Source organism: Lynx rufus, unplaced genomic scaffold (assembly GCF_022079265.1).
Source record: "Lynx rufus isolate CCGP_SWC_20201006 ecotype Redwood Valley unplaced genomic scaffold, mLynRuf1.p SCAF_4, whole genome shotgun sequence".
Lineage (NCBI taxonomy): Eukaryota > Metazoa > Chordata > Mammalia > Carnivora > Felidae > Lynx > Lynx rufus.
Window position 1 is genome coordinate 105,811,580 of NW_025814856.1, and position 72,089 is coordinate 105,883,668.

Here is a 72,089-nt window from a genome sequence, read left to right on the forward strand (position 1 = left end):
GCCAAAGAAAACTTCCTAAAGGATAAGCGCTACTCCAGTGAACACAGTAAGAAAACAAAACAGCCTTATCCAGGCACAACACTCCCTTGAGCCAAAGCCTAAGCCACAGCAAGACTCAAACTCTCTTCAATAGTATGAAGGCTGAGAGACTTGAGGAAGCTGCAGAAGAGAAGTCTGACAACAGCAGAGGTTGGTTCGTTAGGTTTAAGCAAAGACGCCGCCATCTCTGTAACCCAAAGTGTACGGCAAAGCAGAAGTGCGGATAGAGAAGCTGCATCAAGTTGTCCAGAAGATCTATCTAAGCTGATAAATTAAGGTGACTATGCTAACCAACAGATTTTCTATGTAAACAAAACAGCCTTATTTTGAAGATGCCATGCAGGACTTTCATAGCTAGAGAGGAAAAGTCAATGCCGGGTTTTAAACCTTCAGAGGACATTCTAGCTTTCTTGTTAGGAGCAAATGCAGCTGGTGACTTTAAGCTAAAGCAATTGTTCACCATTCCAAAACTCTTAGGGCTCTTAAGAATTATGCCCAATCTACTCTGCCTATGCTTTAGAAATGCAAAAACAAAGCCTGGATGACAGCGCATCTGTTTACAACATAGCTTACTGAATATTTTAAGCCCAATGTTGAAAACTACTGCTCCAACAAAAAGATGTCCTTCAAAATATGACAACTCATGGACAATGCACCTAGTCACCCCAGAGCTCTGATGGAAATGTACAGTGACAGTAATGTGATTTTCATGCCTGCTAACATAGTATCTATTCTAGAGTCTACAGGTTGAGGAATAATTTCAACTTTCAAGTCTTATTATTTAATAAATACTTTTTGTAAAGCTATAGCTGCCATAGACCGTCATTCCTCTGATGGATCTCGGCAAAGTAAATTGAAAACTTTCTGGCAAGGACTCGCCATTCTAGTGTCTTTAAGAACATGTGTGATATATGGGAGGAAGTCAACATATCAACATCACCAGGAGTTCAAGAAGTTGGTTCCAAGCCTCATGGATGACTTTGAAGGGTTTTAGACTGCAGTGGAGGAAGTAACTGCAGGTGTGGTAGAAATAGCAAGAGAACTAGAATTGGAAATGGAGCCTGAAGATGTCACTGAATTGTTGCCATCTCATGATAAAACTTGAATGGATGAGAAATTGCCTCTTATGAACAAGCAAAGAAAGTGGGTTCTTGACATGGAATCTATTCCTGGTGAAGATGTTATGATGATGGTTGAAATGACAACAAAGGATCTGGGATATTCCATAAACTTAGTTAAGAAAGCAGCAACAGGTTTCAAGAAGATTGACTCCAATTTTGAAAGAAGTTCTCTCCTGAGTAAAATGCTATCAAACGGCACTACATGCTACAGAAAAATCATTTGCGAAAGTGAGCCAATTAATAGGGCAAACTTCACTGCAGCCTTTTTTTTTTTTTTAAACATTTATTTTTGAGAGACAGAGCACAAGTGGGGGAGGGACACAGAGAGAAGGAGACACAGAATGTAAAGCAGGCTCCAGGTTCTGAGCTGTCAGCACAGAGCCTGACATGAAGCTCGAACCCACAAACCTTGAGATGGTGACCTGAGCTGAAGTTGGATGCTTAACCGACTGAGCCACCCACATGCCCCCACTGTAGTCTCTTCCTACGAACTGCCTCAGCCACTCAACCTTCAGCTACCACCAGCCTGAGTAGTCAGCAAGTCAGTATCAACCCTCCACCAGCCAAAGAATGCAACTTGCTGAAATCTCAGATGATTGTTAGCAGTTTTTAGCAGTATTTTTAAATTATGGTATGCACACTTTTTAGACATGATGATACTGCACTTGTAATGGACAATGGTATATTTTAAACCTAACTTTGATATACACTGGGAAACAAAAAATTCATTTGACTCATTTTATTGCATTTTTGTTTTATTGCAATGGTCTGAAGCTGAACCCACAATATCTCGAGGTATGCCTATATTCCTCAAAGCAATTAGTCTAGAGTTACACATGTTATAGGCATTTCCAAGTTAGGTGAAAACATAAAGATTTATATCTAAGGTGTAAGAAAAAGAATTAAAATGAATTCAGAGTGTAGTTTAAGTTATAGAGCTTGCTTTTAACTTCTCAGGTTCTCAAAGATACTGCTGCTTTATTAGACAGTCTGTGGTTTAGAAATGGGGCTATGATTTTTATACCTGTTCTCTTGAGAGCCAGAAAGCCTCTATTTTTAATCAAATATTTATATAATACCTCTTTGAGCAGCTTGGGGTCCAAATGAATGGTTGTCTATGATGATGAAATGAAATTGACTTTGCTCTACCAGAAAATGTATAACCAAAGAAAACACTAAAGTACAAAAAACTGCAAAATGATGGGGAAAAAATAAAAACAGTGTCAGTGGTAAACAAAATAGCAACACTAAAAGCTCCCATGCTGTGGACTCAGGAAAGTTTTATTTCCTAGGAATTCTTAGCTCTGGAATAAAGATATAATTTTATATTCTTTGGATTGTTTGAAATGTCCACAAAGTCCTTTTGTTGCTAGAAAATACTTCTAGGGCATAGATCACTTGGTCATGGCTCTTGTTTTTGTGAAAACTCTTTAAGCCAGCTCACCTTAAAAGCAGACACCTTGAGAAAAAAGACCCATGAGCAGGGTAAGAACACCAAGCGCAATCAAAAAATCATCAAGAGTTCTTGGGGTACCTGTGTAGCTCAGTCAGTTGAACATTTGACTTTGGCTCAGGTCATGATTGACCACAGTTGGTGGGTTCAAGCCCTTGGTCAAGCTCTGTCCTGACACCTCAGAGCCTGGAGCCTGCTTCATATTCTGTGTCTCTCTCTTTGCCCCTCCCCTGTTCACACTCTGTCTCTCTCTCTCTGAAAAATAGACAAACATTGGGGCAGCTAGATGGTTCAGTCAGTTAAACATTCAACTGCGGCTCAGGTCATGGTCTCATGGTTCGTGGGTTTGAGTCCCACATGGGGTTCTGTCAACTCAGAGCCTGGAGCCTGCTTTGGATTCTGTGTCTCCCTCTCTCTTTGCTCCTACCCAGCTCTCACTCTGTCTCTCAAAAATGAGGAAAAAACATTAAATTTTTTAATTTAATGTTTATTAAAGTAATTTTAATGTTTATTAAAAATGTTCTTTAGTAAGAGGGTTGTTTATTAAATCTGAGAAAATTTCTACAGATGCAAGTGAATTGTGATAACTCCTTTGTCAGTGTCAAAGAGTCACTGTTCCAACTATTACTGCCTATCATAACGATGCTTAGTTACATAAAATGTAAGGACCAATGACTTCTTTAACCACTATGTAAAATTTCTCCTTTTGCAGTTAATCGTTTACAAGAGAATAAAGGAATTCAGTTTTTCTGACCTTCCCCCAAATTCAGCATATGGTAATTTTTTTTCAACTTGCAACATATATAATAAATAGCACTGGTATCAGCCTCACTGATTTGCTTTACTCTTAAAATGTATTAAAAAAAGTAATAAAAATATGTTTAGAATTTATATCAGGCAAAAATAAAGGATATGTCCAATTAAAATAACTTTGGGTACAATAAATAAAAGGGAACAAGGTGATGAAAGAGAACTGACATTGGTAATGAGCTATCTGCAAAGCAAAGTACAGTGTTTTACTCTACCACTAATATTTCTCTAAATTGGTATTTATTATTCTCATTTTAGAGGTAACTATACCAAGACTCACAGAGGTTAAGGGAATGGCTTAAGGTTGTACACGATGCCTGGGGCTATCTGCCCTGGATCTATACACCTGATTGTGGAAGAGACATCAAATCCTGATAAGGCAAGGGAATGGGCTTGTTTATTCAATAAGAGACTAATTTTAGAGGGGCTTAAAAATTGAATAAAAACTTGAAATTTAGCATAAAAAAACAGAACCCTAGCTATTTAGAGATAAGAATATAATGAATCAGTATTCTTTTAAAAAAACAGAAATATAGTCAAGCAGTGAATTACCATGGTTAAAGAACAGAGGGCAACAAATGAGGAAGCTGTTTTAGTCATTAAATGATATGCAACCAGGATAGAATGACAGTGAAGGGGAAGATGCCATATCTGTGATAAAAACAAAGCATATAAAGATTGCCAATTGCTTGCCTAATCATCTGCATGGCCCCAACCATCTTGGTAAGGAAGGGGATATTCTGCCTGGTGTTGGACCCTAGAAGAACTGAAGCCAAGTCTTCATTCCCCTTCCCACCACGATGGCTGGTGTGAGAAGTAGCTGAAAAGGAGCTGGATAGCCGTCAGTGGAGATGCACAAGCTTCTATCAGAGTAGCTGAAATATTGCACTCATGATTACTTTACTTCTAGAAACAAGCCTTAGAGGTGGGAGCGACTTTACAACAACCAGTATAGAAATTATTTCTGGTACAGCCTCATTCAGCCTCTTTTTGAGTACTTCCAGCTGTCCTTCTCACTTCCTCGGTTTGGAGAGTCTCTTATAGTTCATGCTCAAATAAATGGCAAGAAAAAAAAAAAGGAAGCAATTGTCAAACAAATATACTGTTTGGACCTTGTTTGGATACAGATTGGAACAAACCAATTGTAAACATTTTTTATATGACCGGGGGAAATTATAGATCCAATATGTAAACATTATTTTATTGTTAAATAGTGTTATGATACAGGATTATATTTTAAAAAGCCATCTGGGGTGGATATTCTGAGGAATCAATATTTATGGGTACAAAAATATAATGTCTGAGATTTTCTTTAAAATACATACATATAACAAGGTGTGAGAAAGGACTATTACTTTTTCCGCATTTTGTTGATGTTTGAAATTTTCCAGATGTTAAGAAAAAGTGACTTCATAAGACAGAGGGAGAGAAACAGAATGTGTGTATGTATGTGTCTGAATACATATTAATGAAGACCATTTGTACACAGATGAATCTCACTTATGCAGATGGATCCAAAGTGTTTCTAATGTGTGCTGTTTGGGGTGCCTGTCAAACTTTTAAAGGTAGCTCTCGAAAATACATACAACTACTGTTTATATGTCCTGGAATTCAAAATCATTTTTTAACTTCACTTCTGTCTGTATTTTATCACATTTCAACAAAGTATGTGATTTTATTTTATAATCAGGATACATAAAAACAAACGTATAAAAGAAGGCATGAATAGTTCTTTTGTTCAACCTAATACTGAAACTTCTGGCCACAGCAATCCGACAAGAAATAAAAGGCATCCAAGCTGGTGGGGAAGTAAACTGTCACTATTTGTAGATGATATGACAAATTATTACAGAAAGTCCTAGAGATTCCACCAAAAAACTATTGAATTTAATACATTTCAGTAAAGCTCCAGAATGCAAAATTAATATACAGAGATGTATTTCATTTCTATATAGTAATAAAGTATGAGAAAGAGAAATTAAGAAAACAATGTCATTTACAATAGTACCAAGAATAAAATACCTAGAAATAAATTTAACCAAGGAGATAAAAGGTCTGTATACTGAAAACTTTAAGACACTGATAAAAATAAACTGCAGACACAAGCAAATGGAAAGATATTCCACACTTACCGATTCAAAGATTAAGTCTCCATACTACCCAAAGCAATCTATAGAGTCAACACAAATCCAATCAAAATATCAATAGTATTTTTCACAAGACTGCAATAAATAATCCTAAAAGTTGTATGAAACCACAGAAGCTGAATCAAAACACCTAAATAGGCAAATCAACCTTGAGGAAGAAAAACAAAGCTGCAGGTATCACAATTCCTGATTTCAAGGTACACTACAAAGCTGTAGTAATCAAAACAGTATTGTACCAACACAAAAACTGGCCTATAGATCAATGGAACACAATAGACAGCCTAGAAATAAACTTATGCTTATATGATTAATCTATGACAAAGGAGGCAAGAATGTATAATGGAAAATGTCTCTTCGATAAATGGTGCTGGAAAAACTGGACAGCTACATGCAGAATAATGAAGATGAACTAATTTCTTACACCACCCACAAAAAATAAATTCAAAAGGATTTAAAGACCTAAATATGACACCTGAAGCCATCAAATTCTTTAAGGAAAACACAAGCATTCATCTCTTTGACATTACCCATGGCAACTTCTTACTAGACAGGTCTCCTCAGAAAAAGGAAACAGAAACAAAAATAAATTAATAGGACTACATCAAACTAAAAAGTTTTTGCACAGTGAAATAAACCATCAACAAAACAAAGGCAACCTACTGAATCAGAGAAGATACTTGCTAATGTTATATCCAATAAAAGATTAATATCCAAAATATATAAGAAACACCTACAACAGAACATAAGAAATAATAATAATCTGATTTAAAAATGAGCATAGGACCTGAAGAGACATGTTTCCAAAGAAGAGAAACAAATGGCCAACAGACATTAAAAGATGCTCAACATCACTAATTAAAAGGGAAATGCAAATCAAAACCACAATGAGATCACCTTAGTCATGACAAAATGGCTAGTATCAGAAAGACAACGAATAACAATATGTTGGTGAGGATGTGGAGATAAGGATACCCTCAGACCTTTTGGTGGGAATGCAAATTGGTGCAGCCACCTTGGAAACAGTATGGAGGATTCTCAAAAACTTAACATTTGAAAAAAACACATGATCCAGGGGCACCTGGGTGGCTCAGCTGGTTAAGCATCCAACTTCAGCTCAGCTCATGATCCCACGGTCTGTGGGTTTGAACCCTGTGTTGGGCTCCGTGCTGGCAGCTCGGGGCCTGGAGCTCACTTTGGATTCTGTGTCTCCCTCTCTCTCTGCTCCTCCCCCTGTCGCACTCTGTCTCTCTCTCAAAAAGAAACAGTAAAAAAAATAAAAATTAAAAAAATAAAAATTAAAAAGTCAAAAATTAAAAAGAAAAAGAAAAATCATATGATCCAGTAATTCCACTGCTGCATATTTATCCCCCAAAAATGAAAACTCTATTTTGAAGCTATATACAGCCCTGTGTTTCCTGCAGCACGATTTACAATAGCCAGGATGTGAAAGCAACTTGTGTCCAGTGGTGGAGGAATGGAGATGTGGTGTGTGTGTGTGTGTGTGTGTGTGTGTGTGTATCAGAATATTATTCAGTGATAAAAACAAATGAGATGTTGCCATTTGCAACAACATGGACAGACCTAAAGAGTATTATGCTAAGTGAAATAAATCAGACAGAGAAAGAGAAATACCATGTGATTTCACTTGCATGTGGAATGCAGAAAACAAACAATACTAGAAACAGGCCCACAATGCAGAGAACAACACATTAAAATATTTAAATAATGTAACTTCTAATTTTCCCATCTTTGCCTTTTGGCCACAGAACATTCATTTTAAAATAAACTTCAAAAGTTCACTGCCAATTATTTTTCAATGAGAAAAACTGTACTGGAAGCCTCACTTACAATGGAGTCGTCAACAGGCCAACAGAGAGAGCTCTCATGCCCTACCACTATTAGTCAATCACACACCCAAAAGGAAAATATGGACCTTGCATGTGGATACTACTTCACTATTCCAGCAGGAAGAAGGATGCTATTCTTCCTTCCTCCCTTGGCAACAGCCCAGCCCAATGAAAGACGGTCACAACTCAGCCAATGAAAAGCCACTATATTGCAAACCCGTAGTTGGCTTCACTGGACTTTCAGTGTATCACAGCCTTCCCTACTTCCTCCTTGCCTCTATAAAGGAACATTCCTCTTCTTTGCTCTGCAGACTTGGGTATGGCCTTACCTTGGCTTGATTGGCAAATTCCAATTCTCTGCTATTCCTGAATAAAACCCATTTTTGCTAGCAAAATAACCAGTGGTCTTATTTTTTTCAGGTTAATGGTAGAGGCAGAGATCAGCAAAGAACTCCCAACTATACCTTCCACACAGTCTTATATCCTACCTAATTACTGACATTTTCTAGTGATACTGTATTAATGCCTACTGGTATTCCAGTTTAGATGCAGGGGCAATGTATGCCACGGCAGCAACACTACTTATTTTATCTATCATAGAAAAATGCAAAAAAATACTGCCTGTATATAAATCAAAAAAGAACTAAATTTTCCAAACTAACATTCAGAAGGAATTTCCTTGGAAACATTACTTATAGGCATGTAAAGAAGAAGCATGAGTCTTGGCCTCCAGTATTCTTCTAGAGTTCTGCTTTAACTTCACTTATACAATTCTCATTCAGTTTCCCTTTCTCTTCAGTGTCCGGCCAGAGTGAAGACCTTAACACTTGCAGAGAATTGGTTTTTCTAAAGTGGAAGGCTAAATACATGTCCTTCTCCCTCATAACCACGTTCTTACAGCCACTCTTTTTGACTATTTTGTTACTCTTAACTTTTTTGTCAGTAAATGAGTGAATATTTTCATTTGCTCTTAGTTTTCAGTATATTTTACTTTTCTTCTTTTTCCTCTTAAAGAAATTGACTTTATCTTGCCAAAGAGCTATATCCCTGACACCTAGCACAACATTGCGTACATATCAGGGGTTTTATAAAGTCTGCATGACTACAGAAATGCAGTCTTACTCTTATCCACTCACTACGTTAAAACAGCAAATGGAGTACTCCAAGTTCAAAATACTCAGGAATCACTTTGCTAACATCTTACTCCAGGAGGCATTATTATATTCCTTAAGGCATGGAGATCCTTACTTACTAATTTGCTGGGCAATTTAAGCTACTGATGATCTGAGCCTAAGACATAAAACACTCAAATCAACCAGGAGTGTTAGACAGTAGAACAGGTAATGATTTTTTTTAATAAATGAAGACTGCTATCCTGTTTATGGACAAATAAGCTACCAATTCATACTAAGAGGACTACAAGATGTTTCTCCCATGAGCTGTTGCATTTTTTAATCTCTAGCTTCTCTATACTATTGAGGAGGCTGATGGAAGGGCAGTGAGATGAGGGTGTAATCTTTAATTATTGAAAACTCTACGTGACTACAATGAACCAAGTTGATAATGCAGAGCTCAATGGTAACATGTACCAACTATGAAACCAAACTTACCCAATGTTTTCATCATTTAAATACTGCTTTTGAGTGTAGAGTACTATCTTTTTTTAATTTATTTTAGAGAGCACAAGTGGGGGAGGGTCAGAGGGAGAGGCAGAGAGAGGGAGAAGGTGGGGGAGGGAGGGGGAGGGAGGAGGACAGAGAGGGAGAGAGAGGGAGAGAGAAGGAGAGAAACTCCCAAGCAGAATCTACGCTCAGCACAGAGCCCTCCACAGGGCTTGATCCCACAATCTTGGGATAATGACCTCAGCCAAAATCCCGAGTCAGATGCTTAACCAACTGAGCCACCTAGGTGCCATCCAGGTCACTCCAGTGACCTTTATTTTTCTACTTCTTTAAAAGTAGGCCACCGTAATTACTATTTTGGAGAAAATATCTTTTCATATTTATTTCAGTTATCGTGTTGGCATTTTTTTACATGGTAAAGAAAAAGTCATTCTGGGGCAAAAGAGAATTGCAAAACTTAGTATTATTTTATTTCAGTAGTGACTCAGGAAAAAGTCATGATACTTATTTCCTTTTTACTTTATTACTTTCCTCTTAGAATACTCAGAACCACAGAGCTGTGAGTACTTCTATATTAAAGTAAAATAAAACATCTGATAATGAATGAAATGTGTAAAATGGTAACAAGTCTTCCACATATTCTTAACACATTCTATTGTCCCTCAGGGATGAGGCATGACTTAAAAAGTAGACCTTCTGAGGAGACAAGTGAAAAACCTAAAGACCTCTCAGGAACAAAACTCCAAGAAATATGATAAATGTTTCCACATAATTTCCATTTTCAAATGACACTATTTTTAATTTACATATTCCAGTCACTAACATGTCACAGATCAGAACCCTATGAGACAGTTAACATATAACAGGGTATGAATTTAAGTTGTAGTAGAAGTAAAACAAATTCTAACACCAAGATCCTTTGATACCATAGAGGGGAGGTCCAAATTCCTACAGTTATTAAGGAAAGTTGGTCTTATAATTGATCATTTAGTTAACTGTGTTATGGCTTCTGCCCTGATGTTTTCTTTTGGGAGATTCACAAGAGTACAGTATCCTTTCTTGCATATAATTTCATAAACATAGTACTTTCACAAGTGAGGATGGCTGACCTTTTGAATTCTCTAAATTCTCCAACATTCTGCGAACTGGTACTTCTAGACATATGATGAATGTCAGGTGAAAAATTTTCCTTGAGAGGGAAAACTGTACAAATAATAATTGATTGCTTACATCACAAACACAATTCTAATTCCTTACCCAGATTTATAGTTAGATACAGCTTAGAATCTGTACTCTTTGTAAATTTTTCCCAAATAAATTTAGCAGTTGAATTTTATTCCTAAAATTGTGATTGAGTTTTTAGTTAAGTGAAAAACATTTCTAAGCAATTTATCTTTTTTTCCTTCCTGCTTTGACTTGGGACAGACTTTTCAAGGGTAATGTACATAGCCAATTCTAACCACGGTTTTAAATGTCAGATGTAAATTTCCAGTCAATAAATAAATAAATATATATCCATATGTACATATATATATGTACATACATATATATTAATGGAATTCACAATAGTAACTCTACCACTGACTTTTTATCTAAGTTTTCCATCACTTTGATATTTTTCTTGCTGGATCATTCACATACTTTGCATTAACATGTGCTAAAATAAAACCGTAAACTATCTTTCAAATACTATGTAAGAATAAAATAACTCAAAAGTGCTCTAATGGAGTATGTTATATAATCATTTTAAAAGACTTCCCCTAATTTAGGTATGTGTCATGATTAGCAAGAAAGAGAACATTTTATTGCCTTTAACTTGAGCCAAGTGTTCAACTTACATTCGCAAAACAAATATCCTTCTTACTTCCAACTTTTGATTTTATTTTCTTGATGACAGTGAGATTTAAGAGTTAGAAAATGAGTTTGGATGAAAGTAACTCATAATTAAGGGATGTCTGAGCAACTCTAAAGGCAGTACATGTTGATAACTTGCTCTTTTTAAGAAGATGAAACCTACAGAGTGTCCTGAAAGGAAAGGGGCCAACCAGGCAAAGTTTTTCACTAGACACACAATTTGTTTCTTGTCCCACTAGAGTTCTCAAAAACTATATACAACAGTATTAAAGTCATGTCTTTATAACCAGCCCATAAAACATTTATTTCCTTTTGTGTTTATTTCACCTCTGGTTTCTTTTCCTTTTTGTGTTACAGAAGGATGCCCTCAGGTACTTATTCCATTAACTAATTGTCAACTGCCATAAGTTCAAATGTGAAAACAGTAACGTGTTTGAAAAACAGGCTTCACTATATACACTCTATTTAAAAGCAAATTCCCTATTCCTAAGATATTAGAAATTTTCTATCTGTGCAAAACTGGAGGACACACACTTAGAAATAAGAGAAGCATTTGGGCAAATCAGGCTTATGAAAAATATCAAATATCAACCAACTGTGCCAGTATGAACTGCGTTGAAGTCAGGCTTGGTTTTACAAGAAAGCTTTCAATTGTCAAAGTTTTAATTCTCAAAATTTTGCTGACAATTCAAAAGGGAACTCATATTATAAATGTTGTGTTAAAAAACAAAGGATTCAAAGGTTGCAATAGTGCTAATGAACAGTTTAATTTAGAAGAATACTGTGGGAGGGCAGGCACGAAGGGAGGGAAGTATGGGAGGAGGAAGAGGGCTGAGGGCAACCTAGGTCACAGCCTATTTTCAACATGCACCTTCTCCTACTCAAGGGCAATAAAGGAAAAAAATGTGTTCTCAGAATAATAGTTTCTCCCCTAGACTTTAATACTTTATATGTAACGTTAAAGAGTCAAAAAATACAGAGAAATACATGAGAATATTAAAATATGTGGGGAATTTATTTCAATTCAGTTGGTATTCAGAATTTTTAAAAGAGGTCAATGCAAAAATTGCTGACAAGGTCATAATTAAGGTTATCAAATTAAGCTCCTTATTTAGGTAAGGCAGAGTTAGACAAGCACACAAAAATGAAACCCACACTAGAGTGACTAGATGTTTTCAAGCAAGAGTATTTGTGGTTCCCATGATGATTGACATTGCCTCTAAAATCATTTACTTTAAAAAAACATTTGAACTGTATTTTACTATAGTTGAGTTAGTTATCAAAAGTTCAAACTACACTTTGATTTTCATCACATAATTATTAACTTCAACTACAATTGCACATATTAAAGTCCAATAATGTATACATCAAAACTTGTGCCATATATAATTACCATGTTCTACAACTTGTGGAATCAGGTTGATACAAGTACCAAAAAAAAAAAAAAAAGCTATGTGCAATCAAATTTCTCTTATAATTTTTTGTTTATTTTGCGGGAGTGTAGCAGGATTCTTGCTCAGTCGTGACACCAAGGCTCCTCTTTCCAGGAAGCAACTTTATTCCTGCCAGCACCACTCAGTTGGGTTCATACCAGAAGAACTGAGCCCCGAATGCCACATGGTGCAGTTTGTGGTGTTTTTTTTTTCCACTTCGTCTCCCATATATGGTAACATACCAACATGTAGTCTGATTAGTGGTCTCACGTTACAAGGTCATGAGGGATGTTGTCATCTACACGTATAAACAGGTTGCCTTAAGGTTTTTTTTTCCCCTTCCTTAGGGAAGGGTCTCTACCACAAGAGACAGCACAAGTGAGGAAGGGGCAGAGAGAGACAAAAACACAGTGAGAGAATTCCAAGCAGGCTCTGTACCACCAGTGCAGACCCCGATGCGGGGCTCAAACTCACAAACCCACAAGATCATGACCTGACCCAAAGTCAGACACCCCACTGAATGAGCTACCCAGCCACCCCAAATTTCTCTTACAATTTAAATACAAACATTATCCTCAGTCTAAAATTATGCGCCAGAAAAAAAAAAAATTTCATGCAAGTGGTAACTCTAACATTTATCTAAACAGAATTCACATTTTAGTTTTTTAATAACTGTTTCTTAAAATAAAAAGCATTTGGAATGCTTGAAAAATAGGAATGTATATAAGCCGTCATCTTCATAAGCCTTCAAAACTCTAGTCACATTTATTCAGTGATTTTATGATAAATTTATACAAATGTAACTATATTCTTTAAGACCCTACTTATTATAAATCTTAGTTAATTTGGTGAAAATTCTGTATTGAAAATGTTAGGACTTCAATGTTTTTAAATATCACAAACTTCCATCTGTATACAATATCAAAAAATAGAACCAAGAATTTATTAATCCTTAAATTTATACATAAAGTAATACTTCTGCTTTATCAAAAATGCAGAAGAAGTGACTCAATAGGAGGGATATATTTAAGGATTTAAATTTAAGGAGAATAAATTTGAAAAAAAAAAATTGAAGTCATAGCTCCCCAACTTCTTTCCTTCCTTTCTACAATAATTTATAGGAAACTTTATTACATACAACACTGTATTTGATTAGATTTAGGTATCAACTTCTGTTCCAGCTTTGTCCATAAACTGCTGTGAGATCTTGGAAAAATCACTTCACTTTTCTGTGTAATTAAGTGATTGAATTTGAGGATTAGTATAAATTTATTTTTATCTTCTCAATGACTTAACAATAGATACTTTAGGGAAAGTGGCTTAGAGAAACAAAAGACAATTCATTTGTTAAGCATATTTTTATCAGTAAGTCAGCAATCAAATAGGTAACTGGTTAAAATTGGGTTAGCTTACATGATGATTAAGAGTTATGACCACCTGAGTGTTTGGGATCAGCTAATTGATTCATCGGTAACCTAGAAATGCTATTTCAAATGATCACAGGATCTGCATTTAATTTCACCTTGATTACAGAATCCTCTCCCAACCTACATTCAACAACATTCAACAGGACTATTTAATTCCAAATTTACTAAAAATCAAGCCAGAAACTTTATTTTTACTTTTAAATAATATGGGTTTAGTGTTGGGGTGTCTGGGTGTCTCAGTTGGTTAAGTGTGCGACACAGGATTTTAGCTCAGGTCATTGTCTCACAATTTCGTGGGTTCAAACCCCTATGTCTGGCTCTGTGCTGGTGGCATGGAACCTGCTTGGAATCCCTCTCCCTCTCTTTGTGTCCCTCCCCCAACTCTTTTTTCTTTTTTTAAATATGGTTTTAATATTTACTGAGAGGAAGGCTTCTTTTAATTGCTTGGTTACATATGTATTTGTACTATTTTTACAGCAATACGGAAACAAATGCTAAATGACAGTTATTTACATTTAGCTGTTAGTTTAAACTAGATTTTTTGTTAACTTTAAAATCTATCCCCCAATTTTTTTGGTAACAGTTAATTAGCAGAAACATGGTATTATATTCATTACAAAAACTTTTACCCTGATTTAGGAATGTCAAGGTTTTAGCCTGGTTCTGAGGGGAGAATAAAACATTTGAGAAGTTTTCTTCCCCTGGAAGAAATGTGAATTACTCTGGGTCATAATGACAGTATAGAGAATTTTCTTTTGTACTGTTTAGGAAAGAACACATAACTGGAATGAACATATTTAATTAGTGAGTTGGCACTCTCAAAGAGGGAGGCTTATGAAAAACAACGTTGTAAACATCAGCAGTAATGGAACTATATTAAAATTTAATGAACTTCAATTCATGGCAAAGGAAAACTGTTATCTGATATATGTTTCTGAAAATTCTTTATCTCCCATTATTTACTGTGTATGAATCTATATGACAAATTAAGGCATCCTTCACAAGTACTTGAAGAGGGAAAAGAAGAGGAAACTTTATAGTTCTCTGGTATGCACAGGAGACATAAATTACAAGATTTTAAAATTTACTGGTGAAAAGATCAGCAGAGAGGGGCTGTCCATAGATATTTCTTCGAGAAAGGCAAATTTACTTTGGCAAGCCTATGTTCTCTGTCAAGCACTCTATTAGATTCATTCACACTTAGTAACTCATTTTCCCTTCACTATAACCCTGCCAGAAATATTTTTGCAGACAAATTGAAACCTCCAGAAACAGTTTACACCAGTCTTTTTTTATCTGTATGGTTGCTAAGCTTTCATATCATGATAACCTAAGAAACAGAAATGAGTTTGAGAGATTAAGGTGACAAGCTTTCAGTAAGAAAGGGGAAAAAAAAAAAAAGAAAAGATTTCCAGTTTTTCACTCTCTGTAATTTGCTTGCTTGAAACCTTCCCTTTTGGTCTCTTCCAGTCATAGAGCTCTCCCTTTCTCTAGGGTTCCTTCTTTCTTCCTATTGTAAGGCAACCATTTTCGAGCTGTATTCTGTATCAAGTTCCAAACATCAAGTAAGTTGGGCTCAGGAAAAATGATGCATAAAGATGACTGCTAGACCCATCTCTAGCATGGCTGAAACACTCCTCAGTTTTTTTTACACTAAGCTATATACTGTTAGTATGACATAGGTGGTCTGTTCAAGATCTCAGATTTCCTGAAAACTCCAATATCCACATGCTGAAAAGTTCCCCAAATCTAAAATATAAATAGGTTTGTTACTCATATATAGTAAATTAAGTTACATCTATAAATGAAATCAACTGGAGAGAGAGTTTCAAGTACTGACTTGGCTAAACATTAGAATAACTTCATGAATTCTAAAAAAGCAATACACTAAAATCCAGCCGTGCTAATTAAATCACAGTCTCTGAGGGAGATGTGTGGCTATCAGCAAGTTTTCTTAAATTCCTAGGGAGACGCTAATGCTCAACCAAGTTTGAGAGCTACTGATATTCAATCAGAAGAGATTATCTATCCTTTAGGAATTCCAACATTTAAAAACTGTACTGAAGATGATTAACAGGTAAAGTATGGAAATCAAGGGGTAAGATGGTTTAAATACGTAGGAATTAGGAAACAGAGACTCAAAGTATAACCAATTTTCTTGAGTTTACAGTGTTGGTTGTTTAAAAATATATGCAGAGTTTTTAAAGAGAAGACAGATTTTTAACATATATAAATGCTGATGGGAAAGATCGAGGAGAAAGGGAGAGACGGGTTATGGAAGAAATGGGAAAATCCATCCCTAAAGTCTGAGACTAAATGAAGAGTCAAGATCCCTAGAAGAAAAAATGTACACTGTAAAAAAGAATGTCTCCCTTCCTGTAACGTAAGAAAAATAGAAAATATGAGTCTAAAAGTGCATGCACAAAATTTAGAGAAGGTGAGAGCAATCCAAGAAGATAACTTCTCTGTTTCCTCTACATTTGGATCTAATACTACCTGGGGGGGACAAAAGTGAACCTGCCTTACAAGTAATAAATATCCTCTAGGTTACTAACAGACTTAATTCCTGAAACAATTCAGTGAGATAGTTACTCTCATCCTTAGTTACAAATCAAGACAACAGAGGCAGAGAGAGGTTAGGTAACTTGCCCCAAATCACAGGGGCAAAATGGTATGTAAATGGGACTCTGGGGCATGAGCCTCCACATTACCACATTGTCTGTCACCTAAGGTTCCCCGCCACTGAAGAGACTAGTGTGAGGCCCTCTCTTGTGTTATCAGACAAGCCTCCCTCTGATTCTGCTCTTTAATTTATTCACCTTAAGAAAGTTACTTAACCTTTTTCACACTCGATTCTATTACTAGCAAAATGGAAATAATAGAACCTTCCTCAGAGAACTGTTGGCAAGAGAAATTGAATTCCATTTCATCATATAGATATTTCTGTAATTCCAACTTGGCAAGGTACAGTTCTAAGTACTGAGGGCTACAGCGTCAGTGGAAAAGACCAATTTTCTTCACAGAGTTTCTGTCTTAATAGAAGAGAAGCAGCAGCAACAAATGAACAAATTCCATGGACTGGAAAAGATTTGTCTGAATCCCCAAAACTTACAACTTTAGAGAAACATTAACCTCCGATCTCCTTCATTCTCAAGTTGTGTTTCTACTTTGCCGAGTTAGCCCTTTGGGGAAACATACTCCTTTATGATCAAAACCACAGAGAGGAAGCATTTGTGGTATTGAAAAAGAGGCACCCTCTCAGGAGACAAAATCGACAGTTCATATTTCAAGGTTTTTGGGAAAAGGTGATTAACAATAGCTAAAAGAAACTTGAGTTATCTACATTAATTTCCCAACAAGTAGACTCTAAAAATCATTAGTGGACATAAGAAATAGTATTCATAAATATAAAGGAGGCTATCAAAATCTCACATTTGTGTGGGGTACCTAGGTGGCTCAGTCTGTTGAGTGCCTGACTTCAGCTCAGGTCATGATCTCCTGGCTCATGAGTTCGACCCTCAGGTCGGGCTCTGGGCTGATAGCTCAGAGCCTGGAGCCTGCTTTCAATTCTGTGTCTCCCTCTCTCTCTCCCTCTGCCCCTCCACTGCTCACGCTTTGTCTCTGTCTCAAAAATAAATGAAACATTAAAAAAAAAAATTTTTTAATCTCAAACTTGTGTGAATCTTTTAACATGACCTCAAATACATAAAGCAAAAATTCATATAAATTAAAAGAAGAAACACACGTATCATCACTACAAAAGACTTCAACATAGTGTTAGCAATTCATCAAGAAGCTGTTAAGGACATGGAAAATGAGTAAAAATATTGATTACATAAACAGAATTGTATTTCACATATTTAGCATACCACACTTAACAATGAAGATTTATATTTAAGTACAAATTAAATATTTACTAACATTGGCAATATGTCATAATGTAGGAATCAACAAACTTCAAAGAATTTAAGTTATTTAAAGTATGCTGACTAACCATAGTGAAAGTTAGGAATTACTTCAAACCAGAACAAGAACATGCAAGTGCACAAAAGAAACTTCCTAATTTCCTGGAAATTAAATATTTCTCTAAAAGATGCAAGAAACAAAGAAAAATTGAAACAAATTATAAAACTTTGAATTAAAACATTTCAACATTTGTGAGGAAAGAACATTTGTGAGATATAGCTAAAAAGCAAGATTTAGAGACCTGTTTGTAGCTTTATTTTTGAGACTTAGAGTAATAATTTGTTGTGCTATTTTGTAATACTTTAATCCGAAAGTCAATTCACTTATTTTATTTAAACAATTTACTGGGGCAGCTGGGTGGCTCAGCTGATTAAGCGTGCAACTTCAGCTCAGGTCATGATCTCATGGTTCATGGGTTTGAGCCCCGCATCAGGCTCTGGGCAGACTGCTCAGAGCCTGGAGCCTGCTTCTGATTTTGCATCTCCCTCTCTCTCTCTGGCTCCCCATCCCCGGCCTGTGTGTATGTGTGCGCACTCTCTCTCTCTCTCAAAAAATTAACAAACATTAAAAACAAATTTAAACAATTTAAATTAAAAATAAAGATTTCACCCATTTCTCCCACCCTAAAACCCCTGACTCCGGCAACCACTACTCTGTTCCACCTATTAGGTTTTTTTGTTTACTTGTTTGTTTTCAGACTCTGCATTAAGAGACATCATACGTGGGCGCCTGGGTGGCTCAGCTGGAGGAGCATCTGGCCCTTGATTTTGGCTCAAGTCAAAATCTCATGGTTCGTGGAATCGAACCCTGAATCAGGCTCTAGGGTGACAGTGTGAAGCCTGCTTCGGGTTCTCTATCTCCCTCTCTCTCAGTCCCTCTTTCACTTTCTCTCTCTCTCTCTCCCAAAATAAACAAACATTAAAAAAAAAATCATACAGCATTTGTCTTTCTCTGATTTACTTCATTTAGCATAATGCCCTTGAAGTTCATCCATTTTCACTCACGAAGAAAATAAGAGAGGATCCAAAAAATAAAAACAGAAATTAAAGAGATTTACATGTAATACCACAGAAATACTAAGGATCATAAAAGCCTACTACAAATAATTATACACTAAATTAGACAACTCAGGAGAAATGGACACATTCCTAGACACACACAACCTACCAAGACTGAATCATGATGAAGTAGAAAAATTTAACAGACATATTACTAGTAAAGAGATTGAATCAGCATTCAAAAATTTCCCAGCAAATTAAATTCCAGGACCAGAAGCCTTCATTGGTGAATTGTACCAAATATTTAAAAAAGAATAAATGCAAATCCTTCTCAAACTCTTCTGAAAACACAGAGAGGAGGGAACTCATCCAAACTCATTTGAACAGACTGATTACTAGTAAGGAGATTAAACAGTATTCAAAAACCTCCCAACAAATTACAGTCCAAGACCAGAAAGCCTCACTTGTGATTCTACATAACATTTAAAGAAGAATAAATACCAATCCTTCTCAAACTCTTCCAAAAATACAGAAGAGGAGGGAACTCATCCAAATTCATTTTATGAGGCCAGTGATTATGATACCAAAATCAGACAAGGATATGACAAGAAATGAAAATTATAGGCTGGCATTCCTTAAAAACAGATATGCAAAAATCCTTAACAAAATATTAGCAAAATGAATTCAACTATTTAAATAATCATATATCCTGACCAAGTAAGATTTATTCCAGAGATGCAGGGATGATTCACCATCTGCAAATCAGTTAATGTGATACACCACATTAACAAAATGTAGGATAAAAATTGCATGGTCATCTCTTTTTTTTCCAGATAGAACCATGGAGGATGGTAGAAGAAAAAGAAGGTTCCTGCTATGCCAGAAACCCTTAAGAAAAAGGGAAGGGATTTCACAGAGTTGAAGATCAAGTGTCTGAGAAGGAAGTATGCCCAAAAGATGCTTCAAAAGGAAATGAAGAAGCTCATCTGTGAAAAAGCTAAGCGTCACCACAAGGAACATAGGCAAATGTACACAATTGAGATTCAACTGGCTAGGATGGCAAGAAAAGCTGGCAACCTCTGTGTACTTGGGGAACCCAAATTGGCATTTGTCATCAGGACCTTACAGCTATTGATAGTGTTGAGTCCAAAGGCTCAAAAGGTGTTGCAGCTTCTTCACCTTCACCAGATTTTCAATGGCACCTGTGTTAAGTTCAAAGAGCCTTCAGTTAACATGCTAAGGATTATGGAACCATATAGAGCACTGGGGTACCCAAACATGTAGTGAGTGAATGAATTGATTTACAAGTGTGGTTATGGCAAAATCAACAAGAAGCCAATTTCCCTGACAAATAACACATTGATTGCATGATCTCTTGGTAAAAACGGCATCATCTGCACAGAGGACCTGATTCATAAGATCTATACTGTTAAAAAAACATATCAAAAAAGCAAACAACTTCTTACGGTCCTTCAAGTTATCTTCTCCTTGTGGGGGAATAAAGAAAAAGACCACTCATTTTGTAGTAGGTAAAGATGCTGGCACGGGGAAGATCAGACCAGTAAGATTATTAGGATGAACTGAGGTATCTGCTATGATTATTTTTATAATCTGGTCAGCTAATCAACAACTACTTTCAAATTGAAAAAAAAAAAAAAAAAGACCTATAGATCATCTCAATAAAAAAAGAACATGACAAAATTCAACATCTATTTATGATAAAAATTCTCAACCAAATGGGTATAAAGAGAGAACTTATATCAACATAATAAACACCATATATGACGAGTCCACAGCTTACATCATATTCCGAAGTGAAAAGCTGAGAAAGCTTTTCCTCTAAGATCAGGAACATTTTTGCAACTTTAAATGCCCATATAGGAAAACAGAAAGCTTAAGAATAAATTATGTATGCTTTTCTTTCAAGAGGTTGGAAAGAGAAAAGTGAATCGAATCTAAAAATATAAAAGAAAAATAATAAATCAATAAAATATAATTCAAACATTCAAAAATAGAAACCCTAAACTTTTTTTTAAAATTGCTTGTTATTTTTGTGAGAGAGACAGACAGACAGAGAGCAAGCAGGGAATGGGCAAGCAGAGAGAGGTAGACACAGAATCCGAAGCAGGCTCCAGGCTCTGAGCACCCAAGACACAGCGCGACGTGGGGTTCAAACTCACTGACCGCAAAATCATGATCTGAGTTGTGTTAGGCCACCCAACCGACTGAGCCATCCAGGAGCCACTAAACCCTAAACCTTTGAAAATACTAATAAAATTAACCCCTAGCAAGACAAAGTAAGGAAAAAAGTATTAGAATGAATAAAACAACAAAATCAGAGGTGACAAAAGGTAATATACTAATATTTACATTGTTTCTAGCTGCATCAAAGAAGATGAGTGATTATAAACAACTTTTTAGTTGTAAATTAGAGTATTTGAATGAATTGCAAAAATTCATCAAATAAAACTACAGGAAGATGAAAACACATAGAGAGCCTGAATTACTCGGTATCAAGTAAAGAAATTAAATCCGCTATTAAAAACATTCTTACAAAAATGACCCCAGGTCTAGATGACTTCATCAGTGAATTCTCTGAAATATTAAAGATATAGATAATACTAGTGTTACACAAGACTCTGTGTAATAACAGAAAAAGAAAATTCCCCAATCTATTTTAAGAAATTAGAATAATATTGATACCAAAACATGATAAATGCATTGTAAGAAAGGAAAAGTACTACAGAATCTTTCTCAAGAATATAGAGACAAAAATCCTAAATAAAATATAAACAAGTCCTATTTGGCAATAATGAAAAAGAAAAAAACAAGACAGTAGACCATTGGGACTTACTCCATGAATGAAACCTGGTTTAGTAATCAAATCACTAGGACTGATCACATCAACAGAAAAATAAGGAATAAGTCAAGTGTTTTCACAAACACAGTAGAAGAATTTCATAAAAGTCACCACTCATTTATGTTTTTTTTCCTAGAAACTCTCTTGCCAAACTAGAAATAAAAGGGAATTTACCTCATAAACAATATCAACAAATTCTTCCAAGACTGGCAAAGTAATAAAAATTGAGGCATAACCGATTACATACTGCATGATTTCGTTTGCGTAAGTATAAAAGCAGGTAAAAATATGTGGTTTGAAGTCAAGAGATTACTATTCCAAAATGAGGACTTCCAACTTGTTGATAATATTGGGGTTATTGAATAGACAGATTTCTGTTTATAAAACTTAAGCTGTACACTTATGATACACACTTTCCTGTATGCATATTATACTTCAACCATCAGGAGATAAGAATGAGACAATGATGCTCATCATCATCACTTCTCTTCAGTATTTACTGGAAATCCCAGCCCATGTAGTAAGGAAGAAGAAAAAAAAAAAGCATAAGAATTGGAAAAGAATAAAAATATTAAAAAGTGACATGTGTGCACTTAGAATATGTAAGACAATGTTTAGAATAAATTTAGAACTAGTACACAAATTAAGCAACTTCACTCGATACAAGACCAACGAACTAAATTTTATGTCTCTTAGCCACAACAGAAATTTAGATTTAAAAATGAAATAACTAGGGCACCTGGATGGCTCAGTTGGTTAAGCATGTGACTTGGGGCTAAGTCATGAGCTCACTGTTCCCAAGGTCAAGCCCTGCAAGGGGCTCTGTGCTGAGAGCTCAGAACCTGGAGCCTGCTTCATATTCTGTGTCTCCTTTTCTCTCTGCCCCTCCCCCACTCACACTAGGTCTCTCTCTTTCAAAACTAAACTCTAAAAAAATAAAAATAAAAAAATAAAAATGAAATAGTTTATAATAGCATTCAAAGTCAAATATTTTTTTAATCTTCATTTTTGAGTGAGAGAGAGAGAATGTGAGTTGGGTAGGTGCAGAGAGAAAGTGAAGTACAGGGTCCGAAGCAGACTCCAGGCTCTGAGTTGTCAGCACAGAGCCTGATGTGAGGCTCAAAACAACGGGCAGCAAGATCATGCATGAACTGAGCCAAAGTCAGATGCTTAACCAACTGAGCCATGAAGGTACCCCTCAAAGTCAATATTTAGAAGTAAATCTAGAAAACGTGTGAAAACTACACTAATAATTAAATAGCATTATTGAGAAATATTAAACAAGAGCTAAATAAATGAAGAAATATATTATGTTTTTGGTTACACGACTCAATAATGTATGACCACCAATTCTCTCAAAATTTATCTATAGACTTAATAAAACCCTGTCTCTACACTAGTTTCCAACGATCTTCATCTCTTGATATTCATACACCTTTGTAATGGTCTCCCACATTACACCTGGGTTGGTTTGTGTGCTCAACAGAATGCCATAGAGGTGACTAGGTCACTTCAAAGATTACCTTATCAAAGACTCTACAGCTTCTATCTTGGTCACTTTTTCTTTAATTTTTTCTCTTGGATCACTTGCTTTGAGGACAACAATCAACCACACCTTGAGATCACTCAAGCACCCCTATAGAGAGGCCCAGCTAACAGTGATCCTTAGCAAAAGTGGAGTAAAAGTGTTAAATCTGGAGATGATTCATCTTTCGGCAATAAATCGGTAGTATAAATCCCCATCTAAATGTCAGAAGTTTTAGTGGAAATCAGACGATCCTAATATAGAAATGTCAAGGGCCAAGAATAACCAAAGAAATCTTCAAAAAGAACAAATCTTGAGTACTAACATTACCAAACGTCAAGACTCATTATAAAACTGTATGAAGACAATGTGGGATAGGCACAAGGACAGATTTTTCCAACTGAAGAGAATGGACAGTGCACTAATTTGTCTATACATTCTGTCACCTAATTTATGACAAAACAAAAAACAAAAAACAAAAAAACAAAAAAACTCTGCAGTGCAGTGGCAAAAAGTGGTCTTGTCTAAAAGTGGTATTAGATAAATTAGCTGTTTTTACGAAATAATTGTACCTAGATTAATATACCATTCACAGAAGAAAGAGGAAGGGAGGAAGGGAGGGAGGGAGGGAGGGAGGGAGGGAGGGAGGGAGGGAGGAAGGAAGGAAGGAAGGAAGGAAGGAAGGAAGGAAGGAAGGGCGGGCGGAAGGGCGGGCCAGGTCAACTGCTAATCTAAATGTAAAAGTCAAAACAAATATTTTAGAATAAAGAATGAAACATCCTTATGAACATAGAGTTAGTAAATATTTTTTAAACAAGAGACAAAAAAAGCTGTTTATAGACTGAAAATTAATTGGACCACATTAATGTGATCTTAAGATCAAGTATTCAAGTATTTTGCTCATTAAAAGACAACAAAAATAAAAATATATACTGTAGTGATTGACATTTGCATGACACATACCCAAAGGACTTAAATGCATCTTATATAAGTATCTCCTACGTGTCAACCCAACTAAAAACTTGTGCCAAAGACTTGATACTTCACAGAAGGGAATATCCTAGTGGTCAGAATGCAGGTGAAAAGGGACACAATATTTTTTTTTCAAAAGGGAATAAAAACCACAATTCATTTATCATTCTACTTCTATTAGAAGGGCTAAAACCAATTTTAAAAAGTTAATACCCAGTGTTGGAAAGGATGTGGAGTAATGGAGAGGTCAAAAATTCCTACTGAGTGTGTGAATTCATGCAGTCATTTTGGAAAATTCTGGGGTCAGCTGCAAAAGCGTACTCGAGCCAGCCATTCTCTCAGTAGAAAGGCATGCATGTAGTTCCATACAGTAAGGAGAGCTAACATTCCACATCTAGGAAAAGATATGGATGACGCTCACTAACACGATATTGATGAACAGAGCTAGACACAAAGAGGTGCGTGCAGTCTAAGTCCACTCACACACAAAAAATTTTAAATGTTAATCTAATCTATGTGAGAAGTGAGAAGAATGGTTACTCTTGCATGACAGGGCGGGGGGCAGGGAGGGCTTTAGCTGAAGTTTAACTGAAAATGTTCATTTTATGAAAATTAATTGAGCTAAATGCTTATGATATATGCAGTTTTCTGTATGTATATTATACCTCAAGAGCAGTGTGTGAAAGAAAATACAACGTTAGAAACTATCAAATAGATTATGATTTTCATTCAATGAAAATCCACATAAATTCCTTCAGTTTCACTCAAAACTGAAAAAAAAAGAAAAAATGCATTGGTACTTGTAACTGAAAATATGGACTCATACCTTGTATTATTACCCTCAATGTTTTTACCTTATTTTTAGAGCCCTGCATTGAGTTGCATGCTGACAGCAAGGAGCCTGCTTGGAATTCTCTATCCCTCTCTCTCTCTGCCCCTCCCCTACTTGCTCTCTTTCTCAAAATAAATAAACTTAAAAAAAAAAAAAGATAAATGATTGGTTCCAAAAAAAGCTTGTATTGAGTCTGCTTAACAAAAACATAGTTAGTGTGAAATAAAATTATGTCTCTCCTTGTAAATTTTCAACAGTTCTTTACTACCTAAAGTTTTTTTTTTTAACATTTAAAAAATAGTTCACAAATGACCTTCATCTGTGTTTGTGGTATTAATTCCCTCTACTCTTTATTTCATTCATTTGTACATTAAGTAACTAGTGACTGAGGACTATGTCCTAGACACTATCTTAGAAGTTATCTCCATAGAGACTAAATAAGCAAGTCCCTTCATCCAGTGAAATTGCAATACATAGAAATGATTTATAATAAGGAAAAACTATGCATATGGGGTCAACACTCTTCATCCCCACGCCAACCACTCACCCACAGCTAAGGGAAGAAATTCACAAAATGTTGTTGTTGCCCTCCACCCCATTATATGCAGCTGAAACTAAGACATATTGTAAAATGAATTCTATTCTAATGATTCTGGTGGCAGGTACTGAGTCAAAAGCTATTGTTAGCTATCTTTATTCTTACTCTAAATACACTCCAAAGTGTGATGTAATGTTAAAAAAAAAAAAAAAGTGTGCTACCTAATACAAGCAAAAAAATTGAGAAATTACCCAATGGATTATGGTCTTCATTCATTGGAAATGCACATCAATCCTAATACAAAAAAAAGTTATTTTGGACCTCAAGTTATCCAAGAGGTATCCCTTAAGACTAAGCTTCAGGACATGTCAACTTATCTTGTACCATATTATTTTGAAGTAGTTCCTCCTGGACTGTCATCCTGGGCTGCTAAAACAAAATAGTGTAGTCGGGGCAGCTTAAACAACAGATATTTATTTTCTCACAGTTCCAGAGGCTAGAAGTCTAATATTAGGGTGCAAGTATGGTCAGGTTCTCACGATAGCTCTCTTCCTGGCCTGCAAATGGCCACCTTCTCTGTGGGTCATGAAAGGTAAAGATTTTCCTTTCTTTCTCTCTCTTCTTCTTCTAAGGCCTCTAGTCTTATAGGTTTAAGATCCTACCATCATGACCTCATTTAACTAATTCCTAAAAACCGTATCTCCAAGTACAGTGTTATTAACATCAGTCACATTCTGAGTTAGAACTTCAGCGTATGAATTTTTGAGAAGACACAATTCTGTCCCAAAGCAATTATACGTTAAGTTTACAGTCTAGAAATAAAGCCAAGGTGATAAATGATGGCAGCAGTCTAACTATATTCAGGTTTTAAGAAGCTAATGAACCCAACTGTTAGTTACCTTTGACAACTACTTAGAAATAAACTATCCTTTATAAAGAGAATATTTTATTAGATAACCTCTGGAGACAGGGCCAATTGATCTTGGCTTTAGTTTTTTTGGTTTTGTTTTTTAACGTTTATTCATTATTGACAGAAATAGACAGAGCACAAGTGTGGGAGGGGCAGAGAGAGAGGGAAACACAGAATCTGAAGCAGGCTCCAGGAGCTGAACTGTCAGCACAGAGCCTGATGCACGGCTTGAACTCACAGACCTCGAGGTCAGACACTTACCTGACTGAGCTACCCAGGTGCCCCTTGGCTTTAGTTTTGATCAAAACATCCCGGAGCTTGGTTAAAATTTAGATAGTGTCCTTTGAGACTGGAGTCCTCTAACATCCTTTTTTTTTTTCCTTTACAGAACTGAAGTTTTCTTACTTTGGAACACTAAACTAAGTCTTCTTAATTTAGAAAACCTGCTTTTGCAAATTTGTTCTCTGCCCCTTTGAGGTATAAATCTTCCAGTCTCCTGTCAGTTTTATAAGCCAGGAATGTCTTGTCAAAGACCTAGAAGCCAATCCCTTTGAGAGAGAATCATCCAGAAAGGCAGTGTACCAGTTGGTGGGTAGAGCTTAATTTCCATAATCAACTGGCAAACACAGTTAAGCCTAATAACCCTAACAAACCTGCTACTAATGCATCCTCCATTAGTTTTTCACTAGCTCACCCCAGTGCTTAAAATCTCTCCAGCTTTTTGAGTAGACTCCAGTTCAATCTCTCTCCCCTACTGCAATTTCAATTTCTCCCCTACTCTATTTCCATAATCTTGAATAAAGTTTTGCTTGCCTGTTTAACTGATCCAGTCCAGTTTTTCTTTGAGACTTCTAAATAAAGAATAATCTGTAAGATAATAATAATAACCTGTAATAAATAAATACACCATACTAAATCCTATATTCTTACCTTGCTGAGGAGTACATTTTACAGCTGTCAGAAGTATAAAAACCTCTAACTTATTTTTAGCCAAAAGGAAAATGAAGCAAGAATGAGAACAAGACAGATGAGAGAAAGGATGCCACTGAGCTTCAGTTTTCTCCTTTGCTTTGAGAAGGAAGAGCTAATTAACCAATTATGCTAGAATGGCTAAGGAGATAACTTTACTCTGAGATCAGAAGAGCCAAGAGACTAGAACTGTTTTTTTCTTTTTTTCTTTTTAAAGTTTATTTATTTTGAGGGGTGAGCACATAGGCGTGAGCAGGGGAGGGGCAGAGAAAAGAAGAGAGAGAGAATCACAAGTAGGCTCTGCACTGTCAGCACTGACTCCCACGTGGGACTCAATCTCACAAACCATGAGATGATGACCTAAGCTGAAATCAAGAGTCAGATGCTTTTATCACTAAGCCACTCAGGTGCTCCGTAAGACATGGTTCTTTATACGGTCTATTAACTATAACCTAACTATACCTATTGTTCTAAATTTAATATTAGATTTTTAAAAGTAGAATTATTTGAAAAAGGAAAATAAGTCTTATTAGCTTTTCTACTGAGGATATTTATTAATTAAAAAAAAAACTAAAAATGTCATGCTCTTAGTTTTTGTGTTTTTTATCAAAGGTTTTTAAGTTGTTTGATTACTATTATTTATTTCAAAGGACTTTGCTGACTGAAAATATTGCTTTTTTTCTCCTGCTCTAAATATTGTCCCAACACCAGAAACATACATTTACTTCTCCAAAAGGGGAAAAAATGACAGTAACGAAACAGAGATAGACTTAAAATAATAACATATTGCTTTAATCTTATTGTCTCATTATTCACCGTCATATAACAACAGACAAAAAAGCTTCAAGTTAAATCTAAGAAATACAACAAACCAGTAACTTATAATTCTCTTAAGGGATAGCAATAGCTGAGAAGCTTTTTATATTTTAAACAAAAATATAAATCTAACAAGAGAATGATTTACAAAATGTTTCTGCAAAGTGTTATTCAGTAAATTGTTCTGCACAATCTCACATTTGTCATAAGACATGGCTATTTCCTTAACCATGTTTAAATGCTGTCTTGACAAACAATCTTCCTTTCCAAACTGCCTTTTTTTATCAGGCTTCATTTTGGCGGTGAGGTATTTCTCATTTGCTCTTTCATAAAAAAGCTGTATTCTAGCTCTTTTCATTGATCTATAGGCATCTTAGGTCAAATAAATTATTTCGCCTGCTGTGCTTTTAGTTTTTAAATTGTCATTTGGCATAGTTTTCCAGTTAAATTATTAAAAATTACATGCCCCCAAAGTCCCTCAATGTGAGTCCACATAATCAATGCATATTTACAGAAAACACTCATTAACTCCAGATTTATGTTTTCGTATAGATTTTTTTAAGTCCTTCAACTGCCTGACAAGAAGACCAACCATAATTTTTCTAATATTTATTTCCATTTTGCTTTGCAGAAGGAAGGTACCCAGGTGTATGTTAGAGTGAATTCACTTTGTTACATCTTATTTCCCAAATAATTTCTCAGCAACACTGAGACTATTCATTCAGTGGTTTTCTGTATAGGGATTCTGCAGTTAAATTATTTTTAGATGAAATCATAAGCACAAGTTGCTAATGGAAATTATTCAGAAATGCAAAAAATACTATCATTTGATTAGAAAATTTCCTGAAAAGTATTTCAGCATTGAAGTTAGTGGTTGGCAATGTTAAAGATATATACTCTAAAGTGCTCAAAAATGATTATGAACCTACCTAGAGAAAGGTTTGCTATCGGGACACATCAGTACTCTCATCCCCACAATAGTAGGTAGGGACATAGGAAAGTCACATTTAAGAGGGTAAAAGAAGTCTCTTTATTACTTATATTTAATAAAGCCATCATCTATAACCCAGTTGTATATTACTGCCTTTTTATAAGTTGTCCTCAGTTATAGAAAATGGTGCTCATGGAGTAAAAAGTTTAAACTGAACTCCTTAATAGGAGACAAAAATGTTAATAGAATTCATTTACTTGGACAGGATTTTTTCAGACTCAGTATGACTCCAAAACAGGTTATTTTGTAATCTAAACTGAATTCCTTTGTCATATCTTAAAGAAGAACCCTAAAGGGGATTTTCAAATTGTTGTCAACTATAAAATTATCTATAGTACCACGTATTTAGACATCACAGGACAAGGCTTAGTCTACATAACCTGAAGAATACTGTTGCATTATGCCTTAGGTTTCATTCTCTTTCACATAAATGTGAAATAGAAAATATACCATTAGTCATTGACCTCAGAAATGGAACACTGTCCCAACAAGAAAGGCAAGGTCCATTGAAAAATGACCCTTTTAGAACGGACAAGCACAACTGGTAATTTTGGAGATAATTCAAAGTTAAATTTGTAACATACCCAGTTAGAGTAAGCTCAGTAAGTCAGAAGACACTAGAGAATACTGGATAGAAGAGATATATATTAGTAAACTGAGTATCAAGTGAATTTCACAGATAACTTCAATTCCCACAATAAACACAATTCCTTGTGAAGCCCAATTTATTCCCCGTGGGGCTCAAAGTTCACAGGAGGCTTATTCTCTCTTGCTAGTCAATGATGTAGCTGGCAACAAGACAACACTGCCTACCACATTAACTATATCACGACCTATTCTTACTCTCATTCACAATGTTCCTTTTTTCCTCGAAAGTGCCAAGCTCTTTACCACATCCTTGTCTTGGCACATATCAATCCCTCTGCCTCGTATAGTGGGTTAAACTGCACAGAGGTACCTACGAATTTCAATGGAGTTCATCCCGGGTTCAGGCTGTGCCCAAATCCAGTGACAGTTTCCTTACAGGACAAAGGCAAAGGGAGACTGGTAACACAGACACACTCAAGGGCAGAAGATCCAGGAAGACAAAGGCAGAAAGTGCAGTAATGCAATTATGATCCAAGGAATGTCAATGATTACTGGCTGCCAGCAGAATCTAGGAGAGTCATAGATCCTTCCTCCCTCAGAGCATCCCAAAGAAACAGCCCTGCTGACATCTTGAATTTTGACTTCTGGCCTCCATAAGAGAGGGAATGTCTGTTGTTTTATGCCACTAAGTTTGTGGTTGTTACAGCAGCTGGTAGAAACCAAAGCACAGGACGCCATCTCCCTCTTCTTGGATGGCCTTTGCTTCAGGCCTCCTCCTAAAGGGGCTTTCCTTGATGGTACAACTAAAGTACATCTCTAAACCTACTAATCTCTATCACTGAATCCTGTACATTTTTATAGCACTCATCAAAAGTTATAATTACATATTTAAGTATTTATCTATTTATTGCCTGACGTCTCCACTAAGCTCTAAGCTCTATAAAGGCCCGTTTTGTGTGGTTGATTAAACACCATGTGTCCAGCAAATTATACATGCTTAGCACACAGTTAGGTTCAAAAGTTGTTAATCCAGAAATGTATTATAAATGAATAATCTACCAACGTCATTGGCAACCAGTTTCTAAACATAAAATTAAGGGGTGCCTGCGTGGCTCAGTCAGTTGAGCGTCCGACTTCAGCTCAGGTCATGATGTCATGGTTCATGGGTTGGAGCCCTGCATCGGGCTCTGTGCGGACAGCTCAGAGCCTGGAGCCTGCTTCAGATTTTGTGTCTCCCCCTCTTCTCTCTCTGCCCCTCCCCACTCACACACTCTCTCTCAAAAATAAATACATATTAAGAATAAACATTAAATTAAAAGGCACATGAAACATTCCTGAGCACAGAATTTACTAAAGAATGAAAGACAAGAGAAATGGATTACATTGTCTACCACACAGTACAAAAATTCAAGTCTTAGACATTTCCGTTTTCAAAATTCCTTTTGGTAATGCCACAATTATTGGTTTCTCTTGACCTTCCCCCAGGCAGTGCTCAAAGTCATGTTTTCTCCTGGAATGTGCTGCTTCTGGTCCCTTCTCCATTATCTCATCTCCCCTCCCTTTTGGAAATAAAAAAGAAATTGTATTTTATGCAGATGGGTTTTATTTTCTGATCATAACCCTCAACATAAGCTCCCAGTGTGTCACCTCCTAAACTATTTTCCCGTGTTGTTAAACATTTACAGAATGCTTACACATCAATGACTGTTCTGTTAAGGAAAAAATAAATGTTCACAATTTAGAAAGACAAAGGGAAGGCAGAAAATCTTTTGAATTTTACATTGGAGCATTGCTTAACCAGCCCATCTAAGGACTGTTTAATTACCTCAGAGACTGTATCCTTGATTGACTTAGAATATATTTTTAATTAAAAGGCCAAAGAAGGCAAATTTACATGTTAACTTGTAGATTTTTGTCTGATACAGATGTAAATGATACCTGCCTGGTAGAAAAGGTAATCCAGCAAGTTTATAGGTCATTGCCCTAGAGAACATTAACCCATTAGGTATCTAACCTAGCCTTCTGGCTCAACAATCCTTCTTTAGCAACATAGCTCTCTTCCTATAATCACATGCATAGATATGTGGCATGTGCTTATCATATAGTGTATTCTGAGCACAGAATATTCTATATATGAGAGCTCTACGATGGACTTCTGAAAATTATAGTTTAGCAATTTTAACTGTTTCAAAAGCATTAACTCAACAATTACCAAGTTTTTTTGTTTTTTTGTTTTTTTAAGGAATAGATTTTTTTCCCTTCTAAATAGAGTTGTACTGCCAGTTCTCAGGAAGTTAACTTAATATCATTCCCTCCCCCCCACACACACACCACCTAATACATAGCATGAAAGATTTTATAAGATTAACACAAAAGATAAAATGCTATGTACAGGAGATGCCTTTGCTTTCCCTCTGGTAACAGACCACATTTTCCCAATACTGCCACTCTCATTTTTTTTTTCCTGATTAAACTCAAAGTTATTCAAAAAGCAGCCATGCGGAAGTTAGAAAACTATTTCTCATTGAAACTAATAATATATTTCACAGAGAGATAATTAGTATGTCCTGTATTCATCATGATGCTGCTTATCACTTTCATGGCACGCACAAATAAAGCGATCTCTGGGCAACGGTCTCTGTGGAAATGGCACTAGGTCAGGTTCAAAATGTATGGCAGACCATCTTTAAATATTCCGCTCCATTCTAGGGAACATCCCTGAAGCATTCAGTCAAAACAATATCAAGTAAAACCATTCATAGTTTTATGATAATCTGTTTTTAACCATTTTGAGTATTTACATTAGAAGAGTCATAACCAAAATCTGAACTCTCCAGATTATACTGATAAGCATACATACACCCTTACACATATGCACATATATATATATATATATACGTGTACACATGCCTGTTTAAATTATCGCAATCATATTAAAGAGATAATTTGTAGTTATATTAACTTACACTAGACTATCAATTTAACTTTTTGTTAAACTTGAAGATTTGACTGCAGAAAAGGCACTTGAAATGATGTTATCATTGATTCTTTAAAATTTTTTCTGTGTGCCTCAAGGTGACACACTGAACATCAAAATATCTACTACCTTTCACTTAGCATTTAAGCTAAGGGGAACACCAAAAAATGTACTATTGTAGTCATATTAAGATAACAAATACAAAGCTGACATTATTAACAAAATGAGAACATATATGTTCATGTAGGGACACAAATAGACTCTATATTTGTTCATAGCATATTTTATAGTACTTTTTTTTTCCTGTTTCTTGAAATAGTTTATTTACCTCTCCCTCTCCATCGCTCTCTGGTAATATATTTGGTCAAATGCCAGGACTTGTGTGATTATCTCATGTGTTTTATATGACTATGGTTAATCATTGTAATTACTAATCCTTTTGCAGCCCTTTGCAGTCCTGCTCATTGAATGGCAAATTACCTATTAGGAACTCTATATATCGTATCACAAATCTTCATAGCACATATAAGGAACCTATTATTATACCAATAATAATATAAATACCAAACATTGTGACAAGAGCTTTACCCACATATTTTCACTGGCCTCTCACAACCACCACAAGAAGTTAGTATTACCAGTACCGTTGACCTTTGAACAACGTAAGGGTTCCTGGCACTTGACCTCCAGGGCGGTGGAAAATCCACATATACCTTTGACTCCCCCAACACTTAACTACTAATAGCCTACTGTTGACTGGAAACCTTACCAATAACATAAACCATCAATTAACACATATTTTGTATGTTGTATATATTATATACTATATTCTTATAATAAAGCTAAAGAAAATATTAAGAGAATCCTAAGGAAGACAAAAGATATTTATAGTACTATATTGATACTGTAAGTTTACATTGTTCACAAGGGGAGTCATCTGTACCTACATGAATATTACCTTATAGGATACAAAACACTACCTTTTAAGGGTGCCTGGGTGGCTCAGTTGGTTAAGCATCTGAATTTGGCTCATGTCATGATCTCACAGTTTCTGGGTTTGAGCCCCATAGGGCTCTGTGCTGACAGCTCAGAGCCTGGAGGCTGCTTCGGATTCTGTGTCTCCCTCACTCTATGCCCCTCCCCAGCATGCATGCTCTCTCACAAAAATAAATATTTAAAAATATTTTTTTAAAAAAACAGTGCAATTTATATGTATTACTAACACTGATCATAAATGAAAAGATAATGTGAAAAAGGAGATGGTTATGAAACTATTACAGTAGTATTTTATACTGTGTTTCTGAGTAAGTGATTAGATTAAGGGCTATGAAAAATACATTAATTTGTTTTACCTTCTACAGTTTCACATATAACTATACGCCATTCACAAAACAGAAATGTACAATATAATGCTAATACACCATATTTCACTCTTCAGTAGCTGCTCTGTAGGTAGAAAGAAAAGCACAGTTTGTTTTTGCTTTGTTTTATTTTTATTTGCTTAAGTGACATTTAGTTTGAGTAGTATCATAGGATATTTCATGTCTCATCTCAGACTCATCTAAAGTATGTTTTTTGAAAAAAGGTCTTCAAATTTACATACATGGTTTTCTCCAAGTTAGAGAATTGCAGCTGCCTAAGTGTTCAAACAAGTAACTAATACATTTGGCACAATACGTCATTAATCAGAAATATGAAAATGAAAAATAACTCCATATAGCAATTAGGCACACAAGATATGTGCCAGTAGTTCCAACCTGGGTTTGATCAACCATATGATTCTCTACAGCTCATCAGCCCCAAAGGCCACCAGGGCTGAACCAGACCCACAAAGTGCTGCTCATCAGTCTAAAAGGCTTTGTAGAGAGTAAGAAAAAAAAAAAACAATAGGTAGAAGAAACAGGGGCAAAAAAAAAAAAAAAAAAAAGTTAAAGAAAGAATAATAAACTAGAGAAGGATGAGAGATCCATCTAATGAAGTGTGCCAACAGACTGACCTTTCAAAGCCAGGCTGAGGTTGTTTTGTAAGGCTGTTCATAGCTCTCTGGTTATATAAACTACAACTACAGGATCTTTCTCTCCATTCTTTTTTAAAGGGAAGTAAAAATACTACAGATTTTGGGTTTAGACTATTTGTTACACATGAAGAAAATACTGTTTTGTATTTTGCTGAATAATGTCAGAAAAGTCACAGGATAACACATTTAACTAAATCTTGATGTTAGAAAACATGGGCACAGTAACTGGCGATCATCAACTCTCCTGTTCTCTGTATCCCTTGAATCAACCAGAAAATTCTCTATGTATCAGCAAACTGGTGTCTGCAAATGATACCAACTGGTTTTATTTTATCTAGCCAGTTTGTTACTTAATGATGTTAGTCCATCTAATAAGTGTCAGGCATTCTGTTAGATGCTATATGATGAATAAAACCTTGGACTAATGGAGCAATAGACATATGTCAATAGACATTAAACTAAAAAGAAAAAAAATACATAAATATAGACTTAAAATCTTGATGACTGCTCTCCAGTTAAACTGTGGTTAGTGTTAGGATAGTAGTTAGTGGGGTGAGGGGCAATTTTCTACATGTATATTTTACTTACATTCAGTTAATTTATTTAATGTATCTAAGTGGAGATGTCAGGCAACTGGATGCCTAAATTCCAGTTTTTAAAAAAAATGTTTTAAGTTAGAAGATAACTTCTCATATTTAAGCATGTAGGTGGTATTTACAACCACAAAAGTGGAGAAGAAAGAGAAAGCTCTTTGTCCTCCAATGCTACAATCTTAAGCAATATTTAAATGTTTTTTAGCAAATGCCCTATTCAAATAACAAATCTATCTAGTGATTCTCACCCATGCCCCCAAGGGGTATCAATGGAGCCAAAGAAAAAAACAAACAAACAAACAAAAAAAAAAACAATGTCATTCCTCTGTTTTCTGAAAAGAAGAAAGAAGGAAGGGGTAAAGATGAATCTTTCTGAACATAGGCATTGGGTGGGTATAGGACTGGGTTTGAATCCTGGCACCCTCAGGACTTTGTAGCTCATACAATTTATGTAATCTTTCAAAGCGTTATTTTCTTGTGAAATGCTAATAATTCTTATTTCATGGGATTAATACAAGGATTAAGGAGTTGGGATAATGTCCATAAAATACAGACATTCATTAGAGGGCACATAATGATTATAACTTTAAGTTTTGCTCACAAAAGTTTCAACATTAGGAAATAATTCAAGGGGCACCTGAGTGGCTCAGTCAGTTATGCATGAACTTCAGCACAGGTTATCATCTCACAGTTCATGATTCAGGAGTTTAAGCCCAGCATCCGGCTCTGCACTGACAGGGTAGAGCCTGCTTGGGATTCTCTCTTTCCCTCTCTCCCTGTCCCTCCCCCATTCATGTGCACGCGTGCCCCCCCCCCTCTCTCTCTCACACACACATACACAATTAAAAAAAAAAAAAAAAAAAGATGGGGCACCTAGGTAGTTCAATCGGTTAAGTGTCTGACTTCGGCTCAGGTCATGATCTCATGGTTTGCGAGTTCGAGCCCCTCGTCGGGCTCTGTGCTGACAGCTCAGAGCCTGGAGCCTGCTTTGGATTCTGTCTCCCTCTCTCTCTGCCCCTCCCCCACTCATGCTGTCTCTGTCTCAAAAATAAATAAACGTTAAAAAAAAAATTTAAAAACAGATAATGCAAGTTTATGTCCAATATCAAGACCACACCTAAGTCCTAATTCTCAATGATTCTACTAAAATTTCATACAATTTTGCTTTTTAGAACTAGACTTTATCTTCATTATCTCTACTATGAAGAAAAACAGGAATTTACAAAATTACTATACACTTTTGACTACAGAAAATGTTTCTTTTACTTCAGGACAACTACTGTTTCTTCACTTCTTATACATAACATCTGAGCTTACATGATACCCTGAAATATCCAAAATTAAGAATGGGGTTTTGGAGTGGTGGTGGGAGTTCAGAGCCCATTGCCAAGGAACAATTCTTGAAGACGTCTTTGGTGCAAAAAAGGTTATTTTATGTTAAAGCACGGGGGACAGGACTCATGGGCAGGAAGAACTATATTGGAGTTGTAGAGAGGGACTGCTTATACATTGGGGAGTTGGGGGAGATAAAGTCAAGTTTCTTAAAGGGATTTCCATATGCCAAGGAAGACTCACAGATTACTGAAGGCCTAGCTATTGTCAAGCTAAAGTTGTTTTCCCTCTAGCAAAGCATTATCATTAAGACAGTAGGGAGTTCCTGGATTAGACTATTGATAAGACTGCCTTTTTCTTGTAGTATTACTAAGATATTTGTAAACTGATGGAGACTATCAATTTAACCATTTGTTTTCTCTCCTTTTCTTTGTTCTGGGCAGGCAGAAGTGCCTGAGGAATGTCCCACATATCCTACTTGGGGGGTGGGGGAGTGTTGTTAGCTTATGCTTTGTCCTCAGCTGGCCTTATCAAGAAGAAACAGAACAAAACCTGAATTTGAAATTGTGAAATATTTACATTACTCTGTGTTTCTCCATCCATGAATCTCTTTAAATTGTTTCTGCAATCTTTGGTGACAATCACTATCCTCATACTTTGCTCGTCTCTAGATTTCCTGACCCCTGAAGTACAAAAGAACTGATACTTCCAAGATACATTTTGATTATTTACATTCCTTTATAGATAAAGCAGGTCAGGACCAGCATAACCAATCAGATACAAAATCAAAAATATACCATCATCCCTAAAAAATACATTCAAACAAAAATTTCTCAAGGATTCTGAAAAGTCCCTTATCACACATACCTCTCCAGATAAGGTTTCTAGTTATACCACACATATCGTACCTTGAAAATCATTGAAATGACATTTTTATATGTTTCATTTTCCAACACGTATTTAAATGATGAAGACATCTAAGATTATGGAATATGCTGACAGATTCAACGTGATGAACTCTTTTGCATATTTTTTGGGCAAAATACTCTATCATTATGACAGTAGAGCAGGATTCTTACACAGAGAGACAGGACATGGAGGCTTTCTGTTGAATAAAGGAAGCGATTTAATTCATGGTGCCAGCATGGGCTTAATGGGTTCGTACCTGAAAACCTGAGCCCCCAAGAGTAGTAGGGTATAGTCTTTCACACAATTTCTACTTCTTTGTCTCCTAAATATGGTGGCACATATAGTCAGATTGGATACAGTCCAAGTTAGAGTCATGGCAGATCTATGCAGACACGTATAGGAGTTAATTGGGCCACGTTGCCTTCCTTTGTTCTGAGGAGGCCTCCACCCATTCCTTAGGGAGGGGCTCTACCTCCACAACATATGCTCTTAGCAATGGAACTATTGTGTACTTATCAAAAAAAAAAAAAAAATAGATGAAAAACCATCTGGAGAACACTTGAATGTTTTCAAAATCTGCATACTAGTCATCCTAATCCAACAAATTTCTAGAATTAGTATTTCTGAAATGTGATCTTGACTAGTTTAAATAATTATTTGCCAACTCTGACAAAGCCCTTATGCCAAGATGGTATTACCATCTGGCCTGGTTTCAACTAACTTTTATGTTACTGGTTTTGCTGACAGGATTTCAGAGTGACCAAGTTCACTCTACTTCAACAGAATAGAGTGGTATGATAAAGAAACATGCAGCTGGGTCCCTTGTTCAGTTACTCTATCAATTGATAAAGCTCTACTTAAATAGATGTAACAGGAGAAATTGGACCTTAAAAGAGAAAATATTAAAACTTTTGTCTTTCCTGTAAGGTTCAGAATCACCAATGAATTTGAAAGTTGCTTCTTGCCACTATTGTTATAGCAGCTCTTTGAAAAGTATCATTGCAAAGCTTCCACAGACTGTAACAATTGCAAATGTTCGCTGGTAGTACATGACCCAAACTGAACCAGAACTTCTAATGAAGTAAATTAAGTTGGATCATAAAAATTGATTTGTATAACAGATTAATTTTAACACAAGTCAACCAAAACTATCCAATTTTAAATTCTGATATTAGTTTTCTCTAGATACCAATACCCTTCAATGACTCTCATGGGGTGAATATAGCTTAAAACAATGAAGAAAAGGGATCCTGGAAAATTTATTTCTATGATTCTCCTGGAAGAATAGTGGAAGAATGTAGAAGGGGATACCAATAATTTCAAGTTTACAACACAAGCCAACCAAGTGCTAGCCTACACAATGGATTATAAGCCTTCTCACAGATCAGAAAAATTTCTCTGCTTTATTCATAATCAAAGAATGGCAAGTACTAAAGATTTAAAAGATCAAAAAACTTAGCATTGTTTTTAACCATTGTTTTGAACAATGGAAATGAGAAAAAGCCTTAATGTCCATCTACCAAAGTATGATTAATCCAGGCAGTGGAATGGTATTTAGCTGGTAGAAATGCAAACATAGCAAGTGAAAGGAACAAAGACTAAAATTGTTAAAATATCCTGCATCATTTTGAGTGAAAAAACATAGAACAGGAAATATAGGAGCAGCCAGTAGGATCCCATTTAAGTAAAACATTTTTTCACAAGAAATCTGGAGGGGTATAAAATAAGTTTGTAATAGTGTTCCTCTGGGGAATAATACTGAGGTAGAACAATTGTGACTTGCAAATGTATACACCCTTTATATGGTTTGAGTTGGTACTAGTATGTCATTTTTGTATAATAAATATAGAAGCATTAAGATGATTTTATTGAGGTGTAACTGATATACATTGTATCAGTTTCAGATGTACAGCAGTTGACTCAGTATTTGTATATATATTTGACATATTTTGGCTCCACTGCACACATACATGGATTTTTTAAAAATAAATTCAGTACTATAAATGTATTTTCTCTTCCTTCTGACTCTCTTAATGTTTTCTTTTCTCCAGCTTGCTTTATTGTAAAAATGCAGTAACACATGTAACACAAAAAAACAGGGGTTAATGGACTGTTTATGGTATTGGTAAGCTTCTGGTCAGCAGTAGTCTATTAGTAGTTAAATTTGGGGGGAGTCAACAGTTATAGGTGGATTTTCACTGCACAGAGTCAGGGGAGGAGGGGTGGCTCATCTAACCTCCATAATGTTTGAGAGTCAACTGTGTTGTGAAATGATCAATAAATCTGGTTAACATCCATCAACACATATAGAGTCTTTTTTCTTATGATGGTATCTTTACCATCTACACCTAGCAATTTTCACATATGGAATACGGTATTATTAACTATGGTTGCCATGCTATACATCACATCTCTGTAACTTATAATTGGAAGATTTTACCTTTTGACTACCTTCACCTATTTTGCCTACATTTGGCACACACCAATCTATTCTATTCTATTTATCTATGAGGGTTTTTTTTGTTCTTTAAGATTCCACACTTAAGTGAGCTCATATGGTATTTGTCTTTTTCTGATTTATTTTATTTAGCCTAATTTTCTCAAGTCCCATCCATGTTGTCACAAACAGCAAGAGCTCGTTATTTTTTTTACGCCTGTATAATATTCTGTTAGATACAGCTATCGTGTTTTCTTCATCTGTTCATGCATTTTTCCCCCTCAGAGTTATTAGTACCCTAATCTGTATTGTGAGTCTCTGAGATTAATATACAATTTCCCACAGCAGATTAGGAGAACAGGCTGTGCCTTGAAGGGTAGGTAGAATTTTTTAACTGAAATATTTTTTTTTGTTTTTATTCCAATATAGTTAACACAGAATATTGGTTTCAAGTGTTTAATACAGTGATTCAACAATTCTATATACTATTGAGTGTTCATCATTATAAGCGTAATGTAATCTTAATCCTCTTCATTTTACCCATTTTTCTACCCATCACCCTTCTGATAACCATCTGTTCTCTAGAGTTAAAAGTCTGTTTATTATCTTCTCTTTTTTTCCTTTGTTTTCTTAAATTCCACATGAGTGAAATTATATGGCATTTGTCTTTCTCTGACTTATTTCACTAGGCATTATACTCTCTAGCTCCCTCCATATTACTGCAAATGGCAAGATTTCATTATTTCTTATGGCTGAATAATATTCCATTGTAAATATACACTTCTTTTTTTAAATTTTTTAAAAATGTTTATACTTATTTTTGAGACCGAGAGAGACACAGCAATAGCAGGAGAGGGCACAGAGACACAGAATCCGAAGCAGGCTTCAGGCTCTAAGCTGTCAGTAAAGAGCCCGATGCAGGGCCTGAACCCACAAACTGTGAGATCATGACCTGAGCCCAAGTGACGCTCATCCAAGTGAGTCACCCAGATGCCCCAATTATATACCACTTCTTTATGCATTTATCTATTGATGGACATTTGGGCTGCTTCTATAATTTGGCCATTGTAATAATGCAACAGATGACAGACACATATATGTCTTCGAATAAGAACGTTTGTATTCTTTGGGTAAATACCCAGTAACACAATTACTGGGTCACAAGGTAGTTCTTTTTAGTTTTCTGAGGAACCTCCATACTGTTTTCCACAGTGACTGCACAGTTTGCATTCCCATTAACCATACAAGAGGGTTCCTTTTTCTCCACATCCTCACCAACACTTGTCATTTTTTGTGTTTTGATTTTAGCCATTGTAAGAGGTATGAGGAGATATCTCATTATAATTTTGATTTGCATTTCCCTGATGAGTGATGTCAACCTTTTTTCATGCATCTGTTCTCCTTCTGCAGGTCTTCTTTGGAAAACTGTCTGTTCATGTTTTCTTCCCATTTTTTAATTGGATTTTTGGGGGTATTGAGTTTTAGAAGTTCTTTATGTATTTCAGATACTATCCCTTTATCAAATATATCATTTGTAAATGTCCTTCCCATTCAGTATGTTGTCTTTTAGTTTTGTTGGTGTTTCCTTCACTGTGCACAAGTTTTTACTTTGATGTAGTACCAATAGTTCATTTTTGCTTTGGTTTCTCTTGCTTCCAGAGACATTATCTAGAAAAATGTTGCTTTTGGCCTATGTTAGGGAAATTACTGCCTGTACACTCTTGTAGGATTTTCATGATTTCAGGTCTCACATTAAGGTCCTTAATATATCTTGAATTTATTTTTGTGTGTGATGTAACAATGTGGCCCAGTTTCATTCTTTTGCATCTAACTGTCCAGTTTTCCCGACACAATTTGTGGAAGAGACTGTCTTTTCCCATTGCATATTCTTGCCTCACTTGTTGAAGATTAACTGACCATATAGTCATGAGTTTCTGGGCTTCTGATCCTGTTCCATTGATCTGTGTGTCTATTTTTAGTGCAAGTACCATACCGTTTTGATTCCTACAGCTTTGAAACAGAACTTGAAATATGGAATTGTGATACCTCCAGGTTTACTTTTCTCTTCCAATATTGCTATGGCTATTCAGGGTCTTTTGTGGTTCCATATAAATTTTAGGACTGTCTGTTCTAGTTCTGTGAAAAATGCTATTGGTCTTTTAATATGGATTGCATTAAATCTGTTGATTGCTTTGGGTATTATCGACATTTGAACAATATCTGTTCTTTCAACCCATGAGCGTGGAATGTCTTTCCATTTCTTTGTGTTGTCTTCAATTTCTTTCATCATTGTTTCATCATATATTTCAGAGTATAGTTCTTTTACCTTCTTGGTTCAGTCAATTCCTAGGTATTTTATTCTTTTTGGTACAATTATAAATAAGATTGTTTTCTTAATTTCTCTTTCTGCTTTTTTTCGTAGAGTCTTTAGAGTCTTTTAAGTATCATATAATCCATAAATAGTGCAAGTTTTACTTCTTTACCAATTTGGATGCCTTTTATTCCTTTTTTTCTATCTAATTCTTATGGCTAGGACATCTCAGTGGGTGGAAGATGGGCTATATGGGTGATGGGAATTAAGGAAGGCTCTTATGATGAGCACTGGGAATTGCACATAATTGATGAATCACTGAATTCCACTCTCGAAACCAGTACTGCACTGTGTACTGTTTAGAATTTAAATAAAAAATTGGAAGAAAAAAAAATGAGTGAGAAAAAAAAACAAAAGCAGAAAAGCTTTCAATTTTTTCACCACTGAGGAGATTAGCTATGGGTTTGTCATATATGGCCTTTATTATGTTAAGGTATGCTTCATTTAAAATATAGGTATTTTTTATATAAGTCCGTTCAACAATTTTATCAAGCCAATGAGAGATGTTATCAGGATAAGGATGTTGTTATTAGCAGAGAGCCAAAAAAAAATTTCTAACTTCGTGTGTATGTGGAAGGCAGGGCTGCATATGTATTGTTTACTGCTATACTCTTAACTCGTTACCTAGAATAAAGTGTTCACCGTGTTAAAACTTGTTGAATAATGAAAAATTCTATCATGATAGATGATAGAAAGAAAAACAAACAATAGATGGGCTATTCTAAGAAAAGAACCTGATTAATTTATCAAGAAAAATATTAGATAGCAGTTAAATTTTTCTGAGGAAATTACTTCAATCGTGCCTAAGTATTATTTTTAAAATATTTCGTGGGGTGCTTGGATGAAACAGTCGGTTGAGTGTCCAACTCTTGATTCAGACTCAGGTCATGATCCCAGAGTCAAGGGATTGAATCGTATATCAGGCTCCATGCTGAAATTGGAGCCTGCTTGAGATCCTCTCTGCCACTGCCCCTCTCTCCCTCTTGTACTCTAAAAAAATTAACAAAATCTTAAATAAATACCACTAAAGTAAAATATTTCTTAACATTGAAGTATTTTAAAATAGATATTGATGTTGGTAATCAGGACATAGCTTGTATTTATATACTTATACATTATATAAAAAGTAAAATGAATGCTTTTATTAGAATTAGTAAAGCTATTAGAGCTGGGGATAGCATGACTTCTCTAGTTTTTTGTCTTATGATATTCCTTCGTAATCTGTTCTTAGATATAATCACTCATGTTCTAATAACCCCAAGGAAATGTGCCTTTTAATACTATTTCTTTGAAATGCAGAAAGCATCTAAGGAGTAATTTTCTAATGGTGAATACAAAGGTATGGTGTTAAATAATGAGATATATGCTTTGGAAGAAGAATCTGGCAATGAATTTCAGAAACCGTGACAAAGCAAGTTAGCTTCTAGGGCACTTCTAAAGCTAAAAAATAACGTACTTATTCATTGGGCCTCCTGAAAAGTGAACCATGGCTATTTTTGCGTTGGTGAATTCCAACACTTGGGGCAAGAGATCCAGCAAGACAGCTGAAGGAAGTGGACTGAGTGAAGGGTAAGGAGTACACTTTTAAGAGTTTAGAGGAAAATGTTAATTTTTTACTAAGCCATATAGAACATGTCTTAGTTTACTGGTTCATATCACCCTCTTCTGCCTGTCTTAGCAAATGATTTACCTACTTTATTTCCTCTGGAAATAGGAAACAGTCCAACAGGATTTGGACCATTTTTTTTTCCCCAAAGTTTCTTTCTTGATTTACTTTAAAAGTAAATATACTTTTATAGATTTTTTCCCCCTATAATCCCTTCCCTAAATGAAAACTTTCTTGATGCTTTCTAAGATTGGTTACTGCCAACAACAAAGTCACTCATTTCACTTACCACCTCATTTGCACCTAACAGGGAAAATACATACATACAAGGGATAATGAATGAGGCAAGTACATTTGAACTTTATTGTAGCACCTTTCATCTCAGCAGGCTCTCCAGCAAACACAGGAGATCAAGGACTTTGAGGTATACAGGAATAAGGCACAAGTGCGAGATTTCAGGAAAACCCATCAGAACAGTAGACTGGTAAGTGACAGTATTCTCCTCTTTGTGAATTCTTATAATTTCTAGTCCTAATACAGTCTTCTGTACCAGACATTAGAAAAACGTCAAAGTGGGAACCAGTTTTGCACTAACACAAAAGAAATAAGAGAGGGCATTATAAATTTCAGCTCTGGTGGAGGGGAATTTCAGTAGACACTTGGCTGAACCAATTATTTCTAAAGGAACTTTTACTTTTAAGACACACACATGAAGTAATCATGAAGAAAAGATTGCCCATGCACAAAAGTACTCAGATAAAAACCACAAATTTTAACTGGTGTTATTTCCAACACCAAAGTTATTAATATCATATGGCATACAGAATAAACTGGCTAGGTGTTTGACATCAAACTAATAGCTCAACTAGGAGGTTAAATAAGGTAACACATGCAAGCCAGATCGACTGTCACACAGGAGGCAATTAATAAAAGTCAACTAAGTTTTGTCCAGTAATGTAATCAATACCACTATTTGTGTTCCTCAAATAAACAAAATTGGAAAAACAAGCATACTTTCTATTCTGTAATGAATTTACCTAAAAATGAATCTCAACTTAGGTCACCATTTTGTATTGTCACCTTCTATTTGCTATATCATGATAATCACACTCTCTACCATTTACAATCTCCTAGACCAAATCATTCATAAAAGGCTATGAAGAGAAATCTTCTATTTGATTTTCACCGGAAAAAAAATCTAAAAAAAGTAACTGTTAAGAACCCAGAAGTTCCCCAGTTACATAAAAAAATACTTCTTTCAGACTATCTTCACACTCCAGCAATGCAAAGTGATGTGGAAAACAAAGGGAAAAGGAAATGTAACAAAATTAAATGTTCTTATAACTTGCAGCCCATTGACAAATACTTGAGACAGGCAGAGTGTGACATTCCTCCAGGAATTCCCAACTGCCTTAATGTTAATGCCTTGCTAGAGGAAAAAAACACCTTAGCCTGACAACAATTAGGCCTCCAGAATTCTGTAGGTCTTCTTTAACATGTGAAAATCCTTTTGAAAATTTTCTTTGTCCTTACCTTCCCCAACTCCAAAGTATATCATCAATTGTTCTTCACAATTCCAGGGCAGCTCTTTTTGTGCATGCATCCTGTCCTTGTGCTTTTGAAGGACCACCTTTTTAAGCACTGAAACTGTCTCAAGAATTCTTTCTTGACCATTCTCTCTCAAGAACCCCACATCATATCACATCACAAAATACTGGTTAGCATATATGATTAAAATATGGATATGGACAATTAAAATCATTTGCCATCATAACCGATTCAAGAGCTTGTACAAGCTATTATCATAAGTGACCAATTACATGAATTGGACACTTCTGTAGAGCTTACTTAAAAGGTTCTTGATTTCACAAACAATGACATGTTTATCTTTGCATCCCCAGAGCCGCTGGCATAGTGGTTGGCATGTAACATTGCAGGTGTTCAATCAACCACTCACAAAATGGGACAATGGAAATTCATTTGGAACAGTTGATGCAATTCCTATTATCTCTACATAACATCATTAGATCACTCTTCCTCCCACTCTAACACCTTTGGAAAGGAGATAACAATCAAGCAACAAAATGAAAATACAATTTTATCAGATAATTTTAGAAGAAGAGCAGGAATTAGTGAGAAGGATATTTGATAATGACAGGGTCCAGGAAATAGGCAAAGAAGAAAAAAGCCATCAAGAATTACAGAGAAAGATGAAAACAAAGGGGGATATAGGAATGGTGGGTACCAGGGGTAGGAAACGTTCCTAGGTGTTACAACTGTCAGTAACAGAGATTAGTGGAGGATTAGGACTAGAACAGCAAGCTTTAGCTAACCAGAGAAAGCAGAAGCCTGATAAAAATTATTTATCAAAATTTACCAATAGCCTAAGGTCCTAAAGGTCTTTTGTTAGTAATAGCTTAATATGTAAAGTTCATTTTTATTTAAAAAAAATGTAGCATTTTTGGTATAACTTCTAAAATATGAATGGGGCACTTGGGTGGCTCAGTCGGTTAAGCGGCCGACTTCAGCTCAGGTCATGATCTCGCGGTCTGTGAGTTCGAGCCCCGCATCGGGCTCTGTGCTGACAGCTCAGAGCCTGGAGCCTGTTTCAGATTCTGTGTCTCCTTTTCTCTCTGACCCTCCCCTGTTCATGCTCTCTGTCTCAAAAATAAATAAATGTTTAAAAAAATTTTAAAAATAAAATATGACTAATCATTTCATTATTTGTGAAAATATTCTTTGAGGATGGCAGCTGTGAATGCTTTATTTGTTCAACATTTACCAAAAATAACGTCCAAAACTCAGTTGACTGAGAAGGCAATATTCATTATTCTCAACCAAACAAACAGCATAGATGTTCTAAGCTGTTTTACAGATTACCCTGCTGTAGGTCTTTTCTCTAAAAATAAGAGTCTCTAATTTTAGTTCTACATTACTTGAAAGTTTGAAAAAGTTTCCCATTAAGTTACCTGGAAATATTTCTACTTGACCCAGAATGTACTGATTATTTACACTGATTTGAGTGGAAATAAAGAAAGCAATGCCATCCTAGAGGCTGTGTTTCCTGGCTCAGTAGTGTCAGGACAACACTGGACAAATTATTTTATGAGAAGTGATTTGATGAATTCAATTTTTCCTCTCCCTATTATTCATCAAGAAGTCTAGAAATTGAAGACAAGCAAATAGGCATAGCACCTTTCATTGTCTGTTAACCGAAAACTATTTTTACCATAGCCTTGGGCAGAGAAAGGCAGATGCTCTTATGTTATAATAAGGCCAAAGTTATTAGTTATTTGTTTGTTACAAATAAGGTCAACGTTATGTTAATAGAAAGAATATGAATTTCTTACAGAGACCAGATGGGGACCTTTAGAAATAAATGAGTCATCACAGTGGGAGGCATGTTTGATTTCAGATATCTGGGTAAAAACAAGCTACAAACTGGAGTGAAAACCCCTGCTCCACAATATTTTCTATTTCCTCTGTCTAAATAAAAAAGAAAAAAGTCTTCATTACACATTTAACACAGACCAAAGACACAAACCCCAGTACAAAGTGTCACCCTCTGCAGGACCAGGAGAAAACCCTCAACACAGAGGGGAAAGCTTTTAGCAACTGATGTAGGCAGCAAAATTTTAAAGGCACAAGAGGTAATTGGGAACAGAGGAGTTGGGAAATCCCATATATCTGTGTATGTGTGTGAATGGGTGGGGAAGGGGCCCTCCAGACCCAAGGGAAAGTAGTTAAAGGGAGAAGACTGTAGCCAAGGGGCAGAGAATGGAGAAATTAAAGTTTATGATGTTCAGTTGTGACACTGACCTATCTCACACCTCAAAACCTAGTCCAAGTCAGTAACCCTGCTGTGACAACAAGTCAGGTAGCTAAGCCACCTCATCTTCCATCTACGCAAGTAATTACAAGCAACTTTGGGTCAACTACCTGAAGCCAACAAATTCCTTAAATTTCTATTAATATTCTATTTATTCATTTTGAGAACAGGAGCTTACAGTACAATGTAGAGTAGAGAGGTTATAGGCCCTATGCCATGGTCATCAGTGGACTTTGGCAGCATCCTTGACATGCTTTACTAGCAAAAGATCTACCCACAAGGCCAAGTTAGGTCAATCAGTCATCCCTACTTTCCCCCCTTCTTTCTAAAAAGTGACTTGAGGCAACAGAGGCATGTAGATGGGAGAGTAAAGCAAAGACCAACACATGCATTACATAAAAAGTTCTTTCTCTTGAAATATGTCTACCATCAGTATGATTCCTAAAATGAAAAAAAAGCCATCGCCAGATGGCCATCCCTAGCTATAGCCTTCCAAATGCCACAATTGTAATTTTGCAAAGAAAACATGATGATCTATACTGGTAAATCAATATTACAAAGCCTTAATTTAAGGAGGAAAGATAATTCAGGATTAAGAGCAAAAAAAAAAAAATGTAAATGTACATAGTAAGAGTAAAAAAAGACAAATTGAAAGCTGGTAATGGTCTTATTTTCTAGGTTTTCAGGAGGCCACAGTTTTCAATACTACCTCCAAGTTGTTTGTACGTGTTATTAATTTTCCATGAGAGATTATACCTCCTCAGTAGTTCCAAAGCAAAGACCTTACATGACCTATTTTAACCTAGTGCACACTTTTTAACAACCGATTACTAAAATAACCTAGAATGAACAGATTATGAAATAGACAAGAAGGAGACCAGCAAATCAAAGAATTTGAGCGATTTTATAAAGCTCCACTTAAGTTGACAGAGAGGCAACTGCCTATCAGAGAAGCAATATTTGCAATTTTTGGCAAAATGAAACATAAATACAAGCTATGGAAGTGCCATTTTTTTCCTTATATGGAAGATATAAGCAAAGCACTGACCTAGAATATATAGAGACATGCTACATGGATGTGACATATATATCTGCATATATATATATATGCTACATAGATGTGACATATATATGCAAATTCAATTGTATTTTAATGTCTAAAACAAAAGTCATTTTAAGTAAAAGCTCATTGCTAAGGTTTCTCTGACTTAATCATGAGATCAAGCAATTACAATGAATGAATGGCGTGTCTAGGGCTGTGACGGATGGAATCTATTTTTACTGAAGAAAATAAACAAGGGAGAGGGAAAAAAGTTCAAAGGTTTTTTGTTGTTGTTGTTTTGTTTTAAGGCTTAGTAGTTAAAAAAAATCTCAAATTAAATCTTCTATCACTTGTAATGTCACAGAAGCACAATTTCAAAATCAACACATTTGACCAAAACTTTTTTTAAATCCAGATACTGCAAGATGCAAAGAAGCAGTACAGTACGATCCATTTCACACTCACTGCACTATTCTAAAATAAAGTTTTGCTATCTCAGAAAATGTGATTATTTTCAAGGCTGTCATACATATTAACTTCTGAACTGTGCAACTACTCTTGACCTGCTAAGGCCAAGTCAGAATACCAATGAAAGAACTGAGCCTCATCACCCAATTCCTCCCTCATTTTTCCTGTATCTAAGCCTTACCTTTCTGGACAATCAAATGGCTGATACCATGTAATTACAGCAGTGACAGACTTGAAAATCTGGGTTTACTCCTTTGAAAGAATTCTTATTATTTCCTTATTTTTCCTGCCTTTTTTCCCCCCTAAAACATTCATCCTGAAAACTTTAACTTCCCTTATCTTCACATTTATATCGGTTCTGATTTATTTTCTTCTTTCCTTAAAAAAGTGACCTCCAACCCTTCTCCATAGTCCTTTTTTAGGTGCTTTCTTAATCATTTTACAAAAAGAAAGCCAGAAGAGTATGATTAGTATTTCTACCATCTAAGACATCCTATATGGAAACAGGGGATCAGGAAAAAAAAAAAAACTTTTGTAAATATCACGTTTCACACATGATCAATGAAAAAACTAACCATAAAATATAAATCTATCAGAGAGAGTTAATTCACTCTTCTAGTTTTTTTGGGTTAACATTTTTCAAAGGTTTACTTCAGTTGCTCCACAGCCCTAGTGAAATTTAAATATTTTAATAGACTCTTCTTGTAAATATTATTGCAGTTGAATATTCTACAATTTTCAACATTATAAGAAATTATAATTTCTTATTTTTCTTTCAATACTAATGGAAGGCTTCTGCAATTTGCCTGGAATTTTGTCATTTTCATTCCCTTCTGTAAATGCTTCGTAAATTCATTGTTGACAAGAAACTAAATATGGAAAGCAGAGTCCCCCAAGAGTGCACATTAATATTTAGCATTTCTGTTGAGATTCACAATTTGTCGCTAGCAACCTTACACAGATACATTCCTATACTAGAGGATAATGTATCCCATATGAAAAATGAATATATATTTTTTTAATTTAGAAACAAAAACAAAAATAAAAAGTTGCTTTTGTAAGCAATTACCTTTTTTCTCTTTTAATTTTTTTTTATTTGTTGTCTTTATTTTTGAAAGGCAGAGAGAGACAGAGTGCATGGGGGGAAGGGGCAGAGAGAGAGGGAGACACAGAATCCCAAACAGGCTCCAGGCTCTGAGCTGTCAGCACAGAGCCCGATGCGGGGCCTGAACTCAGGAACCGTGAGATCATGACCTGAGCTAAAGTGGGACACTCAACCGACTGAGCCACCCAGGTGTCCCAGCAATTACCTCTTTCTAACATGGGAGTATCTTATCAATAAATTTTTGTTGGTCTTTTACTCAACAATGTGATGGATGTGAAGATTCACATGCTCCATTGCTATAGATGTTGTTGAGGGACGAGCTGCTATTAGGACTGGGGAGGCATAATAGGCTGGAGGGGGGAGATGGCAGACTTTCATAAAATAATGTAATAAATAATGGATATAATTATTTTCTGAAAAGACAGCACATTGGATAAACGAAACAAGCTCCAAAACTGTATGGATATTACAGTTTTAAGTAATGAATTCACACAGGCATGCATATTACACAGGACAGACACTATCATTTTTTTAGCTTAAGAGCCATTCAGCTTTTCTTTTTTGTTCTTTTTTTTTTTCTTTTCAGGTCAACTTTCTACTGAGATATCTTTAAGCTCACTGATTCTTTCCAGTCTACTAATGAGCCACTTAAGATACTCTTCATTCCTTGGGGCTCCTGAGTAGCTCAGTCAGTTGAGCATGTGACTCCTGATTTCAGCTCAGGTCATGATCTCACAGTTTGTGGGATGGATCCCCGAGTCAGGGTCTGTGCTGACAACATGGAGCATGCTTGGGATGCTCTCTCTCTCCTCTACTCTCTGCTCCTTCCCCACTCTTGCTGTCTCTCTTAAAATGAACATTAATATTACATACATATTTGTCATTCTTGTGTGTGTGTTTTTTTTATTTCTAGCATTTCTTTTTGGATCTCTTAGAGTCTTCACCGCTCTGTTTCAGTTATACATCTGTTCTTGTATGTTGCCGACTTTTTCCATTAGGATACTTAGCATATTTGTCACAGTTATTTTAAATTCCCAGTCTGATAATTCCAAAATCTCAGCCATATCTAAGTCTGGTTCTGATACTTGCTTTGTCTCTTCAAACTGTATTTTTTGCTTTTTAGCCCGTTTTGTAATTTTCTGTTGAAAGCCACATATGATTAGGTGAAAGGAATTAAACTAAATAATACTTTAGGGTTAGGTTTTATGTTTATCTGGCTAAAAGGTTGTGCTGTCTTTGTGTCATGTGTTGTGTCACAGGCAAAAGTTTCCTCTAGCTTCCTTGGTTTTGTCCCCTTTGTGGTCTTTATGTTTCCCTAGAGATTCCTTCTTAAATTAGGACTGAGGCTTGCAGTTTTTTTGAACTGTAATTCCGTATCATTTTCCAGGAGCCTATTGATGTGATGAGAGGTATATGTGTGTTGAGGGAGCAGTCAATAGTCCTATAATTAAGTTACAGTCTTTTACTAAGACTATGTCCCTAGACTATTTTCCTTCCTCCAACAATATTAGGTTTTGGTAAACCCCCAATCAGATTCTGGTAAAAACGAGTTTCTTTGAGGAAAGTCATTTTGTTAGAGAACAGAGGGCTCTAAGCTTATTTCAAGATAGTTACTTCTCCCTTCTCCCTAAGCATCAAGGAAATTTTACTCCAATTTATCTCCCTAAGAACACGGTGGGACTCCTGGAGGTACAAGTCAAGGAAGTGTGGGAGCCTTCCTGTGGTTGGACTAACAAATGTTTTTCTCTCTCAAGCTTAGTTCATGCTCAGGGTTCAACAATTAGTCAATTATCCTTTAAGTGTTCTTACCAAGTTACTCCAATGGCTTCTGCTCCAAGTGATTATGATTCCTTGTGTTTCCTGTCTCTGCAATTTTAGGGTCAGCAGTTTGTCTGGTGACTTCACTGCTCTCATGAATCTATGAGGTTTGTAATTTTCAGTTTGTTCAGTGTTTTTTTCTCATTGCAAGGATGGGGATGAAGACTTCCAAACTATTTACCTACTCAACTTAGCTTTATAAATGGTACTTTAAGGAATTACCCTCATTTGTTTAAAAGTACTTAAAATATTCTTTAATCATTAAAAATTTGATTATTCAGAGATTATAACCCAGTCTCCCATTTTTCCTATTTGAGTTATTGTGAAAACCCAGACTTACCTGACCTGCTGAGAAACAGGGGTTCTGCTCATCTTACAATATATATCCTGACACCTAGCTCAAGCTTTGACCCAAAACGGCTTATCTGTGGCATGAGACATGCCTAGTATTCACTAGCATGTAAACATTTTGATTGGCAAGAACTTCTGGGATATCACTGAACGTGATTAGCAAGTCTGTCTTTATTGTTAATTTTGCCAAAAGCAGAATACTAATTGTCAGTTGAAAGGTTGCCTTCTCCTCTGGAAATCTACGAAATAAACAGTACATTATTAGAAGCTAGAAAGCAGGCTGTTTTGTTTGAATGTCATTCCCTATGAAGACTTTCACCTAATTTAGCAGAGACTCTGATATGAAATACAAAAACACTGCTTACCCAAAGTTAAATAAATGACCTTGAAACAATTAATGAATGGATACACCACAATTAAAAAATAAATGTTTCAGGGTGCCTGGGTGGCTCAGTTGGTTGAGTGTCTGACTCTTGGTTTCTGCTCAGGTCATGATCCCAGGGGTCCTGAGATCGAGCCCCACTTTTGGCTCTGTGCTGACAGCATGGAGCCTGCATGGCATATTCTCTCTCACTCTCTCTCTCTCTCTCCCCCCCTTCCTTGCTTGCTCACACATGTGCTCTCTCTCAAAATAAACATTTAAGAAGCAAATGTTAAAAAAAAAAATAATGTCTTTACAGTAACGTCACCCTTGAAAACCAATCCTCTTGAACAGGGTTTGTTGTAATCATAATTCATGACAGTCCAACTAAAAGATTTTTTCCTTTGGCTGCTGTTTTTACTTATTGTATGGTACGTTTGGCACCATTCACGCAGCCAAAACAGATTATTTTTGTAACATTGTTATCAAACAGACTGAGTCACCATATTTTCACATACACACTTGGAGCCAATGCTTGAAATATTTTTTTTAAGTGACAAAGAGAATTACAATAAACTGCATGAAATCTCACTCAGTATTTGTCCATAGTAAAAAGAAAATGCATTCATGGAGAAAATCACATAGAGGAAAAAAAATTTTAACTAAAACTCTAAGGGAGGTGGGAACTAATGACGTGTGAAAATTTAATAGGCTTCAGTACGCCTACTATGCTATACTCCATTTGTTAAGGAATGGTAAAGCAGCAGTTATCCGCGTAAAGTGAATAAGGGTTATTAGCAATAATAATGGTTTGCTAGCTGATAAATTTGTAGATTAAACAACCTCTGCCATGGAAGTTAGTAATATTTCAAAGATACTGCTCAAAAGAGAATGGAATGGGTATTTTATTTTCTTATCAAGAAAACTGGACTCTTCACCAAAGCATGTGGCAGTGGAAGTCTTGCTTCTCTCATTTTTCAGTTTAATGGGTGGTGAGACTCCTACCCAGCACTGAAATTTTTATGACATTTCACTCAGTCCATCATATGGTGTTCTATAGTTACATTCCAATCATCTGCTATTCTACTCTTAAGATCACATCAGAAAAGCCAACAACCTATTTTATATCCAGATCAGTTTTATAACTAAACTAATGAATAATGTATGTAAGTTTCTTTGCTAGGGTTGCATTTTTATCATTTTTGTAATGAAAATAAATAGCTAGTGCTATATTTTCAGAATGTCCACGGTTTCCTACATTTCCTACATTTGTCAAAATTTTGGAAATTTCATAAAGTAACCCCAGGGTGCCAACTGTTCTAATTAGCTAGCCTGATGGTTAGAAATCCAGGTGTGAACCAGCCACATGATTGCTCTGTTAGTAACACCAGGAATACAAGAAGGTCCTCAAAAACATGGCTTCAAAGCTCAGGGCATTGTGCATGCGGTTTAGTCTTACCTATGCAGTTTTGTAAGTTATCCATCAAAACGCCTTGTTTCATGATCATTTAACGGAATCCAGAATCACTTATATAATTATGTTCTTTTTCAATCACAAGTACTACTTACCCTATGGGAGTGGCCATCAGTAGTTCCACGAAAACCTAGTGTTAGCAGATTCTAAGTACTAGCCAGTTTGGCTAAAATATCAAAATTTGCAATAAAACATTCAAATAGATCCTACGTAAAGGACATGGGGGCATTATTTTCCAGATCGTATTGTGAAAGGCAAAGGCACAAGCAAAACTATTCTGGGGAGAAGGAGGACTGACTACACTTTCACAATAGCTTGACTGAGGCTGTCCAGAGAGCCAGGAGGCATCGAGCCCAGGGTTTCTGAGTGCCTGAGCCAGAGGCAATTTAGGAAGAGGACAACACCAGAGACTAGCGGACAGAGAATTCCAGTTAGTCTGGAGGCTTTCTCATGAAGGTAATGATCATCATTTATGATATAACCCTGGCAAGATAAAGATAAGAATCATACCCAGGCTTTGAAGTTGAAGATGATGATGGCGAAAATGGTAACTCCTGTACCACAGAAAATTCCTACACCAATGGCTCTTCAACCCTGCCGCACACTTGAACCACATAAGCATTCTTCATATATAACTGTTGGGGAAAATTATTTGAGGAGCAGATATTAAGCAGTCTCCCTCAAGACAGGGAGCAATGTTTCCTCAAATATATTTTCTAATAATTTATATCTAAGCCCCATTTCCTTTCCCTTTCTCTACCTAAAAAGAAAGGTCTGGCAGTCACAAATGTTTTTCTTTTTTCCTTTTTTTTTTTTTAATGTTTATTTTTGAGAGAGACAGAGAAAGAGAGAGAAAACACACAAGCAAGGGATGGACAGAGAGAGAGGGAGACGCCGAATCTGAAGCAGGCTCCAGGCTCTGAGCTGTCAGCACAGAGCCCAATGAGGGGCTCAAACTCGTGAACCATGATATCATAACTGGAGCCAAAGTCAGACCCTTAACCAACTGAGCCACCCAGGCACCCCACAAATGTTTTCCTTCCCTTCCCATTTCAGGTCTAAGATCACCACCTGGCATCACCAACAGTGTTTCTACTTTGAAAGGTAAGGGAGACTAGCAGATTGCAGCAGAGGCAATCAGGAACATCTTGCTTCCATCAATGAAATATGGAATGTGCCCATGTAAATTAAAGGTCTTTCCTAGTGATTCTCGAAGTGTGGTCCCCGAACAGGAGTTTAATAGTTCACTGGAGAATATGTTAGAAATGGAAATTTACCGGGACCTACTCAATCAGTAACTTTGGGGATGAAGCCTAGCAATTTATATTCTAACAAACCCTCTAGATGATTTCCATGCATTTCAAAGTTTGAGAAACCCTCATCTTTACAGTAATTTACATGAACTCTTTACTACTTTTCTTCTAAATTTATTATAGCACTCTAATATGTAGATTAAAAAAACCAGATTCAATTATCTGTGTTTTACATTTTTATTCAAATATGAGTCTGCCCTGTTTTGTCTGCATATTTTACTCACAGTTTTGTAAGTCAGAGGAAACATTTGTTAGGATTTTCACTAAAAGTAATCTTTCAAGGACCTGACCAAATAGCCCATATTCTCAGAAGTTTTCTGAACCAGGGACTAGATGTAATTTTTGTAGGACATCCCTTTTCTGTCTGCTACCATATAAGCAATCTACAATAGCCATAGGAGAAAAGCCTCTTGAATCAGAGAGCCCAATTAAGTCTTTGGCTCTCCCTGTAACTAGAAGCATGACTCATGACAATTTTATGAGCTTCAATTTCACATGAAGTGGGAATAATAAAAAATAAAATAAAAATACGAGTAACCTCACGTGATGGGAATTGAAAAGGACTTACATAGGGAAAAGGCCTACCCAAAATGTGCACATTTTATCTAATAATTCTGTTGTCTTAACCTACTCTGCAGTGTGTAATGTCTGCCTTCCCCCAACAGCTGTCCACATCCTAATCCCCAGACCTGTGATGTATTGCCTAGCATGGCAAGAGGGACTTGGCAGGCGATTAAGATGAGAGTATCCTGGAATTACACAGGTGGGCCTAAACTAATTAAATGAATTCTTTTAAGTAGAGAATTGTTCCCAGCTGTGGTCAGAGATGTACGAACACAAGAATGGTCAGAGAGCTGGATCTTGCTGGCTTTCATGATCAAAGAAGGGGGCCATGTGCCAAGGAATGCAGGCAGCTTCCAGAAGCTGGAAAAGGCAATGAAATAAGTTCTCCTCTGAAGCCTCCCAAAGGGAACACAGCCTGCTGACACCTTGATTTTGGACCAGTGACTTGGATTTCTGCCTTCCAAAACTTTAAGAGAATAAATTTGTGTTATGTCAAGGCACTAAAGTTTGGGTAATTTGCTGTGGCAGCAACAGGAAACTAATATATATCCTTATGCTTACTCTTTAAAAAAAAAAAAAAAACCTCTTAATGTTTATTTTTGGGAAGAGAGAGAGAGAGAGAGAGAGAGAGAGAGACAGACAGACAGAGCTCAAGTGGTGGAGGGGCCAAGAGAGAGGGAGACAGAGAATCCGAAGCAGGCTCCAGGCTCTGAGCTGTCAGCACAGAACCCAACGGGGGTCAAACTCACAACCCCCAAGATCATCACCTGAGCCAAAATTGGACGCTTAACTGACTGAGCCACCCAGGTGCCCCTCTAATGCTTACTCTCTTTAAGTTACTTTGAGACGTAAAACTAGGGTAAGTCCCACCCATACACATTACAAAGCCACTGACATACAAATGGATGGAGAAACATACTAGTAGTCCAGAGTATCATGATTATAACACATAGGCAAGGGAGTTACTAGGGGTAAGCAGAATGTATCCTGCTTTCACTGAATCAGGTAGTCAACTCACCTGAAGAAACTAGGGGTGAGTCACAATTTGGCAATGAAGTTGGGCCTTTAAACTTTCAACTTGCTTTTTTTTTTTTTTAAGTTTATTTATTTATCCTGTGAGAGAGAAAGTACAGGAGCAGGAGTCTGAGCCGAGGGAGGGAGAGGGAGAATCCTAAGCAGGCTCCATGGTATCAGCACAGAGCCCAATGCGGGGCTCGCACCCACCAAGTGTGACCTGAGCCAAAACCAACAGTCAGACGCTCAACTGACTGAGCCACACAGGCATCCCTCAACTTGCTTTTTTGAAGAAGAGGTTTCTTTTTCTCCCCTCTCTCTTGCAACACTTGAAAAATATATAGCCTTATTTTATAGGGCTAGCTGCCCTAGCCACCACAAAACAGAGCTATACTTTGTTAAGCCCCACCTGGAGAAAACAGAAATCACTGGATATAGCAATGGAATTTGAGTTTTTTCAAAGTGCTTAAATGTTTGTTTGCCTAACATTGTAAGCTAAGAGTATAGGAAACCGACAATGTGCTTACTGATCATTAAGTTAAATATGCATTCAATTGCCTCACCAGCAGAAATATTCTAATAGTCCTAAAAAGAAATTGAAATATACTCTATTGACACTTTTTCCAGGACCACCAACAACCAGGGTCTCACTTTAAGAATTAAGATTTACAATTTTAATATACCAAATATGAACTGGAACACAATTCGGCAAACAGGGGCTTACAAGAAGCTTTAACTAGCTTCTCTACACACCAGAAGATTTTTGAGGTGCTTGTAGATGGCAGTCTTCTCACTGTGTCCTCACATAATAGAACAAGCTCTCAGGTCTCTTTGCTAAGGGCACTACTCCTACTCCTTAGGGCTCCACCCCAGGATTTAATAACCCCCAAAGGCCCTACCTGCTACTATCAACACATTGGTCATTAGACTTACAACTCATGAATGGGAGATGTTTGCCTATAATGTTATCAGTATGAAATGGAAGCATCTAAGGACACGCCTGGTCCTACACAGTGACCATTCAGTAATAACAACTATTATCAAAATTACTGAAGATGATGATTATGCTAGGTCTGCTGCTACTGTGACAGAGGTTGTGAAGTTGAGAGAAAGAGGAAAAAGCAACAACCTACATTCGTCTTCTCCATTCAGTCAGTTTGTTGTGGTTGTTTTAACTAAGGTAGTTGATATGCTGATCCAGTCCTGGGCTTACAGAAGACATCAAAGCAGGGCCTCATGGGACAAAACAGCAAGCAGCAGACTGGTGTCAGCTATGCAAATACAGGAAAAGGAGAAAGCCAGAGGTGTCCCTGGGTACAGCAGGGGAGCTCGATGATGATATCTGGGGGCCTAAAACCTCATTGCCCATCATACCCACGCTGAGGAAAATTTGGTTGCACGTAATAGTGCTACACCTCACACATAAACAAAATCAGAACTTTTTGTGCAGTCCCAGAGTGGACACTACTTGGCTGTCTATCCAGTCTATTCCCCTTCCTTGTGCATAGGCCCAAGCCCCTAGAGGTCAACACTCAGGGGTACTAACACCAGGCCATCACTAGTGATACGTGAGTCCCTGAGCAAAGCTGAGACAGTCAGATTCTCTTTTCCAGAGCCACTTGAACTTTGAGTGTGGCTCGACCTGCCACGTGCAATATGGGGAGATAGCCATATCCTACTAAGTACACAGAAGAGAAAACGTATCAGACAAAACAGACAGCAAAACAGACATGCAGGGTAAAATAAAGATGGAGGGTGCCAAGGCCCAACGATTTTTCCTATTTATGTTAGCTGAGGCCTGAATGAATGTCTGTCCCTGAATGAATTGTCCCCTAGGCTGTGCCCCAGTACCCTGATTATTAATTTGTCTTTTGACTGAAGTATCTCAAGTTGGTTTCTGTTACTTCGCATCGAAGAACTCAAACAATGTAATTGCATAACCTCTGCTGCTAAGCCAGAGATTTTTGCTTCAGTGATTATCTTCTAGTTCAATTTGAAAATATCCCTTGAATAGTCAAAGTCATGGGCAGCAAGTATTTTAACTGCAAAAGCCTAATCCTGCAAAGTCATTAAAGGTTTTCATGTGTGTCAATGCCACTTTATAGAGATGACAGTATGACACTCTAGCTGACTCCAAATAATACACCTGAGCCAAATACAAGCCACTCAAATATCCTGAGGAATCTTAATATCATTACCAACACCAGGTAGTGTGAAAGTCCACATTATTAGAACTTTATACATTTATACCTAATTTTTTTTAATATTCTAACAGTTTGCCAAGCAGGCAAAGCTCTCTTCATGTATATTTATATTAAGATCTCGTATTTTTGTGGCTACTTTGTTTTCATAATAGCTAAAAAGGGTCCAAAAGTAAGCTTAATGCTAAGACATACATTTTTACTCTATTTTTAGTGACTTTTTTTTTTTTAACTTTTTTTTAACGTTTATTTATTTTTGGGACAGAGAGAGACAGAGCATGAACGGGGGAGGGGCAGAGAGAGAGGGAGACACAGAATCGGAAACGGGCTCCAGACTCTGAGCCATCAGCCCAGAGCCTGACGCTCACGGACCGCGACATCGTGACCTGGCTGAAGTCGGACGCTTAACCGACTGCGCCACCCAGGCGCCCCAGTGACTGTATTTTTTTAAAAGGCTCTTTCAATAGGGGGCAAAACACAAGCACCATATGAAACAATCAAAATACAAATAAGAGAGCATAAAGATTCTCACTTTCAAACAAAATTTTAACCTGTTCATGTATTTTAATTGACAAATTGCCTTTGTTTCCAACCCTTGCTGCTATCACATGGAGCTACTGTTACCAAGTTATATTCCTAATGTGTATTACCACATTTGTCAATAGCTTACTTGTGAAAACTGGAGTTTTTCTTACTATCGTCACACATCTTGAGAGACAAGTAATTATACTTTTTGTATAAAGAGTATTTGTAGTCAACCTAATTAAAATTGCTAATGCAGGGAAGAGAAAAACTTATTATTTAAGCTTTGAGTGACATAATTTGGGGTTTTTTTGCCCAAATATTTACTTGCCTTTTTAAAAATTTTTTAAATGTTTGTTTAGTTTTGGGAGAAATAGAGAGAGAGTGCAAACTGGGGAGGGGCAGAGAGAGGGGCAATAGAGGTTCTAAAGCAGTCTCTATGCTATCAATAGCAGAGAGCCCAATGTGGGGCTCAAACTCACAAACTGTGAGATCATGACCTGAGCTGAAATCAGATGCTCGAATGACTGAGCCACCGAGGTGCCCCAAAGATTTACTCGTTTTAGTAACACAGAATTACATACTAAAATGCTGGGGTGTATTCTTTGGTTCACTGAAGAGGGTGCTAGGTGGAGAAGTTTCCAACATTTTGAACTGGAAGGTGCACACTCTGAAGAGGAAAATGTAAATAATGTTTCATGAGCCTGTATGTCTAGTACAGTAGGAATTATAATCCAGCCTCCACTTGGCCGAAATAGCGGCTGGCCTAGGGTTGCAGCTGAAGAAAAGGTGAATTAGTGTCTGAGTGTTACACAGCCACAAGCTAGGAAACCAGAGGAAATTTGGACTTTTAAGTACAAGGCAGTGGGAAGAACAAAAGCCAAGGTTCAGTCCCCACAGTGAACCAACACTTAGTCAGAAGGTGGGGTTTAGCAGTCCCTCTGGATTTAAGTAGTAAGTGGAAGAGCCAAGTTCATGGAGAAGGTATAAAGGACACTGAGAGCAACCATGTTTCCCTCTCGTGCCCAGACCAAACGGCCTCTGCGTTTCCCTCAATCCTCTAATGCAGTGTTCTCCACCCAGGATGTGCAGTGAATCACCTGATGAGCTTTAAAAAATATATCACTACCTGCTTTCTCCTAAGACCAAGTTAGACAAAATCTCTGGGGGTTCAAATGCATGGCCAGCATTATGAACCACCCATAAAATGGAAAAAATTACTCAGCTCGAGAAAAAGGTGATGGTGGAATGTGGATTCTTACAAGGAATCCCCTGAATCCACACCTTCCCAAAGGACTGTGCACAGAGCTGCCAAGGCCACAGGGCTTGTAAGGTCATCAGTGACCTTGCGAGGAGAAAGGTACGGAGGCTACTAAGCCATTTCAGAGGACGTGCTCAGATTCCTACGGCAGAAAAAACTACATCAAATCAGATGGCACTTGATGTCTATAATAAAGTTTATTCCAAGATGGATTACCACAAAATACCTACAACCTAATACTCTATATAAGGGCCTATTAAAAGCAAACAATGGGAAGTGCACTAAATTTTTTTCCAGTTGCAGTCTAAGACATAATAGGAAGAAATATATTCATGTTTCCTTTTGTTTAAATTCACTGAAAGGGTCTTCATTTCTGCAATCTCCTTTTGTTCCAGGGGTTCAGAATTTCCTATGTGCAAAAACCAATTAAACAAACAAACAAAAAAACCTCTTAAGAAGTTGATCCTCAGAGCTGCATTATTTTTCCTCCCTGAAAAGCACCATTCTTTTGTGTATTTCTAAATGTTTTTCTCCTAAAATGCACACCTGACAACCAAAATGAGATGCCAGCCTCCTCAGAATGAGGAAAAGGGCTTCTAGCCTTTGCCCTGAGGAGGTAAGAACCTTCTTGGAACATGTCCATCATTATAATAGTGCTTGAGGGAGTTTACCTACTCCTATTTTAATTATTGTTTTAAGTCACATTATTTATATTAACCCTTTCAAATGTCAACCCCAAACCCACTTTCTAGACATTCTCTTCCTTGTTTATTATGCAAGTTGGGTTTACATCAAAACAATACCCTGTTTGTTAAAATTCATCATATTCACTAGTGTGATGGTGAAATCAATTCTTGTACATCACTGGTGCTGGAAGACAAGATAAACACTGCCCAGGAATGAAATTTTAGCCTGAGTCAGCATACTTATCATGCTATTAGAGAAATTTGCTGTGCTGATTAGCATACAAATTAGCTTCAGTCTAAGAGTATAAGAACCCAAAATCTATCTCTCAATTTGAGTGCATTTATGCAGTTCCCCACCTATTCCCACTTCCTTTCTGCCAAAGGAAGTTAGGAAACTCAGACCCAAAGAAGGATTCTAAATAATGTTGCAAAACTAATCAGTCTGGATAAGACAAGGTGTACTATGTAAATTAACTATTTTCCTGCTTTAAGGTAAATTGTGGAAAACCAGGATGGGGAAAGGATGAGATAACTCATTGCATAATGTGAGGAGGATTCAACATTAAAGACTGGCTCTTGTGTGTGTCCTGCCTAAGGTTAAAGAAGTTAAGAAATATCTTTGGATGGTTTCTTGAAATATGAAATAAGACAGGAGTTCATTCTCTTAAAGGGCTACTTAAGGATGCAGATTGAAATTCGGTTGTTGTTTTTTTTTTCTCTAAGAGCATAGGCTAAGAGACAAATTTTCCTTCCCTAAACCTCCACCCTTTCTATTCTCAACCTGTAATTTAGTTAATTTCATTTTTATCTCCCTGTGATTAATATTGACTTCTTTTACATTTTAAAGTTCTATAAGACAGAAATCACATCTTACCAATTTTTGCATTCCTCATAATGCCTAATACCCCATGTTTCTATCTATTCATTATGTGCTTCATTCTAGAAAGGTAGTAAAGGGTTTGAAAAACTATTTGCTTAGGGGCTTTCCTACTGAAGGACATCAATGCAGGCTGCTATGCCCACAGGCACTTCCTCCTGCATTTGGCAGGTGCAAGGAGAACCACGCTTACCATAAAAAAATGAACACATTCCCAAATATCGAAGGTCAAATTGCATATCCAAATGGGTAATGAATCTTATCAATGAAATCATTCCTCAGAATTATCAATAGTAATTGCTTAAACGGTAAAGAACCATGACATAGAGTCCCACATTCTGTAACACACTTGGAGTGAAACTCTGTACTTTTTTTCAGCCTTGCTCTTTGTCATGTCCCTGAAGATACCTTATTTGCTATCATTTCTGCTTTATGACCTTTGTTGCGTAAAGCTAACAGGTTAGGAACTCAAAGCACTTTGAACAGAGACTAGCGCTTCCTAAGCTGTTAATATAGCTTAATGTAACTATAATAGTAATCATTATAATGATCTTGTCTAAATCATTTTTCCTTTTCTGCACGTAGAGACTCTTGGTGGCTACCATGTATTTCTTTAATTCTTAGTTCCATAAACCATACAGTGTTGTATCTATTAGTAGGAACATGTGTGGAAAATTGAAATGTAAAGCATGGTTAAAGCAATCAATCCTCAAATACACCAAGGTTTCTTTGTACCTATAAAACACCCTATATATTATAACTAATAGATATACTGTCTATCTGTTAGTTACACTAACTATACTATCTGTTAGTTATAATGTATAGTAAAAGATAAAAAACAAAAATCATTTTTAGCACAAATACACTAAATTCCTTAGAATCTACTCAGCATATGAATAAATTCAAAAGCAAATAACACAAAACTATAGAATAGTATGTTTTCATTCAAAGGCTCAGAAGGACAATGACCACTATGGTGAAATAAAGAATGGTGATATTAATCCAATCATCCAAAAATATGTCAAAGCAGTTTAACAAACAATTATTTTTATAGGGTATTAGTTATTGTACAAGTCACAAGTGAAAATCATGCTACTACTGACCTCTCAGTCATCAAAAAAGCCCCAACACCAGAGGTCAAACGTTTCTAGTACGTATAAATGTTAACAGTTCAGAGTCAGCCACCTTCCCAACTCACCCTTCTGTAGAAAGCTTCTAAACATTCATTGACGGTTGTAGTTTTGAGGGGGTCATGAGGAGGAATATTTTTCTTATTAAACTGATCTACACAAACCATCTCTGAAAGGCACCAATACGTAAATGAATGCCCACAGATTATTCTAGTAACTCACATCTGAGATTTTTGGAAGCGAATATTTCAGAGAGTGTACTTTATTTTTTCTCAAATCAATCACTTCGTTGTTTTGTTAAGTGTTATGTCAAAGCTGTAAGTTACAAGTGCTACTAAATGATGAAATACCCGAGTCCTTGCGTCTATCTCATTTGTTTGCAAAGCTATGTGAAATAGCCCTCTAGGGAAATGGTATAGTAATGTGCATTTGTAGTAATTCATATTGTTACATGAAATAATAAAATGCCATTTCCTCTAATTTATTAATGAAAAAGATTCTCACCACAAACTGAAAGAAATGACATTTTTATAAGAAATGTCAACTTACATTGAGACTAACAGTCAAGATCAAGAAATAATTTACACATTTTCATACTTCTGTATTTGTCATGATTTCTTTTATTATCATTCAACCTCAAGTACTTTACCTATTACCATTTATTATCAGACAGAAAAATTAACCGCAATATTAAAACATGAAAAATGTTAAGTTCAGACATGAGCCACAGCTGAGAATCCTGTTGACACTCTTCTACCTACAGCATGGAGTTTCAGGTACAGGTTACATAGTCACTCAACTTTTGAATGGTGTAATGTTGTTGTCTAAAACACAGACTATGGTCTTGACTGGGAAATATAAATATAACCAATTATTGAACCAAATTATCCATTATATATTAAGTGTCTTGGGGCACCTGGGTGGCTCAGATGGTTAAGCGTCCGACTTCAGCTCAGGTCATGATCTCACGGTTCGTGGGTTCAAGCCCCGCATCGGGCTCTGTGCTGACAGCTCAGAGCCTGGAGCCTGCTTCTGATTCTGTTTCCTTTTTTCTCTGCTCCTCCCCTGCTCACACTGTATCTCTTTGTCTCTCAAAAATACATAAATGTAAAACACAAATTTATATTGTCTTGTAAGTATATTAGTTTATTCACTCCCATGTTTATATCTATTTACTGCACAATAGGAATGTTTTTGAATATAGTAGCCCTATGTCTTGAAATGAATTAACACACATTCTATAAAGAATAACCTACTTAAGGGTGCTTTACATTTTGCACCTTCAATGATGCACTATGCTTTCAGCAGTAACAATCTGTTGGAAACCAATGTTCCTGGCAAACATTGGTTTGGGGAAAACCATCTACAATCCTAATTACACTTTTTTTTTAAAGGTTTATTTATTTTGAGAGCAAGAGAGAGAGAGAGAGCTTGTGTGTGTGCACAGGGGAGCAGTAGAGGGTGGGGGGGGGGAGAGAGAGAGACAGAGAGAGAGACAGAGAGAGAGACAGAGAGAGAGACAGAGAGAGAGAATATGAATGAATGAATCCCAAGCAGGTTCTACACTGTCAACACAGAGCTTATGAAGGGCTAGATCTCACAAACCATCAGATCATGACCTGAACCAAAATCAAGAGTCAAGATGCCTACTGGACTGAGCCACCCAGGTACCCTCCCCCCTCAAAATGACACCATTTTCAAGTCCAAAGCTGTGGACTTGAGAGGTCATGATCACAGAAGAGAAATACAAAGGATAGAGCCATTCATTACTGCCTTCCCCTTTCAATCATTTGCTAATTTGCAAGCAAAGGGTAGGGGCTGAAAAATCAAACAACTTCTTATGAAGCTGAGGAGACTAAAAACGGGGTTAGAGGTCATCAAGGAGAAGTGAATACCCCAGTTAGGACCCATGAATGTTGATATCAATTATACATAGCCAAACAAGATTCTATGTTAAATTCTCATGCTTGTATTTGTGTATACACATGTGCACACACACTTATTTCAGATTTGAAATGAAAGCAAAGGAACCTTAAAACTGAACTGCAGTTCTAAACAAGCTTCACCCCTGATTGAATTAATACAAGCTGCCTCTTCTTTCTGCTTGAAGGTAGCAAAAGTGGATTTTCTCTTAATAACGTGAGACCCAAATTACCTTCAAATTTTCATGTACAATTGGAAGGGAACATTCCATTACAAAATTTTCAGGTATACCAAGAAAAAAAGATGAAATGGGTCAAAGTCAGAAAACAAGTAATCAAGAGAAATAAATCCATGGCACATATTAGAGTTTTCAGACATGTATATTAAACATGGTGAGTACAGTTCTGTAGTTCAAAACTAGGTGGAGAACTTTGGGCAGGAGCTGGAACTATAAAAATCAAATGGTCAGTCTAGAAATGAAACATTTGTAATGACTAAGTAACATACTGTGTGACTCTGGTAATATACTTATAATGAGCATCATACTAAAGTCTATTTAAATGAGATCAATACCATGCTTCTAAAAAGTTTAATCTAGAAAACATCTTTGACTAAATTTTCTAAAAATTACTCTATTAATACATGAAATTCATTGTGCTCAAATATGGGAACTGCTTTTTATTCTCCATCTATGAAAGTGTATGTGTGTGTGTGTGTATCAGACAACTGGAAAATTTCACTTTTCCAAGTGTATGAAACATGATTTGATGATCATTCTGCACTCAAAGAGAATGCCAAAACACTAAGTGACCCTAACGATATTATTCAGTATTTCACCATGTTTGTTTTGTCTTTTTCATTTATATCTCTAAGCCTTATTACACTGTTGAATAAGTTAAAGGTAACCACTGTAATTCTTAATTGTTCCTAAAACTTCAACAAATTGTAGAAGAGTAGAAAAAATGTCTTAAAAATACATTATATTCACCACTTTTTACACAAGTCTGAAAGTATATAAATATGTATACCCCAAGGTATAAAAACTCATTCACCATTGAAAACATTAAGCTATAAATTGAAGATTATCCAAGGGAAGGCAACATATTATTCAATGAATAAGGCCATCATTAACACGTTATTATGATTTTATCACTAATCTAGGCAATGTGAGGTTATCTTTGAGTTTATACACGCACCAATGATGCTTAGTATCTATACTGCCTCTTTTAGATTGTATTACATATTTGAACATGCTGTTCTATATTGTTTTCTATTTTCTATTTCAAAGTCTTATTTCCTCATTTATATACTAGAAGTACGTCTGATCTTAAGAAACCCTGAACCCAAGTACGTGTAGTAATAAAAAAAAAAGTAAGCCTTCTCTATGTAAGAAATTCGGAATTAAAAATCGAGTGACAAATATATCCTTTGCTTCCCTTCTTTGGAAAAATAGCACAGGATAAGAAGGAGAATTCTGTGGTTCAAGTTCCATGGCTTTGTACACCGGCTATATGAGTCTTTGTTATTTCTCTGTGCAGTTTCCTCATTGATTAAAAAAAAAAATCACCTACTTCACGGGGTTACTCTAAGGATAGAATGAAATAACATATATAACGGGCTTAGAACAATTATTGCTAAGCTTTGTGTGTTTGCTGCTGTTGTTGTTCTTGTGGCCACTGCTATGATTACTATTACTAGAATTCTATTTACACAGTCAAGTCCCTTTGCTCAATATGTATTTCCCATCTTCCTTCCTTTGGCAAAACATTTCTCATTTTTCAAAACCTGACTCAAAAGGCTACCTTGAACCCCTAAAACAATGTCCCTTTTTCAGTGTTCCCCACAGCACTCTCTTTATGCTGTCATTATCAACCAAGTTATACTGAAATTATCTATTTTAATATCCAGTGTCCCTTTACACTTGCATCCCCGCCCCTCCACCCACTCCATACTATAGGGCTATAAGCTCCTCAAGGGCAAGTCAACTGTCTTTGTTCCCTAGCAGTGATGCTGTGTCAAGGGTCCCAAGCCAAGGCAACCCTCAGGTTCAGTGGTTCACAGGAGGGCTCATAGCATTTAGCATATAGTTGCTTTCATGGCCATCACCATCAGAAGGATACAAAGCAAAAATCAGCCAAGGGAAAAAGGAGCATGAAGCAAAGGAAAGGAAGCAAAGACCAAAGGAAATCAGGCATAAAATTCCAGGAGTCCTCTCTCGGTAGAGTCACACAGAACTTATTTTTTTGTTTTGTTTCATTATTCCTCTATCATAGAATTGTGGTAACACATGCAAAGTGCTACCTACTAGAGAAGCTCATTAAGCATTCAGTGCCCAAGGTTTATACTGGGGGTTAATCACATAGGTACTCTCTGCTTCACCAATAGCAAAATTCCAGACTCACAGAAGAAAACCAGGTATTCAGCATAAACCATGTTTGAACAAACAGTCTAGGCAGAGTAAGCCACTTTGTTTAGCCAAAGTTTTGTAACATTGTAGGGAAATGTTTACTGTTCAAGTTCCCAGACACCAGTCAAGGTCCAGTCTTGCAAGAAGGACTTTCTTTTCCACACGAGAACCTAGCACAGAAAATGTATTCAACAACTATTTGAGTTAACTGGACTAAATGAGGCAAGCTCTCCAGTGGAACAATGTTAACAACAGTAAAATCAATTCAACTCTCAAAATCTCATATAATTTAGAGCACAACTATAAGATGAGGTAATTATGTACACATTCATCTAATAAACATGTTTTCTGGACGCTTACATTGCACTTTGCACTGCATTAGTCACTGAAATACAATGAGCACTCTTGTCAAATGGACTCATTTAGGTAGGGAAGTCAGATGGATAAAGCAATATTTAGAACTGGCTCTACCCAATGTAAAATATGTAATTATAGCAGTATCGGTGTTGATTAATGAACTATCGTACTTTATTTTCCAGAAAATATTTCAATATTCTTAGGATTCTGATTATTAAGTGCTTTAATTAGCAATGTATCATTGTTTCAAAAGGTGTCAACACATTTTAACAGCTTCATTTGTGGTTCTGCTTTTGCTAGTACATATTGGCTAAGATATCCCGAAGAGTCCCATCCCTCCTGCCACAAAACAACTGAACCCAATGTAAAACATGCTTTTAATATTTGGTTGGTTTTTATTTATTTTTATTTATATTTTAATGTTTATTTACTTTTCCGAGAGAGCGCAAGCGGGAGAGGTGCAGAGAGGGAGACATAGAATCTGAAGCAGGCTCCAGGCTCTGAGCTGTCAGCACAGAACCCAGTCAGGGCTCAAACCCATGAGCCGTGAGAGCATTACCTGAGCAGAAGTCGGATGCTCAACCTACTGAGCCATCCAGGTGCCATAATATTTGGTTGGTTTTCAGAAATTAAGGGGAAAAAATTAGGCCTTCTCCACAAAAGCAAACAGATATACAAATAAAATCCTGAAACCAGGGCAGAACACTATGAGTTGGGAGCAAATATGAAAGCCAGGTTTGAACTGAGGTTAACGTGTGGGGACACTGGGACTGGAGCTATGCCTTGGGGCCACCACACAGTAGGAGGAGAGCAAGTGGGAACTGGTGGAGAGTTACCTAAAGAAAGACCAGGAGAAAGAAGGGGATGGAGGGAGGGAAAAGAGCCATAGCTTTCACCAGATTCTCACTGGAGTTTGTTTCCAAAACAAATTAAGATCCTTTCGACTAGAAGTTTGTCCTCTATTTCAAGAGACTATTGTAGGAATTCAGGCTTTTAGATACTGATCTTTAAGCAACAGAAAACTGAAAGAATTACGGCAAGTTCCAAAAGAAAAATTCCTTACCTTTGGAAGGGAGATGAGGAGAAGATTCAGTACTAGGAAGTGTAGAGGAACCACGGAAAGAAATAAGCTTCTCTCTGTCAATGTAGTAAAATATACCTTCTCATCCTGCTTCAATTAACTTACTGAAAATGTTGAGTAATATTGAGTAACCATATGTGATTTAATAACCACCCACTCCCACTCTTACTAGGCTTTATATAAACTCTTTGAAGTCTGTCTTCTTGGAAAATATTAAATATTGAGATTAAGAAAATTAAAATATGGAAAATTATTCTTGATTAGTTGAAGATCGTTTGAAAAAATACAGCTAAATTTTGAAAAGCAAGTTTCTTACAAAAATCTTGACAGAAACTCTCAGTATCCATATGAAAGAGAAATGTAATTTACATAATAAATACAAAGAGAATGTGGTACTGTGAGAAGCCATGATTATTTAATCACAAAATAGTGTATCTGCATTTAATATCATCTGTGAAGATGCCCTTTGTACTCACACATTATTAAAATCACCTAATTAAAAAGACATAGCATAATGATCTAAATAAAATTAAATCTCCAAAAATATTAACAATTAGCTTAAATCCATTTATCCTAAATGATTCATTCCAATTTCTCCGTGCACAGCCAATTTGATTTGTCAATCAGCCAATACAAACCTGCAATTAAATGGATTACAAAACTAGCAGAGTACTCAGTACATCATCAATACTTTAGAGAGTCTCATAGGTTGTTTAACTGCTGCTTACTTTTACCGATTAAAGATTGTGATTCTACAAATATAACTTTTGTAATTATCATTTTTAAATGTTTCCAATCATGTTTAGAGCAGGGGGAGAAACAACGACATTCAAAGTACACCTTAGATGCTGTATTAAGAAATGTGGAAGTGTATAGGACCTCACACGATTTAGTGATTCATTCAGGTAAGACTACCTAAATGCAACCCCAAGGCCTGAGTACTCTGCATATCTGACAAATCAAACACTGACCATTTTTAACTAGTATTCTGCTTTTTATCATATTCACGTATCTGTATTTCTCTGTATCTATCTCCCCAATCTATATAAAAGCTATCTATATTATTTCAATAGGCTAGGTTATGCTGAAGTTACAAACAATCCCCAAAGTTCATGGTCTTTAAACAACAATTTCTCACTCATACTACAATCTATTCACTTTAGTTGGGGGTTTGCTCTATTTTGTGGTCTTTCTGGGACTCAGACGAAGGGAAGCTCCAGCTCCATGTTACAGCAAATTGCCAAAGGCTGAAGAGTTAGAGGGGGGGAGACGAGAAAGAGTAAAACAAGTAGAAACAGGATTCTTTATGATTCACAAACCGAAATTTTTACGTTTGCTCAACATTTCATTGGTTAAAGCAGGTAATATGTCGTATCTAATTTTTTCAGCTTAGGAGGAATGTCCTATCATGTGCCCAAAACATATTGAGCCAGTAACATTTATATTTGACGAACAGGACTAAGAATCACTATAGTAGTCAATATATGCCAAGCACTGTGGTGTTCCTGTGAACACTGAGGCTACAAATATAGAAACAGAGTTTCCTTTCTAACATCTATTTTAAGAATATATATCATCAATTTATCTTTTGGTTTTGTTCTCTCAAGAGACTAAAAAATAAATTGAAAATGTCAGGGGGAAAGGAAATCTCATACCAAAGACATATATTACTTTTTAAAATATTTCTTGTAACTACAGTTGTTCCTAAATTAACCAGTAAATTTGAAATCAAATTATTCTTGCTGGTAGAAAAAAAAGTATTGTTTTTTTTGTTTTGTTTTGTTTTTTTACAGTCAACTCTGCAGTACTATATCAGGTCATCTAGACACACTATTAAAATCTCAGTGTAGCAGAACAATAATTTTAAGGAATCAAATGTCAAAAGAGTATTTTTAAGTGGTGTTAGAACGGAAGCGCTATCTACTGAGAAATCGCAGGACTCTGTTCTGTTCACTATGTTTTACTGAAGACTAAATTCTCTCTATAAAAGCAGTACTCAACAAATTCATAATGACAAAGAAAGCATGAGAAGCCAGCATCACATGTTTAATTATTCAGCAATTAAAGAGCTAACACCTGTAACTTATTCCCTTTTTTAAAGAAATCTCACCATATCACTATTCCTAGCATGTTTCCTAGAAGAGTTCTAAGTTAGCTTTCGCTCTTCAGAATTTTCAAATGTTTGTTGCCAAGGAAGTAATTTGGTCATCTCAGGCTTCAATTCACACAAACTATGAAACACTATTTATGGAAAATATTATCAGAGAGAAATGTGCCACGTGGCTAATGAATTATATGCTTCAAAGTCCTCCAATGGCACTAAACTCTTCCAAAGTCCTGAGAGA

At 36.3% G+C, this 72,089-nt stretch overlaps 1 pseudogene; it reads left to right on the plus strand.

The window, feature by feature from the left end:
- Positions 1-19,578: 19,578 nt before the first annotated feature.
- LOC124525064 (60S ribosomal protein L7-like) lies at positions 19,579-20,301 on the plus strand (annotated as a pseudogene).
- Positions 20,302-72,089: the final 51,788 nt, after the last annotated feature.